This window comes from Lagenorhynchus albirostris, chromosome 1, assembly GCF_949774975.1.
Source record: "Lagenorhynchus albirostris chromosome 1, mLagAlb1.1, whole genome shotgun sequence".
NCBI lineage: Eukaryota > Metazoa > Chordata > Mammalia > Artiodactyla > Delphinidae > Lagenorhynchus > Lagenorhynchus albirostris.
This window is the reverse complement of record NC_083095.1, coordinates 121,344,339-121,415,105: the sequence shown is the minus strand read 5'-3', so window position 1 is coordinate 121,415,105 and position 70,767 is coordinate 121,344,339. Positions and strand designations below refer to the sequence as shown.

The following is a 70,767-nucleotide window of genomic DNA, read 5'->3' as shown; positions in this document are numbered from 1 at the left end:
ATACAGCCAAGCATTTCCTTAATAAAGCAAATGTGCTGAATTCATTTCTGGACCAAATTTCACTCTCTGGGGGAAATCAATTTCCTCAACTCTGAAACACTGTTTGATAAACTGTCTATGCTTTCAGGTTTTTTTTTTTTTTTTTAACATCTTTATTGGAGTATAATTGCTTTACAATGGTGTGTTAGTTTCTGCTTTATAACAAAGTGAATCAGTTACACATATACATATGTTCCCATATCTCTTGCATCTCCCTCCCTCCCACCCTCCCTATCCCACCCCTCTAGGTGGTCACAAACCACCTAGCTGATCTCCCTGTGCTACGCGGCTACTTCCCGCTAGCTATCTATTTTACGTTTGGTAGTGTATATATGTCCATACCACTCTCACACTTTGTCACAGCTTACCCTTCCCCCTCCCCATATCCTCAAGTCCATGCTCTAGTAGGTCTGTGTCTTTATTCCCATCTTACCCCTAGGTTCTTCATGACCTTTTATTTTTATTTTTTTCTTAAATTCCATATGTATGTGTTAGCATACGGTATTTGTCTTTCTCTTTCTGACTTACTTCACTCTGTATGACAGATTCTAGGTCCATCCACCTCACTACAAATAACTCAATTTCATTACTTTTTATGGCTGAGTAATATCCATTGTGTGTATGTGCCACATCTTCTTTATCCATTCATTTGTGGATGGACACTTAGGGTGCTTCCATGTCCTGGCTATTGTAAACAGAGCTGCAATGAACATTTTGGTACATGAGTCTTTTTGAATTATGGTTTTCTCAGGCTATATGCCCAGTAGTGGGATTGCTGGGTCGTATGGTAGTTCTAGTTGTAGTTTTTTAAGGAACCTCTATACTGTTCTCCATAGTAGCTGTATCAATTTACATACGGGCACCTCATCTTTGATAAAGGAGGCAAGAATATACAGTGGAGAAAAGACAGCCTTTTCCATAAGTGGTGCTGGGAAAACTGGACAGCTACATGTAAAAGTATGAAATTAGAACACTCCCTAACACCATACACAAAAATAAACTCAAAATGGATTAAAGACCTAAATGTTAGGCCAGAAACTATCAAACTCTTAGAGGAAAACATAGGCAGAACACTCTATGACATAAATCACAGCAAGATCCTTTTTGACCCACCTCCTAGAGAAATGGAAATAAAAACAAAAATAAACAAATGGGACCTAATGAAACTTCAAAGCTTTTGCACAGCAAAGGAAACCATAAACAAGACGAAAAGACAACCCTCAGAATAGGAGAAAATATTTGCAAATGAAGCAACTGACAAAGGATTAATCTCCAAAATTTATAAGCAGCTCATGCAGCTCAATAACAAAAAACCAAACAACCCAATCCAAAAATGGGCAGAAGACCTAAATAGACATTCCTCCAAAGAAGATGTACAGACTGTCAACAAACACATGAAAGACTGCTCAACATCATTAATCATTAGAGAAATGCAAATCAAAACTACAATGAGATATCATCTCACACCGGTCAGAATGGCCATCATCAAAAAATCTAGAAAACATTTTTTAAAAAGAAAAAAAAAAGAAGGTAGACTGGGGGACTTTCCTGGTGGTCCAGTGGTTAAGAATCCACCCCCGCAATGCAGGGACGTAGGTTCAATCACTTGTTAGGGAACTAAGATCCCATATGCCACGGGGCAACTAAGCCCACGTGCTCTAGATCCTGCGTGTCACAACTAGAGATCCCGTGTGCCGCAACTACTGAGCCCGTGTACCACAACTAGAGAGAAGCCTGTGGGCCGCAATGAAAGATCCCGCACGCTGCAATGAAGATCCCACATGCTGCAACTAAGACCCAATGCAGCCAAATAAATAAATATTAAAAAAAAGAAGGTAGATTGTAGAGAGAAAATATCTTATTTCATCTTAAAAGCAATTGTATGAAGCAGATATTATGATTGTCTTTGTTTTACAGATGAAGACAGATTCAAAGAAGCAAGGTCTTGCTTCTAGGTTGCATGGCTCAGAAGCATCTCTGCCCTCTGATTGGCGCCCTTCTACTTCTGCTAAGGGCTTATCCTTCCTGCATCTGAAATTGAAAGGTTGAAATTCTCTTACCCAGGCCACAGAAGGGGTCTGGGGAAGACAGTGGTGAAGATCTTGATGTTGGGGAGAAGCCTTGGCTGGAAAATGTGTGAACAGCAGGTGGCAGCAGTGTCCTTGGAGTTTGTGGTTGTCCCCTACAGTCCTTGGAAAGCAAGGTCAACAAGCAGCAATTAAGGTGCTGATCCTAATTCCTGACCTCTGATCTTTGACCTGCCTCCCACCCCTCACCTACCTCCTGCTGAGCCAGGTGGACTGTCTGACTTCTAGTAGGGTGTTTCCCTTTCTCTCCCTGAGGAACTCAAAGGGGAGATTGGGAAAGATGACCCAGAAGTCATTTACAATGGAAACGCTCCCACTGAGATCATTAATATCATGTACAATTGTGTGAACTTGGCATGTTACCCTCTCTGTTCCTTGATATGCTTTTCTGTAAAATGAGGATAATAATGGCCACCTGCCTTGAAGGCTCATTGAGCTGATTGAAGGAACATAATATATACAGAGCCTTAGAACAGCACAGTGAATATAACACATGCTCCTCATTCATATTATTCTTTATAGAGGGCTGTATCATTGCAGTGGGCTTTCATACATCAACATCTCACTCCATCCTTCCTCCACATTTTGAGACGCAGATATTACACATTTAACAGAGAAGGACTCTTAGTTTGAGCCAGAGGAAGTAATATTAGCATGAGATGAGGAAGCCAGATTCCTCGGGGGTGTGGCACCACATGCAAGTTACTTAATGCTTTGGAGCCTCAGTTTCTTTTTCTGTAAAATGGTGATAATATTACCTATCTTGGGTGTCGGTTGTGAGAACTAAATAAAACAACATATACGAAGCCCTCTGGTATAGTTCCTCTTATGTAGTTACACTTAAAATCATTAAAAGGATGTCTTAAAACATATAGAAAAGTGTTGAAATAAAATTCACGTTTTAAGGCAAGACGAGAAAAATTTAAACATAAAACTTTTTCTCTGCCCTTTGGCTTCCTCTCTCCCCTCTAGTGTGCACTGTGCACCTGCATTACGTGTTAACCAGACTTCCCCAACAGCAGAAGTACCTACTCAACCATAAAGATCAATGTTTCTCCTTCTGGTGCCAGCTATGTAACTCCTTAGAAGATAACATTCCTTTCTCAATCCTGTAAGGGGTCACAATGACCCACCACTCACCTTGTACATGCAGACATCTTTGGTGAACTTTATGCACCATGTCAATATATCATCACTTAATGCAGAACAGACTGGTTAGACTACCTGGGGAGATACTGGGCCACAGCTAATGGAAGTTCTCAGCTTAAATACTTACTTATGATCTTATTAATGTCACCAGCTATATTACTTGTATTTTGCCTATTTTACAAGATTATTTCTTGCATTATCAAATATGTGACTGAGCCTCGGATAAAATTAATGATGATTAGGTGACTTGAAATGATCCAGTAATAGCACATTGAGTGGCCTATCAGTGAAATCCTCACCTATCCTGGGAATGAGCACTTCTAGCACCGCTGGACAAACTGGTCACCAAATGCCTCCCAAACCTTGGTTGAAATTAAGACCAAAAGGGAAGTGATTGTAAAATAAAGAATGCTGCCCACCATCTAGTTCTACATGAATCAAGTCATTAGCCACTGCAGTTGCTGACGTACAGTACACCCGAGAAAGGAATTCAGAGTGAAGATCTGGAATGGGGCACTCTGTACTCTGGGAAATCTGGCAGAACGGGCCTTTAGATAGTTAGATATTTTAAGGAAAAATTTTTTATGACCTGGATTCTTGCATCTTCCCATACTTAGAAAAGTACTACAATCATCAATTAAGCTGTCTGTTTCTCATGACTAGCAGCAACCTTCTACTGAGACGTGTGCTTGACTGCACATACCCTCTTCCCCCAAATCACATTACTGACCTCTCCCCTTACCTCTTCAGAGCAGTTTCTCAGAGTAGCCAGCTGCCTCCTGGGCTATAGTCCTCAGCTTGGCTCGAATAAAATTTTCCCTTTCTTTCTTAGATTGACCATTGATTAATTCTTTCCATTGACAAAAGTTATAAGGAAGGCAAGTAAAGTTACTCACGATCCCACCACCCAGAAATAACCCCGTTATTATCATGATGTGTTTTTTCTTCCCCCAGTGTTTGTACATAACATGGCTGAGATCACATCACATATGTACAAGTAAGCTGTCCCTAAGAAAGTGGCAGAGCTGGGCTGACACCCCAGGCAGGCTGGGTCCAGGTCCAGGCCTTCCTACGTAGCCATTTCCCTGCACTGCCCCTATAAAGTTCAAGCTTATATCATTTCAAGAAACTGACAAAAAAATATTTAAATGTTTCGAGTTTGAAAATAAAGCACGTAAAGAGACCAGAGTTAGCCAAAATAATCCTATCGTATAGTTAAAGGCTGGAATTTTGCCTGGAAAAGTAGTATTTCATGTGGAAAAAATGTTAATTTCTACTATGTCTGTGTAGCCAATATTTTAATTGTTAAAACATTACTGTTCAAGCTCATAAAATGAGCAAACTTGGTAAAACTAGTAAACTAGTCAGTTAACAAAGTGATTAAATCGACAAATGGAGTGAGTTGATTATGTTGCAGGTGGGGTTTTAGGGGGGTGCTGAGTTTTGGCAAATTGGCTTGCGTTTATTGGAGATGGAGTATTGCTTAATATATATACTTGTTGAGTGAATGAATACATGAATAAATGAATGAATGAATTTTGCCATAAAAGAAATAATCTTCCCCTCTAAAATTCAACGGCTGTACATGACGCCTGCATTTTAGGAGCCTTGAGGGTTGCCTGAGACAGAAATTCTGGTTCTGGGATCGCATGTACTCACTGCGTGCATACTCCTACTCCAAATACTCACTCATGGCCTAACTGGAGGCTTAGTGGGAGCTGGCGCTTCCTGTGGGCTCGGAGCTCAAGCCCACACACCTTGAGCTTGGAGTCAGAAGAATGAGGTTCCAATCTCGATCAGCTCATCCGTTGCTAGCCCCAGAACACTGGCCAGTCAGTTCACTCCCAAACTGTTTCCTCACCTGTAAAATGGGCATAATTCTGACACCTGCCCCACCTTGTTCCCAGCATCACAGGGCGCAGGGAAGTACTAGATGAATGTTAGTTCACGTCTGTGAAAACGATTAGACTTCAGGGTCTGAAGGGACCCTGGTGTGACGGAGGTAGCCCTGGGAAGGGGCGGGGTCTCCTTGGGGAAGGAGGGCCACTGCTCCCCTTTGCTCTTTGGCTGCTCCTTTCTGATCACTGACACCCATGATAGAGAGACACACAGACCCATTAAGCTGCCTTCCCCGGATCACCTACTATGAGAAGCAAACACCAGGGGCCTTACAGCCAGCATCCCCTCACTGCTACTTCAGGGCTGAGATCCTCTGCCCAGAGCCACTGGTGGTGGGGTGATGGGGGGCCTGAGTCCTCCCATGGTTACCCCTGGGGCTCCTCAGGCTGGCCTCCCCCTTCTCCACCACTCACAGCTCTGCACCCAGCCTGCGAGGCTTCCAGTGGGGTATCTACTGGTCCCACCTTTGTGGCCTCACTGAAAGAAACATGCAGGCAAAGAAACCTGGCTGTGGAGGGCTGGGGCAGGGAGAGAACACAGCTGGGTGTGACGAGGAAGGGCATGGCACAACAGGAGCCCGGGAAAAGGACCAAGACAAAAAATGAGGGGGGGAGAGAGAAGTCTGGAGAGCACTTTTTATTTCTCCTCCCTTCTCTCAAGTGTAAGAGTGAAATCATTAAGGGGGAAAAAAGGAGAAGATGGCAATCAGTGTCGCCTTTTAGTGCTTGAGTGGGTGACAGTACATTCCAGCTGCCACCAGGACACCTACCACTGCTAAGCGATGCTACACGTCAGCCAGTCCAGGCCAGAGGCCCCCCACTGGCTCCTTGCCTCATACCCAGGTCTCCTGACATGTGTAGGCTCCCTGCCACCAGCCAAGTAGTAAGTTATCACCTGCTCATTTTGGGTCACTTTCTCCTCCATGAGTTACTTTAGCCCTAGTGGAGACTTAATATAACAGTTCACTACACTTGTAAGGTGCTTCTTCCTTCCAGAGAGTTTTATGCTCACCATATCTAAAAGCTCATCTATCTGGATAAAGAAGAGGTGATACACACACACACACACACACACACACACACACACACACACACACAGGAATACTACTCAGCCATAAAAAAGAATGAAATGTTGCCATGTGCAGCAACATAGATGGACTTGGAGGGCATTATGCTCAGTGTCAGACAAAGAAAGACAAATACTGTATGATATCACTTACATGTGGAATCTAAAAAATACAACAAACGAATGAATGTGACAGAAAAGAAGCAGATTCACAGATACAGATAACAAGCTACTGGTTACCAGTGTGGAGGAGGGGCATTAAAGGGATTGGCGAGTGAGAGGTACAAACTACTGGGTGTTAAGACAGGCTACAAGGATGTATTGTACAACATGGGGAATATGGCCAATATTTTGTAAATGGAGGGTAACCTTTCAAAATTGTATAAAAAATAAAAAATTTTAAAAATGATTTAAAAATGCCTAACACATTGTATATAAAAGATAAAAAATAAAAATACAAATGAAAGCTTATACATCTGACTAGCCCTTCAGGGTTGAAAGGACCTGTGTACAGATGGACTCTGAATTGGAAGGCTCTGAGTTCACCTAATGCAGTTATTATCTGACATCAGCTGAGGCCCCCATCTCACTCCTCATAGATCTGGTTCAACTTGGCCTACACCCCAATTCCAGGGCCTATGACCAGGGCTGGTTTCAGACCATAACAAGCCCCAGGGCCTTTTAATTATGGAGTCCACATTCCACATCATATCAAACACATTAGCATATACCCACATTTCACATGGAATATAACATTTTTTGCTGTGGAAAAAATCAAAAAGGTTTTCTTAATTTTGCTTTGGAAACTATTTAGCTACCAGTTATTCACTGACTATATGACTGACTATGATTTGTGGGCTGTCATCACACACACACAGGAAATTTTATAGGGTGAGAGAATCAAACCGTAGCTTTCTTTTCAAATGTAAATAATTTATAAACACTAAATTGAAAAATGAATGAAGTTGACACAATTTTATGTCTTACGGATGCTTCATTAAAATGTATTACTTTCAATTTTATACTTTCTGTGTTTTAGATCCATTAATTTTTTTCTCATCTCACATGTTTTCACAGGCTTTTGAAAAAGCTGGTCTGCAAGAGGCCCTGTACCAGCGGGGCCTACTGGCCAGACGGCCCTGACTGCTGTTGCTAAAAGCCCTTCCCAAGACTCTGACCCGTCCCTCACCTCACTTCTGGCATCTTCTGATTCTTTGCTCTTGCATATCTGCTCATGCTTCGGTTTCAGCTGGTATCGAAACTGGTCACAGAGCTCAGCTCCTTCGTTGTTTCCTACAAAATATCCAACCACACTGAACATTTCATGAAGTGGGAGATGTGATAAATTCTGAGGGCCGTGGAGAGAGGTCACTCAAGTCCCTCGCAGCTTCCTGCCATCTGGTCGGCACTACCCTTTCCACCCCGTGTCCACCCTCTCTCACCCCACATCCTCCAAGCTGCCTGTGCCAGCAGTGTGGCCACCCTGCCCAGGGCTGCTCTCCAGGGAGCCTAGGTCACACTGTCCCCTTCCCTTGTCTGGCTGCTTCTCTCTCAAACAGCAGATTGCCAGGAATGGCTGCACTCTCCAGGTCCCTTGAATTCATCTAGTATTTTCACAATACTTGTGAAAATCTCCTTCCACAAGTATTATCTGGTGCCTCCATCCCCTGAGAGCACCTGGGCAGGAGCCCCTGCTGGCCACTTCCGGGATGGGGACCTCCCATCTCTCAGGTCAAGGCTTTTGCTTGCCTTTTTCACCGTTAGAAAGTAATTAGATCAATCTGAGCTCTGGCTTCATTGAAACTTTACTCCCGCTCATGGTCCTGCCTCTGGGTCCTCTGACCTTCAACACACCCCTGAAACAACATACTCCTGTCTCCCCAGGACAACTGAGGAGTCAGGTGGCAAAGTCCCAACTGAGACACACGCCTCTCGACTCCCAGTCCTGGGCTTTCTCAGGGTCTCTTTCCCTTCGACTGCCTTTTATTACTCAGCTTTCTTCCGGGAAGAAATGCAGTGTACTGTGAATTTCCTTCAGCAAACACAGGCTCTTTGCTTGTTTGAGCAAACAGGGTCACAGAGGTGGGATGGAGCAGAGGGTGAAGGGGTGGGCAGCAGGGCCAACTTCTCTGTTAAATCATGGGAGGTGCAGTGCCCAGGGCACATGACACTTTAGGAGGCCCATGAATGTGTCTTAATTGCTTTTAAAATCAGAAGAAAAAAAAATTTTAGGTTGAAGAAAATGTTTTAATATATAATATTAATATATTTGTCTTCATACCAATGCAGACATCAAATAAAATTTAAACATTTTTTATGGAGGAAGGAGCCCCTAAAAGTCAGAATACCCAGGGTCCACAGCAGTTATAATGTGGTGCTGGTGGGCAGGGGTCTGTCTCCTCACTGAACTTGACAAGTGAAGTCCCTTTACAGGGATGGTTGTGCTACTCGGGGGATGGAAAATCGGCACCTCCTGAATTATGAGTGACTGTCACTTCCACCAGGTGAATCAGATGAAGTAATTAAAAAGGCTGATTCTGTCCTCTGGGTCAGCATGGATTGGGTCCAACTGCCCACTCGTCTTGTAAAGCCATGGCCCACACTGTGGGGGAAGCGGGCTCAGCTTTCTCTGCCTGGGGGACGTCTGTCTTCTCCCTTGGACTTTCACTCCAGTTACAGCTCATCCCAGGGTTCCCTGAAGGACAGACGGGCAGTCCATCAGAAGGCCTTGGAGCCTTGCCTGGCCCGTCCTCAAACCAGCCACTCCCACTGGGCCCCTCCTCTCCTCCCTGAAGCTCATTAGCATTCTCAGCAGAAAAGTAGCAGAAAATGGTAAAAAAAAGAACTTGAACTTTGCACACGCCAGTCCTGTGCTCCGATCCCAGCTCTACCACTTCCCAGCTGTGTGCCTTCTGAGCCTCAATTTTGTTTTCATTTAAAAAGGGGATAATATTACCTGTTCATATAGTTATTGCAAGTGTCGAATAAGAGAACCTGTGCAAAGTCCAAGGAACCAGCTGGAGCTTATGGTTGGCCGTCTGAGAGCAGAGTCTAGGGCATGTGTCTTGAAGCTGTATTTTTATACTTTCTGTAATATAAAGAAATACTGATAGCTGCATCAAAGATGGTGCTTCCTCTGTCTGGCATATAGTAGTTCCCCTCACTCCTTTTTAATGACTTAGTCCCATCCATTAATAATCCGCCTTCATGGTTGTACCTGCCACCCACCTCCAAGCTAGGATGGTGTGGTATGTCCCAACTCCACGGGCACAGAAGGTCCCGCACTCGGGACCCTACGGGACCTTGCCCTGTATCTCTTCATCTGGCTACTCATTCAAATCTTTTTTATTTTATTTTTTTGCTGTGCCACGCCATGCGGCTTGTGGGATCTTAGTTCCCCCACCAGGGATCGAACCCAGGCCCCCCGGCTGTGAAAGCTCTGAGTCCTAACCACTGGATCACCAGGGAATTCCCTCATATCTTTATTATATCCTTTATAGTAAACTGATAACCATGAGTAAATATTTTCCTGTGTTCTGTGAGCCATCCTAGCAAAATTTTTAACCCAAGGAGGGGGTCGAGGAACTTCGATTTATAGCCAGGGGATGGTCAGAAGTAGGGGTGACAGCCTGGGACTTGGGATTGGCAAGTGGGAATTGTCCCCCTGGAGTGGGAACAGTCTTGTGGGACGGAGCCCTTAACCTGTGGGATCTAATGCTAACTCTAAGTACATAGTGCAGAACTGAACTGAATGGTAGGACACCCAGCTGGTGTCAGAGCATAGCTTGATGTGTGGAAAACCCATACATCTGGTGTCAGAAGTGTTGTGTGGTACTACTGGGATTTTATGACTCTTGACAAAGGCAAAGTCTCTTCACCTCAGGAAGAGATTGGAGATTCTTGGTTTAAAGGTATTTCTTGATATATACCACATTACACTATGAAAACGGCAGATGGAAAAATTCACTGGGGGAGGCAGCGTGAAAGCCTGTAGCCTTCCATTAATTCTCCTCCATCCTGAAGGTGGACTTGACTTTCAAATTGCTCACCTGCAATCCGGAGGCTGGCTAGAAGGCTCCCATCCTGCCAGTGGCCTGTGAATTCTCATGCGGCAGTAAGGTGGGAAGGGAACACGGAGCTCCAAGACTAATACTGCTGAGAGCAACAGAATGCCTCCGGCAAATCCAGGAACCCTAGAATTCCAGAGAGCCAGGGGAAATCACAACTTTCAGGCTGGGATCAGACTTCATCAACTTTCCCGACTGGGAAGTGATGTCACACTTGAAAATCTCTGTGCTGCCAACTCAGCCTAAGTTCACATTACTTCAAGCCGACCAGCTGCAAAACCAAAAGTTTGTGGAGAGAGTCCATGTGGGGCTATGGGGGTCAGAAGGACAGCCTCACGCTTATTGCTAACCTTGAGGGTGGGGTGGGGGACAAGAGGAGAAATGCCAATTCTGGAATCCCTATCCTTGCCTGTTGCTGCCCACCCCTACTCCTTGCAGTATGGAAACCATTTAGCTGCAGACAGATGATTTCCCAGGCATATTGTTGGGAGTACCTGGAATAAATCACTTCTTCCTCCGGCCCTGAGATAACTGTCCCTCTCTTGTAGGGGCATAATTCAAGCAGTCTGCCTCCAGGCAGCCGAGACTGAGATTAAGCATGGAGTGCACCACCGCTGACGGCCTGAGCCCCAAGAATTATGAGCAGTGAAAAGACAAGATAAAGAGGAGGTGCCTCTGCCGTAACACAGTGCCTGCTTCAAACAAACCTGACTCCAAAACTCAGAGAGAGAACATTGTCATCTCTCCACACCTAAATAATTATTTAAGTAGAAATATAAAAAATCTTTAAACCATGATTTTATTCATAAGATTTCTACTTACACATAACTTTCTGGGAATCTATGTAGCTTCTAGAATGAGTGTCTCTTCCTCACTAAAATTAGGTTATATCTAGTGATTTTGTAAAAAAATACTGGAACAAGCCAATAGGATAAGTGCTGGAGTACAAACAGCCTCCTCTGAGAGTAGGGAGTCAAACTTTTTCTGTAAAGGAGCCAAATAGTAAATATTTTAGACTTTGTGGACACTAAGTTTCTGTCATAGCCACTCAGCTCCACTATTGTAGCACAAAACAGCCACAGACATCACAGAACTGAATGGATGTGACTGTGTCCCAGTAAAACTTTAAACACTGACATTTGAATTTTATATAATTTTCATATATCATAAACTATTATTTCTTCTTTTGAGCTTTTTTCAACCATTAAAAAATTTTAAAGCCATTCTTAGCTCCAGGTTGTACAAAAACAGGCAGTGGCTTGAATAGGGCCCACCAGAGATAGTCTGCCTGGTTTACAAAATCCCCAAGGAAAAAATGCAATGAAGGCAAAGTTTTGTTTTTGGTTAATGTAATCCTTTCCCTATGGGCCTGTTATTTTAAAGTAAGACAATGGGGGGGGGTGTAAATTAGGAGTTTGAGATTAGCAGATACAAACTACTATGTATAAAATAGGTAAACAACAAGGTCCTATTGTATAGCACAAGGAACAATATTCAATATCCTGTGATAAACCATAATGGAAAAGAATATGAAAAAAGAATATATATGTGTATAACTGAATTACTTTGCTGTACAGCAGACACTAACACAACCTTGTAAATCAACTATATCTCAATTAAAAAAAAATTCCACTCCGGGGGAAAAAAAGAACCACTCAGGGCTTCCTCTGGTGGTAAAGGTACCCCTGCAACCCCACCCTGAACAAAACCAAACCTTCCCGCCTCCTCCGTGAGAGCTGAAATCCCTTTAACTGGGGGCACGTTCTGGAAGACGGCATATCAAATTAAAAGCCACAAGAAGGCTAAAAAAAATAAAAATATAGTAAGATAAGTGGGTAAGGAAAAGGAAAGTCAAAGGAACAAATTATCAACACAGGAATTTCAAGAAGAACAAGGGAAGTAGTTTGAAGAAGGCCCCTCATTTGCCGCCTTGTAAACAACTACTGACTTTATTACCTTCAGGGAGAATAAGTTTCACTTCTAGTAAATTCAACAGACTTCTATTGGCCTCTATTATATTCCAGGAGCACACCAAGTACAGAGATGATGAAAAACAGCCCCTGCCCTCTGATAGGGGAGAACTGCAATTAGATAAGGAAAGGTCCTTTCCATTGAGTGATAAGATTCAACCATTCATTGAACAAAACATTTACTGAGCACCTGCTACTACATTCCAGGTCCTGGGTTAGGTGCTAGACATTCCAAGATAAATAGATTCTGGAGATGTTTATGGTAAGCACTATCTTCCTTGCTTTCACTTTGTTATCTTTATTTTCTTGAGGGACAAACAGGGGCACAGAGGGTCAAGCTGGCTGTCCCAGATGGAACATCAAAGAGGGAAACCAAAGAGTGACTGGTGTCTGCCTTAGCAGGGCTGGACTAGGCAGAGGTGAGTGAGGCCTCCAGGGTGCAAAAGCCAAGGAGGCCGGGCTTCCCTGGTGGCGCAGTGGTTAAGAATCCGCCTGCCAAGGCAGGGGACATGGGTTAGAGCCCTGGTCAGGGAAGATCCCACACGCCGCAGAGCAACTGAGTCCGTGTGCTACAACTACTGAGCCTGCGCTCTAGAGCCTGCAAGCCACAACTACTGAAGCCCGTGTGCCACAACTACAGAAGCCCGTGCGCCTAGAGCCCATGCTCCGCAACAAGAAAAGCCACCGCAATGAGAAGCCCGCTCGCCGCAACTAGAGAAAGCCCACTTGCAGCAACGAAGACCCAACACAAAAGAAAGGAAGGAAGGAAGAAAATAATAAATTTAGAAGGAAAGAAAAGAAAAGAAAAGAAAGCCAAGGAGGCCTTCATGTGCACGTACTTGCATGACCTCAAGAGTGGGCGCCTCCTTGAATTTTCCACCCTAGCACTTGCCTCCCTGTAGCCCTGACTGGCGCCTTAGCTCCCTCAGTGCCTGCTGTGAGCCTGGGAGGGCTGGAGTCAGCACTTGTGAGTTTAGGTTACCTAAGATGCCCCAATTCCCTGGTGAGGAATTACTTCTTTCTCACTGTATCCAGTCTTGTGGAACTTCCCCAGGGCCTCATCCCCCCAGAGTCCAGGCTGGTGTGGGCATCACATGCTCCCTTCTGGACTGCGCCTCCTGGGCTGAATGAGTTGGTTCCTGTTTCTTCCCACCACCTACAGTCTCTCTGAGTAATGCCAACATTCCAGTACAAGTGACACCTCAGAGCCCTGCTACTCCAAGTGTGGTCCACGGACCCGCAGTACTGGCATTGCCTGGTGCTGGTGAGAAATGTAGAACCTCAGGCCTGCCCCAGACCATAGTCAGAATCTGCATTCTGACAAGGTCCCCAGGTGATTCTCGTGTGCCTGAAAGTGTGGGGAGCATTAATCCACACTTTGCATCCCCCCGCCCCTCCCGCCACGTATGGCCCTTGCTGCTGGCCATGAGCTTCACAACACAGGGGCCTGGGAGAGGGAAATGCACCACTTGCTGAAACGCAAGGAGGCTCAGGGCTGGCCCTGCCCTTCCCAGATGGGCCTCCCTCCCTGAGGAGTCCTCAGACACACTCATCTGGTGTTTTGTTAATAGTTGACTCTAAAACAAAAGAAAAAAATTAGGCATTAATTTCAGAGAATGATGCCAGCACCACACTTTGAATCTGGTGTTTTGTTAATGGTTGACTCTAAAACAAAAGAAAAACATTAGGCATTAATTTCAGAGAATGATGCCAGCACCACCAAGCCTCTCCCCAGAGATGGCCCTTCCCTTTAAAGTCTGGGGCAGTGGAGGCGGGAGACTCAGGAGGCTACTTCAAAGGGTAAAAGTGCCCTACAAGACCCCTTAGTCTTGGGCTAGTATGGGATGGCGGTGGTTCTTTTTTAGAGACAGACAGCTGCTCTCTCCTCCTTTCAGAATGGGCCAGGAGTGGAGAAAGGGCATCAACAACTCTAATATTTACTGGTAGCCTGCCACGCACCAGACCTGGGACATATTTTCTGTTTTATTCTTTAATGCAACCATAAAGGACAGGCTTAGACAGAGGAGGAAACAAATTCAGAGAGGCCAAAACAACTTGCCTCAAATCATCCATCTGTTACCTGGGAAGAACCAGGGACTGAACCCAGGTTTTGTCCATGTTGCAGACTCACCAAAACACGTGAAATGTTAACACATAACCGTGGTCGGCCTTTGCCCCATATGAGAGAAGTGGTGGAGGTGATGATGGCTCTAGGTGTGCACGTGCGTGAACGTGTGTTGGGGGATGGTGGGCTGGGGTCCTCAGGAGAGTCAACGGCAAGTGTACAAGTGAGAAGCTTGCAGAGGGGCCTAGCTCTTTGTGGTGGTGGGCCATGGCATCAATGAGATATACAGTCAGCTTAAGACTTCACACATTTGTTATTTAAAATAAAATAAGTGGGGCTTCCCTGGTGGCGCAGTGGTTTAGAGTCCGCCTGCCAACGCAGGAGACACGGGTTCGATCCCTGGTCTGGGAAGATCCCACTTGCCGTGGAGCAACTAAGCCTGTGTGCCACAACTACTGAGCCTGTGCCCTAGAGCCTCCAAACCACAGCTACTGAAGCCTGCGCGCCTAGAGCCCGTGCTCCGCAACAACAGAAGCCACCGCAATGAGAACCCGCACACAGCAACGAAGACCCAACGCAGCCATAAATAAATAAATAAAATATTAAAAAAATAAAAATAAAAAAATAAAATAGGTGGAACAACAAGGACCTGCTGTATAGCATAGGAAACTATACTCAATAGTTTGTAATAACATATATGGGAAAAGAATCTGAAAAAAATATATATGTATGTGTAACTGAATCACTTTGCTGTACACTTGAAACACAAAATCAACTATACTTCAATAAAAAAAAGAATGAAAAAAATAAGTGGAAGTAAGGATATTCAGATTTTTCCAATGATGATTTCATCAGTGCTTTTTTGGGGGGAAATATAAAATACTAAATTCTTCTTTTTTTCTCATTCTTTTGGGCTCCCCTGCTTTTGCTGATGCGCTCAGTACACACCCTTGTAGGACCCAACTTAACACCAGTTCTGAGGCTAAGGAACCCTCGCCCAGCTGTGTGGAGGTGGTGGTGACACCCTCCATCTGCAAGACCAGTGGTGTGCAGAGTAGTTAGGGAGGTAGGGAGACTGCAAACTCCCTAGAGCGAGTCGCTGCTCTAAGAATTTCTGGAGTGCCTGCTATCCTCATTCCTGGGCTCTGAGTCAAGAATGTAATTGAAGCCACAGGACAATGGAGTGTGAAAGGAAAGATGTTCCCTGGTGTCAGATACCCTGGCTAACCAGACCCAGAAGCACAGAGCAGGTGCTTGGCTTTTGTTCCTGGGTCCCTGCACCCGGCCCCACAGTCCAAAGCCTCTCTAGACAAAAGCCACAGCTCCTGCCTCCTCTGCATATCCAGGATCTGCGCCGACTGAGAAAAGTCTGCTTCCTCCTCCCGACCCCCTTGTTCCAAGGCTAGAGATACAGAGACAGGAGCCACATCTCAACAGAGGAAACCAGGAAGCAGGACCTCCGATGCTAAGGATTTCACCAAAGGAGGATGAGGATTTTGTCCTTGTCTGAAGAAAACTTTCCAGTACCCTAAGTAACCTTCTGGTGTCTGGGAATAGGATCACCAACCAGGTGAACTGGGTTTTCATAGTGTCACTGAGAAATCCCCAGGAAACCAAACCTCAGAGGCAAGCCCCATCATGCCCCGGTGGAGACACAGGACGTGTGCGCTGTCTTCTGGATGGCATGGGGGAGGTGACTCCCAGAGAGCTGGTGATGGTTGGTCTTTCTGTCTTGCAGGGTTTCCTTAAGCCCACCCCTCCCCACTGGAGAGGGGCTGTTCTTACCGTTCATCAACATTGGATTTTAGTGGGTTTTTTTGGCTTGAGGGATCTTAGCTCCCTGACCAGGGATTGAACCCACCTCCTCGGCAGTGAAAGCGTGGAGCCCTAACCACTGGACCACCAGGGAATTCCCTGGATTTTGGTTCTGAAGGGCGATGAAGCCTTGTCTCCTTGTGATTTCAGGGGGAAGATCTAAATCGGCTATCTGGCTCTGAACCATCCTGATGAAGCAACCTGATGAAAATCAGAGGCAACCTTGAAGGAGCAAAGACAGCACCATATGGCAGCCACCCAGGTGAGTATGGAAGAGACAGGGGCAGCCTTTTCTTTGAAGCCAAGGAAGGGTGGCTATAATGGCTGATTGCAAAGACACAAGACTAAGGTGTGCTTAAATAACAACACAAAAAAGAAGCTATCCATCATTGAGAGTTTGCTGTGTCAGGCACTGTACTAAAAACTTTACAGGTAGCATCTTAATCGTGCCCTGGATGCTGGTACTATTATTATCCCCATTATGCAGACAGAGAAGTTTAAGAGCTTGCTCAAAGTCACACAACCAGTAAGTAGCAGTGACTTCCAAATTCTGGTCTTACTTCAAAGCTTTTTTTTTTTGGTAGTTGTATTTGTTTTTATATTTTGTAACACAAAGAGGGAGAGAGGAGGCAAAGGGGCAGGGCCCAGCAATGTGCCTGGAACAGCTTCTGAGGCATACGTTCTGAGGCATACATTCGTCCTGAGGCATATATTCCTCCAGATTTGTTTTGAAAAGGCAACTTCAGTCCATGTTTCTGGAAACTCTCCAGGCTGTCAACCTCAGTGCAAACAACTTAAAATAAAAACCTCCCATCTGTTCACCACACGGGGATCCAATGCAAAATGCAAAGCAAACCTGTTTGGAAAACGCCTGCTCTTAAAACAAGAGTGAGCAAAGCCTGGGATTTTGACCTCTATCCTAGACCACATCCTTCGCAGTGCAGTTTAAATTTCTTTTATCGCTGCTTCTTCTCTCTATCACCGTTCATTACCAGTAGTTAAGGGTCTTCCCCAAATGGAGGCAAGAGTGACCCTGGGCAGTGCTTCTGAGCCCTCACAGCCATTATTCACTTTTATCAGTTGGGTCTAGACACGAGGTACAAGAAAGAGTGGCTGCCGTGAAAGCATCTCTTAAAGTTCAAGATTGTGTGTTTCTGTTGGTAGGAGGAGGAGGGGGGAGAAATGTGTGGAGCTAGATTTCTTAAAGGCCTCTATTTCAACCAGTGCGGGGAGACTGTCTTGTTTTGTTTCTTTTTAAGAACCCAAAGACTGGGGCTTCCCTGGTGGCGCAGTGGTTGAGAGTCTGCCTGCCGATGCAGGGGACATGGGTTCGTGCCCCAGTCTGTGAGGATCCCACATGCCGTGGAGGGGTTGGGCCCGTGAGCCAAGGCCGCTGAGCCTGCGCGTCTGGAGCCTGTGCTCCGCAACGGGAGAGGCCACAATGGTGAGAGGCCCGTGTACCGCAAAAAAACAAAACAAAACAAACAAACAAAAAACCCAAAGACTGGAAATCAAATGGGCTATCCAGTCCAGGCTGGAGCAGGAATCACTGCATAGTTAAACAGTTTAACACTATATTTAGGGTATGCCTGCACTTAAAATAAATAGTTTTTTTTTTAAGTGTATGTTTTCATTCCCTATGAGTCAGAAAATATCCAAATTACAAAGAATCTCATATCAGTCCTACTTATGAGAGCAAGAAAATCTAGGAAGAATCCAAATTTTCAAAAATAGGAGAACAACAAATTACAGCACATTAACCAGTTGGAGTATCATACAATGATACTATGAAGACTAGGTTAGGAACATAGGAAGGTGCTTATGCAAATTTTTTGAATAAAAAATAAGGTTTTAAATACAAAGTCCTATATATACGCACAGGCAAAAGACATGGAAAATAATTTTTAAAGTGGTGGTGAGATTATAAGTGACCTTTTTCCTTATAGATTTTTTCTTATTTTTATAATCTTTTGTGACAAACTGGAAATGTTTACAATCATACGTTGCCTTGTACCTTATGTGTACATTTGGCTTATTTACCTTGCAGTCCTATATCCAAATATGGCAAATAGATTTTCATTTGAGCTTGCAAATTGCTGCATGAAATTTACATATTCCTTTAAATACATAAATATGTATCTATTGCTGTTACACAAGCTGGAATTAATTCTTCGGGTTAGAGTCTTTTTAATCCAAATTTCATTATGCTACGTTTATCAGTAATACTTTATCTATCTTGGGTAGGAATCCAAACTAGAAAAGTGAAAGGGAGCTGCCACCCCCCAGCAGTTCCTATCAATACAGCAGTGAAACTCCATTCTCTCAGCACACCACCTCGCTTTCCATCTTTCATGGAAGTCTGGAAGAAGGATTATCTGGAGACCCCCAGGGCTCCTAACCCATTAAGAAGGCTGAAGTCTGGCAACCCCAGAAGGTCAAATGACTCTTCTCTAAGGTCCACAGGAAAGAGCACTAGGGAGTCTTCCTATGGAAGAAATGAGTGTTTGTGGTGATTCTCATCCGTCTGCTTTCCTAGGAAGCAAAGACTCCCTGCAGACCTCCCTTGTGGAGTAGGAAGCTGATTTTGAGATCTCAAAGAGTCCGTGTAATTATTTATTTATACTCTACTCCTTGCTCTGAAGATTGGGAGATGCTCTAGGATAAAAGCAAAGGTATAGTAGGACCAAAACATTTTTTAAAAAGTTAAATGGCATAAAACAAGAAATGGGAGCTGGCTATTAGGGAAGAATTTGTAGATTAAGTTCAGCAAAAGAAACTTACAATAAAAAACCAAAAAACTTGGTGGCCAGAGTAAATAGTACAACCAATGCATTTATAAACTAACAGAGCTCTTGTTTCTAAGGTTTGAGAGATAAGGGTGAGTCATGCATGCCTATGGCTGGAGTTCTCAAGAAAATTGCACAGCATGCCTAAGACTTTCCCACTGGCTTTAGGTGGTTAAAAATCTTCCAGGAAGCAGGGCACAATGCCTGTTTTCAATGCACTCCTGTATCATTTACTCTCATTTTGCCAGGCAATCATACCCTATTATTATTTCTTAATGTGTGTGCGTTGCCTCCTCTAGATTATAGACTCCTTGAGGGCAAGAATTCTATTTTATACTTTTTCTATATTGTCCTCCAACCTCCAGTCCCTAAAATAATATAAATTCTTCTTAAATGGAAATGGAAATTCTTAGTCCTGTAGGCCAAATTACTTATAATCTTAATCTGCACATATTCTCTAGTTACTAGAAGACAACAGGGAAGCCCTTTCTATGTTTGAGTGAGCAGAATAAGAGATTAATGAAAAACTATAGCTGGAGGGGAAATAGAGAACATAAGCTGGAAACGAGAGACATTCCAGATAGGAGTTTTCAAGTAGAGGGTTAGGGATGGAAGAGATATGAACAGTTCTGCAAGGATTTGAGACCAGAGACACTTCGTGGAGTCACATTTTCTTTACACTGATTACATTCCTATTCCTAGGCAGATTATCTGCCTTGTTCCTTTTTAATTTCTTGGGAAGGTGCTAAGGCAGACAGGCCTGGAGTATCCTGGAAAAGGGTACTGTGTGAGAACAGAGCAGGAAGACACATCATGGGAATGGTGGCGACCAAGCTCAAGTAAGCCAGCAATGAATCACTTCCCTTCTGGGTCGTGAGATGCAGATATGCCAGCCACCTCTATGAAGCCATCACTCACCTTGAAATCAAAAATGAAAAACCCTACTGCCTGGGTGCTGGGTCACATTTCTAACAGGCTGATCACTGGGCTTTTAGCAACAATATTTAACCCTTTTGGGATACTGACAGGGCTCACTTTGGATAGCAGTGTCCTTGACCACAGCATGGCTCAAGGAGTTACTTGGCAAACTGTTCTATTGTGAAACAGGTTTTCACAGAGGAAGTGGGCTTGGGATGGGGTGGGGGGTTAGTTCTGATGCAGGATGTGGTCAGCACATCAAAACCTGGCTCATCGGAAGGCCACAGGACTACATTATTCCACGGCATGTACCCGGGAATTTAATTTTCGACTTACGAGTCTAAGCAACGAGAGTTCCACTGGAAAGGCAGCATTTCAAATTCCGAGTATCTCCTGAGTCGACAACAGATCAGGACTCACCATCATCAAGTGTACTCACCTCTCACCCCCATCCTCACGCAGCATCCACCCAGGGGAGCTGACTCCTTCATGCCTCCGGCCCAGCCATGTCCAGTCGGCCCCTCGGGAGACAGAACAGAGGTCTGTGTGTTCCTGGGCCACACACATGAAGGGCTTTGTACCTTTCCCGTCATTAGCTTTCCTCTGGAGACAGGGGATTCCGCGCGGCTCCTCAAGAATGAATGAATGAGGGCTGATCTGCCTTCACTTACATCTGCTGCAAGGGCTACCAGCAGGATCCCGTGTTCTGTTAGCTTCCACTCAGCAACGCATCCAAATGCAAGAAACGGAGCAACAGAAACTTATTTTCAAGGGCCAGTGTTTTGCTTAAATATGAAATGTGAATCTATTACTTTGAAACATTCTTCACCCCTGTGCACAGGTGATTAACCATGTGGCAACTGTTACTTGAGCATTTGTGTCTGGGCCAATCAACAAACGTACTGAGAATGCATTTCATGTGTGAGATACCACTGCAAAGCCATGAATGGTCTCTTTCATTTCAAAAGGAAAAAAGTTACCTTCAGTTTCCCTAAGGACCCAACGCAGGGAGAAAAAAAGGCTCAGGGCTAAGGAGCAGAAGAGGGGCTGGAGGCAGAGGCAGGGCGGAGGTGGGGAGACTACATACATCATCACCTCGTTTAGTTCTCTGCCTCAGAGGAAGTGCACAGGCAAACCATCTGCTTGAAGGATGGAGAAATTGCTGCACAAATGGTAAAATTAACCTGGGGTCACACAGTGAGTGGCGGAGGGCCTGAACCTGGCCCCTCTGGTTTCCAAGCCCCACACTGCGCTGCCTGCCCTGAAGGGGAACTGGGGTTGAACTCAAGCAGATGGTGACCTTGAGCAAGCCACCCAACTCTCCAGCCTTGACGACGATAAGCCTCCTTCCGGCTCTCCGAATCAGCACTTCAGTTAAGGCACCAGCCTTGGCAGGCCCTGATAAGGCCTTGACTCGCCCCTTTGTTCTCCACGGCCTTGGTAACAGACGGAAAGAAAGCTCACAGGCAGCAGCAACCAGTCTTATCCTCAGGTGGATGCCTATTTGTCAAGAATTTGGCAAAAGTTGCATTCACATTAGTGAGCCTTCAACATAGCTTCATTGTTTGACACACAAAATTTATGAATTCTGTTGGAGGAATGTAGCTCTGAAAACCTCAGTGTCAAAAAGTGTATAAAATGGAAGGAACGTCTCTTGTACTGCCTGCCATTTCTATCAATTTCTTTCCAAACCCGTCTCCAATTTTGGAAATGATGGCTCCCTGAGCACCCCAGGGTTTCGATTGGAGAATTCAGATCTCTTCTCTGTATGTACACGTGACAACAGATTTTTTTAAAAATCACATTTACAAATAGGGTTGACGAGGTGAAAACATGGTGAACACCGACTCAAATACTTGTTCAAGTGAAAAAGACCCTTTTTTCCTGAAGAAGAAAAATAAAAATCAGGCCGAAAGTATTAAAACTCTGGAGGATACACAGCAGCATACACAAAAATTAGATTTTGTTCTTGCCAGCGATAGCTCGAGGAGCAGTAAGAACTGTTCTCTTCAATGCCAGTGTCAGAAAGTTCAGAATGTATCCACAAAAGTGCTCTTCTTTTTTCCTTAATAAGAGATCATAGAACTCTCATCACAAAATTATTTTTGGAAGATGCTTATATCCTTAACCTGTACCCTTTCTCTGTGGAGTTCCACAATGTTTTACACTGAACAAGGCAACGTCTCCAGCTGTTCATTCTGAAATCTGGGCCTGCTAAGTTTTGGCAACGAATTTAGAGTATGAATCTTGCTTTGTCTGTACTACACGGTTTTCTAAATGGTGACTGTATCAGCGTCCAGCCTCGGTGTTTGCACACTGAAGAGCCTTTACCGCTCTCCCGTGTTCGGAGGTGATCACACTGGGTCGGACCCAAGCTGTGCGCCCCGTGGGGACAGGGCGTTCTCCCTTTTCTATGTATCAGAACGATCAGGTAGTAACAATTCTCCGAATTGGCATGATGCTATAGTAATCCATTGATTTCATCTGGTCCCTGGAACCCAGGGAGGAAGTGAGGCCTTAAACCACCCACTGGGGTCATGGCAGCTGCAAGCTGACTCAACCTCCAGCCTCCCAGCCTCCTCCTCTTCCAACTGTACCCATTGCCTCACCTGGTTCTACCCATGCCCAGGAGCTGCTTTGGAAGAAGAAACCAAACAGGGCTTTGGAGTCACACAGGTCTGACTTTGACGCCAGCCCACGCTACTCAGGAGCTCTGGACCCGTGAGCAAGTTTCCTCAGCCTCTCTGAGCCTGTTTCTGTGTAAGTGAAATGGGACTGAGGTGAAGCTAAAATAACACCAGTAAGGCGCTCATGACAGGTTCTGGCACAGGGTATCTGAGAACAGTCCTGATAACAATCAGTGCCACATGGGGCAGAGTTAGTGTTGTCCCAGCTTCCCCAAGTCTTCCGTGTTGGTCTCCATGGCACCTGCGGCACGTTGAGGGCAGCAGCAGGAAGGGCCATCGAGCGTGCCCGACGTGCTGTGCTGTGGATTCATCACCTGGGTCACACATTCCAGTTCCACGATGATAACCTGTGAGCTAAGGGCCCATTTCATAGAAGAACGATCTCAGATTTAAGGACTCGACAGGCTAGGCAGCTAGGAAAAGTGAAGCCAGATCTGGCTCCCAGAGTGAAAAGATGCTGGGTGTAGGAGAGCTTTTTTTTTTTTTTTTTTTTTGTAGGAGAGTTTTTGACTAGAGTGAGGCAGGGCGCATCTCTGTCTAGCTGAGGATGGGCAGGGAAGTGCCCAGGGCTGGTGAAGATGCAGGAAGGCTGAGACGTAGAGTTTATTTGCCTTGAGCAAAAGGACAGCTTTTTAGAGGTGGGAACTGTAACCTGGCCACCAAGCTTCTCTTTGGGTCTGTGGAGAGAAAATATTGGGTTGGCCAAAGGTTCATTTGTTTTTTTTCCCGTAAGATGGCTCTAGTAGCACTTAGTTGTCTTTAACTTCATTCAAAACAATTTTGTTAGATTGTATGTGACAGCTGTCATATCAGCGTGCATTTAAAATAACACTTATCACTTATCAAAATTGGTGACTTTTTGTGTAGCCATCTTAATATTGAAGATGGAAGAAAAAAAGCAACATTTTCAGCATATTATGCTTATTATTTCAAGAAAGGTAAAAACGCAACCGAAATGCAAAAAAAGATTTGTGCAGTGTATGGAAAAGGTGCTGTGGCTGATCGAACGTGTCAAAAGTGGTTTGCGAAGTTTCGTTCTGGAGATTTCTCGCTGGACCATGCTCCACAGTTGGGTAGACCAGTTGAAGTCGATAGCAATCAAATCGAGACATTAATTAAGAACAATGAACGTTATACCACGCAGGAGATAGCCGACATACTCAAAATATCCAAATCAAGCACTGAAAATCATTTGCACCAGCTTGGTTATGTTAATCGCTTTGATGTTTGGGTTCCACGTAAGTTAAGGACAAAATACCTCCTTGACCTTATTTCCACATGCGATTCTCTACTGAAACGTAATGAAAACGTCCCGTTTTTAAAACAAATTGTGATGGGCAATGAAAAGTGGATACTGTACAACAATGTGGAACGGAAGAGACCATGGGGCAAGCGAGATGAACCACCACCAACCACACCAAAGGCCGGTCTTCATCCAAAGAAGGTGATGTTGTGTAGATGGTGGGACTGGAAGGGAGTCCTTTATTACGACCTCCTTCCAGAAAACCAAATGATTAATTCCCACAAATACCGCTCCCAATTAGACCAACTGAAAGTGGCACTCAACGAAAAGTGTCCAGAATTAGTCAACAGAAAACGCATAATGTTCCATCAGGATAACGCAAGACTGCATGTTTCTTTGATGGCCAGGCAAAAACTGTAACAGCTTGGCTGGGAAGTTCTGATTCATCCGCCATGTTCACCAGACATTGAACCTTCGGATTTCCATTTATTTAGGTCTTTACAAAATTCTCTTAATGGAAAAAATTTCAATTCCCTGGAAGACTGTAAAAGGCATCTGGAACAGTTCTTTGCTCAAAAAGATACAAAGTTTTGGGAAGATGGAATTATGAAGTTGCCTGAAAAATGGTGGAAGGCAATGGAACAAAAGGGTGCATACACTGTTCAGTAAAGTTCTTGGTGAAAATGAAAAATGTCTTTTTTTTTAGTTAAAAAACCGAAGGCGGGCTTCCCTGGTGGCGCAGTGGTTGAGAATCTGCCTGCCTATGCAGGGGACACGAGTTTGAGCCCTGGTCTGGGAGGATCCCACATGCCGTGGAGCAACTAGGCCCGTGAGCCACAACTGCTGAGCCTGTGCTCTGCGATGAGAGGCCGCGATAATGAGAGGCCCACGCACTGCAATGAAGAGTGGCCCCCGCTTGCCACAACTAGAGAAAGCCCTTGCACAGAAACGAAGACCCAACACAGCAAAAATAAATAAATAAAAACTCTTACCCCCGACATCTTCTTTAAAAAAAAAAACAACAAAAAAAAACTGAAGGCATTTTCTGGCCAACCTAATACCTGATCAAAGGGTGTGGAAGAACAGCTACAGAGATACTGAATCCTTTTCAATGAAAATATCCATGCATCCAAATGAATTTATTTCCATTTTACTGTGTTCGCTTTTCATGGGAACGTCTTTTTTCCCTCTGTAGCACAAGTTTAGCCAACTAATACTGTAATCTGTTTTTGTAATGTTGTACAACTAATATTGTACAATATTGTACTAATATTGTAATGTTTTTGTTTGTCTAACGTCTTTAAGACTGACCTGTGATGTTTTCAGTTTCCAAGTCCAATAAAAAGAAGATGTATTGGAATTTAGAGCTCAACATGTGTTAGAAAGCAGAAAATCACCACGACCCTTTACTTCTACTCTGAAGTAGAATCACACTGCTAGGTGACAACACATTCGGTGCATTGACCCACAGTTTGCTGATGTGTATGACCGCCACTACTAGAGACTTAGCTAAGAACTGAGGAAACATCCCCAAACAAGTAGAGGCATGGCAAAAGGTCTACATGTATGTACATGCAGATATAACCCATAACCTGGAGAAAGGCTTGGACTTGCAAAGTGTCCTTTGCTGCTTGGCTGTAACTTTAACAGACAAAAGGGATGCTGGCTTGAGTGCTTCTGGGAGGATGACACGTGAAACCCAGTTTCCTCCTGGACATTGGGATATTGATTTGCTTTAAGAAACATGTGTGAGGGAAGGTAGGTCGATCACACGATCTAAAGTTCACAAAGTAAAAGCGTACAAATGACAGGACCACCCCATTTAGAAAATGTCCTACAATGTGCATTTATTCCATATCATTATACAAGGTTTCCATACAGTTATAACTCTTAAGACAATGTTTTTTCTTCACCATTGTACGTGGTGCCTAAATCTTTCACTTGAACATGGTGGAAATCCACATCGCGTGCTATCCCACGAGCTGTAACGAACTGCAAATGTGCCAATTAAAAGAAAACAGAAGCCTTAGAAGAGCACGTTGGCTTACAAACCCTTGGCTTTAGTGAATTCTGCCAGACAGGATCCGTAGTCTCACCTCATCATTAAACCCAAGACAAAATAAATTAGTGTTGGACAGAATTCTAAATCGTACAATATTGAATGAAAGACCACAGTGGGACCTTTTGTTTAAAGTAGCACCAATCCACACCTGATTGTGTTTCCAACATTAATCTTCCTGTTCATGTATCATTGGCACTTTGAGTGAAAATCTTTCTGCTTCAGCAAGGATTCCTGGACTAAGCATACTGTGTTGCTACTCTCTACGAAGTGTGGCAACGTCAATTTGGGAAATGGCACATTTAAATCATTGTCGCCTTGACACGGGCTTGCCTGTGTGTGTGTCTTTCCCACCCCTGATCTAGCTGGTACTTTGTGGATGTATCTGTGACAGTGGTAAAAGTAAATAAAAATGCATTTAAGGGGTTTCATGGTAAGCATGGTGTTTAAAAACAAAACAAAACAAAAAACAAAAACAACATGAAAGAATGTGGTCGCAGCTAAGGAGGTTTTCACATGTTGTTTAACTCCAGTAAAGTCTGATCCAGCATCTGGTGCATACTAAGGTTTTCTTCTTTGGCATGAGCCACTTTCTCTGTGGTGGGATTAGAAAATTAAGTCATGAATAGCTGCGCTTTGGACACAGTGGTGGTTTGTACATTTAGGCAGGCAAACATCAATCACAAACACAGGATGAGATGATTAGGGCCAGGCATGCTCGTAAGACATTACTCATTTCCAGACAAGGACCTACGAAGGGGAAGCTGTCTTGGACCCGAAGGAACTATAGGCACAGCAGGTTCTCACAGAGTGGCCAGGTGAACCTCCACCAACAATCCACTGAGGACAAAATGCAGGTGGGGTTGGTGAAGGTTCACTGGTCATGTGCCGTGGGAACAGGGAGAGGTGCTTGCAGCACTGAAGTTAACAGCAGACGTTTCTGAGTTACAGGCAGTTAAGGTCTGAGAGTTGTGTTGTAACACAGTCTCACAGAAAACAAAGATGACGTAAATAGGCTTTCTGACAACTTTTTCAATGATTTATTTCTGTTACTCATTAAAAAAAATTACCAACACGTTTCATGCACACTCCAGTAGGACATTCTCTTATTATTATTTTCACAGTGCTCTATTTATTATTAGCATGACATTCTCACCAGAATCCAACAACACTGTTAGACTGAATAAAAAGCATACCTTTCAGACAATCAGGGACTTCTGACATGAACTCCTGTTTTCAAAAGCTATTTTGCCCAAGCATAGGTAATCATATTTCAAACACTATACCAGATACTTAGAAGTTAGAAATATGAATATGTAATAGGAATATATATTATATATATCACATCCTATATATATATATATATATATATATATATATATATATACTTATACCCATACACACCCCTCTGCTTTGGCTTTCTAACTTAAAGCAAGACTCAGTTCTCTGTAGGAAATAGAAAACATTTTTTTGGTCCTCATTATGTATCAGCTCAAACAAGAGGACCTGCTCTTGCAAAGATGAGTGCTGAATTGATTATAAACATTGATCCATATACACAGATGTAATTTTACCATAAAAGTGGTTTGGGGATTAAAGAGAACTTAATTATTCCAGTTATGAGAGGAAAATGCAGGCAAGGCCAGCCTTTCAACTGATTCATGTTCAATTCTGCAGAAAGGAATCGTTTTCAACCCTATTAGGTGAAGGTATGACAGTCTTAGATTTCCTGCCCATGGGCTGCGTTCCTAGAATTCAGCCCAGGTTCTCTCCCACTTAAGTTTAATCCTCATTCAGGGCCAGCTTTAGTTGGTTAGTTAGGCGGCGGTTTTGCTCAAGTTGCTGGTAGAGTTCGTCTGTACAGGTCAGCAAGCAGGTTAGCAGAAGAGAAGAGGCAGAAGGAAGAGAGGTTAGCTGGAGTTGGTGAGAGGGAGCTCGCAGACAGAACACAGAGGTACCTCGGGCGCCAGTCACTTGCTGAACAGGTTACCCTTACCCTGTGGTCAGCTGTCCTGTGCCCAGGAAGGGCGGATGGAAAAGGCCTGGCAGACTTAGGGAGAGCCAGGACGCCTCTCTTGGCAGGACGGGAGGGAAAGAGAGCAGCAGGATTCGAGGAGGAGGACAGAGAGAGGGTATGTTCCTCATGCATCTCAGTAAAACCACTGTGTAAACCGGGCTGAATGCAGCTTCTGGAAACAGCCTCAGGAACAGGGGCAGGGCTGGAGGCGAGCCCACTCCTTGCTAGGGTTCGGCTGAGAGCTTCCTGCGAAACCTCAACCTGCCCATTTCTGCTCACCTCTCCCTGGAACCCCTTTCATCTTCACTCCCAGGGCTGGCTTTCCTTTCAGGTAGCACCAAGAGGGGCTACTGCCGCTGCGTTAACAGCAGAACTGAGCTCCCTGTCCCTCCCCTAGTTGCTGTGATACACGGTGCAAATTCTGAACTCTCGTCCAGCCTAGATACAGGGCGTGTTACCCTACTCAAACAGCAAAAGAACAAGCATTTATCTCCACTCAAAACTGACTTAAAATTTAACTGCTGACCTTCTGAAGAGGATGGCATTCTCTGGTGCTAGATGGACGTGTATAAAATGAATAAAATCTCAAACAGCCACATGGAGACCAGTGTGAAAAGCATTTTACACTCGGGCATGTAATCTGCTCACTTGGCAAGGAAGGCAGCCACTAGAGTCAGTCTGTATCTGGTGGTCCAGGGGATGCCCCAACAAGGACAAGAACCTGGCACTTACCATGAAAAGCTGGAGAATACATTATTGCTTCCAATGACGGTGACAACCTAGACCCACAAAACTCCAACTTAATGATCTTGAAAAGCGATAATCCTATGCCCCGGGGAAAAGAAAAAGGTTCCGTCTCTAGCCCCCAGGTCTGTGGGGAAATTGATCAATTCTTATTTTAATTTTCTCTCATGTATGGTAGGAGATGGGGAATACGTTATATTCGTCGTGCTTTCTAGCTTGGAATATCTGCTGCGTTGTCTTCTTTGTCCATCCAAATTTTCTGAATATTCGAAACCCCAGTCAAATGCCACCTCCTCCAGGGAGCGCCCAGTCAGAATTACTGTCTCTATTCCTTGCTGACTCTAAATGCACACCATCTGTTAGTTCAGACTTGCTTCCCTCATCTATCTTCCCACAAGATAGCCAGCTCATTGAGGGCAAAGAACATTTCTGGTTCATCTCTTTACCACATCCTTCCTACCTTTCATGGTATCCTGCATGTTTGGGGGGTGCAAAATCTATACCCCACTAGCACATTCACACTATCGCGTGGGAGATACCACCAAAGGCAGGTAGGATGTCTTAGTTTGCTGAGCCAATGTACAGCCAAACTGGGATGGAAGAACTCTGGAGAAATCCCAGAGAATCTAGAGGGTCAATGTGAATGCAGCTTAAATGACAGCTGTCCCTACCACATCCTCCTTTGGACCTGCTCCACTTCAGCTGCCATGGAACTGGTGTGCCTGGAACACTTACATGTTTGCAAGTATTCTTCCCTCCTGTCCTACCTCCCCAATGTCTGGGATGTCTAGTGCCAAGCAATGCTTTTGGGGTTTGGTCCAACCAAGGCTCTTGCAGCAGCTGCCTCTACATATGGCCTGACCCTGTGAGCTAGAAGCCTGGGCCCCAACAATTTCTTGATAAAATCAAAAAGCTATTTATCCTCCTGTGCACCCATACCTTCTTGGGCTATTCCAGATTTGCCTTCCAATCCATCAGTTTCCCATTTCCCCTTGTAGAATATACTTATAGGAAGTGTGAAAATCTCCAGAAGGGCTTTCAAAAAACAGATGTGCCTCCAAAATTAACTGAACATCTGCTCAGCAGAACTTTCAGACTTGTCATTTTATCTATGGCAGAAAGCAGGGTTACTCAGAGAAGGGCCCATTTCTATTACTCTGAATTTTAAAAGAACAAGGCAGGAATCATAGTCAAAAGCAGGCCCAAGAAGCCTCAGGAAAAGATAAACAAGAAATTACTGAAGATTTTACACTCTCAAGGGAGAGACACTGTCTAAATTATAAATTTTTAAAAGTCCACTATACCATTATTAAATACACTTACCTCTTAAAAAGAGTATTTTTACTCTCTTCTGAGGTTTTGTAGAGTGACTGACATTTTCAATTTGTCCAAATTTACTTGAATACAGGGGTATATAAACACTCTTAGGCTAAGAAAAACTATACACAAACAGATGAAGGTCACCCACATTTAAAACACAGGAGAAATATAGCCAGACTGTTGAGGATGGAGAAATATTGGGAATGAAGAAATAAAAGTCCACATCATTTTTAAGTTCTAATTTTGCGATGTGTTATAAAAAAAATCACTTAATTGCTGGTTTTGAATTTATAAATATAACTGATAAACTATAACTGAACAATTTCTACTTTTTTTTTTTTTTTTTTTGCGGTACGCGGGCTTCTCACTGTTGTGGCCTCTCCCGTTGTGGAGCACAGGCTCCGGACGCGCAGGCTCAGCGGCCATGGCTCACGGGCCTAGCCACTCCGCGGCATGTGGGATCTTCCCGGACTGGGGCACGAACCCGTGTCCCCTGCATCGGCAGGCAGACTCTCAACCACTGCGCCACCAGGGAAGCCCTCTACTAGTTTTAAGGGGTAAAAAAAAAAGAACCAACTTTAATGGCTATGCTTTAAAGATGTTCACAAAAAAAAGAAAAAAAAGTTAATTACTACAAAGATTTACTTAAGTACAACCCCTCCTAAAGAATACATGATGCGCTTAAGAGTACAAAAATAAATCTTGACTTGAACATAATCGTATGTTCCTTAAACCTAAGAATGTCATTTCATGATCAAAATGAAGGTGGCTGAGGAATGAATATACTTTTAAAAAGCTTTAACTGTTCTTTGTGCTGTAAAAGGATGATCAACGATAACCTCAACTTACACTGTTTGAATCCACATTCCTTTTCACCTTTTCTGATATGTAAGTTCCTAGCAATGTGGGGTGGCAGCCACACCCTCCCAAGCAGGACTATCTAAACACCAACACAGAGGGCTCACCACATCCCAACTAAACATCTGGCAGAGGAAGGTACTGCTCAAGGCAGATCTTCCGGCTCCAACAAGCAACATCCCCTGTGCAGAGGTTCTCAACCCGTACTACATACCAGAGCCATCTCAATCCCTAAAAAGACACACATGCCCAGGCCTCACTCTAACCCTTGCAAACCAAAACTCTGAGAGGGACCCAGGCATGGGTATTTTTTTAAAAGTTCCGCAAGGAACTACTGTTTTAGAGTCTTTTGGTATTAATGTATGATGTTCAGAATCGGGGGGGAGAAAAAAAAGAGCAAAGCAGCAGCCAAAAATTAACCCTCATATGTGTGATGAAGATTTGGAGTTTTATTCAGTGTTGAAACTAAAATGTCAATAAATAAGAAGTAAAAAGAATAGCAAACAGAAATAGCTTACACAGTGTTTATTTTACACTGCAATGAGGAGCTTCTGTACAATAGGAAGCACAGTGTGTGCCTGGCCCTAAGGCAGGATGTGGAAAGAAAGAACCAGGGTCAGCTGGAGAAGAGACAAACTGCAGAACTCAGAGAGGAGGGACATCCAGCTTGATGAAGGGGTCGTGCGAGAAGTGAAGCAAAGAGACTTATCTGCATGAAGAGAAAAGGTGGGAGAAAAAGGAAAAAAGTGGCACAATGGAAAACAGGGAAGCTAAACTAACAGATGAGAGCAGCATATGAAACACAGGTAAGAAGCAGACATGCAAAACCCGCTGCCAGCCGCACCTACAGGACAATGTCTATCCTTGCCCACCAGTGTCTGGACCCGAGGCCAGCACAAGCCCCTTCTGGGGGAGTTTCATTGCAAAAGACCCATGAACAGAACTTAAAAACAGATTTTAAGCTAAACCCACCTTTCAGAATATTTAACCATACTTAATGCTAAAAGCTTTTCTCATAGAATCACCACATTTTAGCACTGAGAGACAGATGATCTGATCCATCCCCTCATTTACAAATGAGGGAAGAGAGGATGGAATTCTCTCTAGTTTCCATGGTGACAGTCATGTCTCAAGGGGTAGTGTGGCGATTCTATAATCTATAAGGCAGCAGGCACTTGCCAACACTCTTCAAGCTACCATTTTTCTGCATGGGTAAAGGAATGACAGGTGGGCCAGGAAACTGAAATTTCCAGCTTACGTGGAATTCAATGCCATCTTATGAGATTAAAAGGAAGCCTCTGTGAAACATTCCAGGTTAGAATTTAGAGGGGCAGATCCAGCTTAACATTCAGGTTTGGTTAGTAATATGTAAGTTAGTCGTGTATGCTCCAGGTCCTCGTGAGATTAAGACTACCTACTCCACTCTTACTGCCCAGCAGTAGTAAAAGCTGGGCCATTAACTCCCAAACTCATATAACACAATCTGTGTTTTATGTTCTATTTCTTTGACACAGGTTGTGGTGTTTGTATGTTAATTCTTTTATATAAACAGAAAATTAAAGGCTTGGCTACCCGGCAGAGGGTTCATTTCTGTCTAGAATCCTTAAAAGGAAAATGTGACTTTGTACAGCAACATTCTTTATGCTGTTCTGGATCAATTTCCCTTCTCTGAGAGCCTCAGTTATCTGACAGTGTTGGGTTCCTTAAATTTATTATTTCTTTTACGAAAAATGTTCACATTGTATTTAACTGAATCTCAGGAAACCGCCTTTTGATATTTCTTGGGAAATTCCTGCACAATTGCGTGGCCTACCAATTCTACTTGAGCCTAGTTTAATTTCCTAAAAGGACAGTGCCCAAGTCACACATATTCCAGTTCACTGCTTCATGGGAACAATCTAGCTGAGACAATGTGAAATAAATGGATTCTGAAAGGAAAATGGTTTTGTATAGACAGACAATCTACTTGGCCTTTATGTTAGTAGAATGTGAAAAAACAATGACTATCCTAGATTATGCAAAGACAGTGAGCATAAAGGTGTGAAGATGGAGATTCTGGAGATACAGAAGGGAGTGGTGGCGAATTTATCATATTAGCATGAGGGCACGGGTGTGAGCAGGCAGGGTGGATGAACATTTACATGGAAGTCATATCGTTGAGAGCGTGGTCCAGCTCCTCGCTGATGGCTTTGTACTTCAGTTTCTGAGCGTACAGCTCGTCTATGATCAGGAAGTGGAAGGCAGAGGTGCAAGGACATGGAGAGTGATCAAGAGATGGAGGGTGAGTGAGGGTGGCATGGACACCATCCCGACACAGCAGCAAGAAAAGGGCAATGCATGAAGGAATTGGTGCCGCAGCAGGTGGCCAATGCAGGAGGCGTGCGTTTTGTTTTTAATAAAATTGAAACAAAAACAAAAACAAAAAGAACAAAACCCATTAGAAAATAAAACAAGAAACTCAATATGAAAATCATAACAAATACGGCAGGTATATCAGTAAACCATGTTAAACCCTGAACGAAACCACACAAGGCTGTCTCCTGGTTGGGAGAGGGGTAACAGAACATCTTTCTTTTATAGAGCTATAATTTCATTACACTGGAGTAGTCAGCCACCTGCCACTATAAACAGTGGAAAAAATATCCAAGGGCATTGTTTTGAAGAAACAATTTGTGACTACAGTCTGTAATCCTTATCTGGCTCCACCCTGAAACCACTGACTTCCGGACCAAACTAGACCACGGGGGTATGGATTTCTGGGCGTCGTCCAGACTACTCCTATGGTCTGCCCACTCAAGCTGCCCTGGCTGGTCCAGGAGGCTTGAAAAGCGAGGAGAGCCACGCTTTTTATGGTGTTGGTGTGCCAAGTCTGCAATTCAGTTCTTCTGATGATGAAGGTTTCATACTCTGCTGCAATTTGGCAGATTGTTCTGCAACCATTTGTCATTTGCTCTTTTCCACCAGCTTGGTTATCATCTGCACCAACCTCCAGTCCCTTCTCTAGCCACTTCTGCCTTTGATGTATATATTTTATGTATTTGTTTCTTTCTTTTTCACAGCCTCAGAGCTCAACATTTAGGATTTCTGAGAGACAGAGAGGGTGTCACTAAAATAAAACCGAAATATCTTAGTGGAGAAGTGCTGAAGTATAATGTCAAAGTGTAGTGCCCTATTACCCTCCATCCCCCTGTCAGGATACACAGCACATGCCAAGATGGTTAGTAACTTAAAAAAAAAAAAAATCCAAACCCTTACACTGAATTCGCACTTGGGGGAAGATAAGTTGTGCCTAAAAACAAATCCATACCATTCTGGCAATAATGAGATACCACTTAAAGACAAAAAAGACACCAGTCATTCTCACCTATGACCACCTCACTCAGAGTGAGAAATAAACCTGCCACACTTCTGAAGAGTGTGCAGTAGAGCCGCTTGGCATCTGCTGTTACAAAAAGAGACGGGCCCCGTCTGGTGGCTAATGGTCATCTGGTGAACAGAGAGTTTAAGAGCCACGGAATGAAAACCCCAAAGGGCAGACAGGAAGAATGTGCAAGAGCAAAGAAGTGTATCAAGGAGGACGCAATGATTGGAAAATGACTTTGCCGGGTCACTACTCAGCCATAAGGATTAAGTTAACAACAAAACTTAAGATCTTACCTTCTAAGTCATCAATGCTTTTCTCCAATTTAGTTACTGACCTCTCCGCAAACTCGGCCCGAGTCTCAGCCTGCAATAATTCAATTTATTTCAATCAGAATTGGGAAGTTTTAGGTTTCCAGTAGCTACAAATATAGAGAAACTAGAGAATGAAAATCAAGCCTGGTACCCAGGAATGGGGTCTGAGACCACCTGCCAGTCAGTCACCACAGTGAGAGGTGGCGAGCACAGCTCACTCTCCAAGACCACCCCTGAAAATCCCTGGATCATTCTAACTTGAAAATGAAAAAGCCCTGACAGTGCCGTAAAAACAAACTCAATCCAGCTGGCTTTGTCCACAACACCCTTAATATTACCTCCTTCAGCTTGTCAGAAAGGACCTTGATCTCTTCCTCATATTTGTCTTCCTTCTGCGAGTACTGTAATTATAAAGAATGTTCCAGATGTCAGGCCATAGTTCACCCTATACTGAGGTCTTCTAATACAACGAAAGTGTCAGCCCAGCCAACAGATGTTGAGGATCTCTTAGGAGGTAATGGAGCCTCTGATATCAAATGGCATACAACAATGCATTCTCTGTTTTCCTGCCTATTGTTTTACATGGGATAAGAACAAGATAACTTATCCATTTGGCACTTGGTTTAAATTAAATTGTTACAGATGACTCACATACTCAAAATAAAATAGATTCTCCATTAAAAAAAAAAAGAATCTGTTATTGATAATCATCAGGAAATTGCCTCAAAATGACGCCATTTGCTAAAGTGTCTAATGGATTACTCCTTTCCTTGGCAGGGCCCCAGAAGAGAAAAAGGGGGTGTCTCTAGAGCAGCTCTTAAAGATGCCTTTCCCCCACGCCATGCTCCTGGCCTACCTTCTCAGCCTGAGCCTCCAGTGACTTCAAGTTGTTCGTCACAGTTTTCAACTCTTCTTCAAGCTCGGCACATTTGCTAACGTTTTCGATCAGAGGTAGAAAGGGTGGGAGACAAGCCAAAGGAAGGAGGAGAGAAAAAGGAGAGGGATGGGAAAAAATGAAAACCGAGTCCTAGAGAACAAAGGGCTGCCTTAAAGTAGCCAAATCATCAAGGTACTAAAACGCTCAATTTTGCCATGGACACTGCTCCCGACACAGCAGAAAGGCAGGGTGACAAAATCCAACAACCCTGAAGGGTGATAATTTGGCTTCTTTTTTGGCTGCACCAAAGAGCATTTATGAAGGAAAAACAAAGGAGTATAAAGGACCCAAAGAAAGCACTTAAAGCAAGGTATAAGATAGCAGAGGGTGTAGTGAAGGTGCAGTCGTTATAAAAATGAACCAGTAGGCATTGGAAGCTGAAAGACGCCTGGGTTGCAGTTAAACCTAAAACCCATCCATGAGCCATCAGTACCTTATCCTCTGCAGCCATTAATGCTTTCAAGGTCTGATCCATTATTCTTAATTGTTCTTCCAGCTGTCGAACTTGGCTGTTAGTGGACACAGGAAATGCACAAGGCCATTCTCAAAATCAGTGTGCAGGTAAGGCATGCAGTGATACACGCATTCATACATAGACACCCCACGCAAGTCCTCCGTGTTCCATACTCGTGGCTCATCCACGTCAAATGAGCACTTAAGGAGCCCGGAGCTGAAACAGGTAAATGTGCAGCTGCCAGAAGGTCATGCTGTTTAGTCACTGCTCCGCAGCACCCCACACACAGCCTCCTGGCGCCGGGCCCGCTTACCCTTCTGAGAGCTCAGCCCGCTCCTCTGCACGCTCCAGGTCACTCTCAATGATGACCAGCTTACGGGCCACCTGCAGCAGAACAAACACAAAACACACACACCATGGGGCTTCCAAGCTCTGAGGAGGGGTGTGGGGTGAGGACTGGATCCGTCAGCCCCTAGGAGTCCTTGCCTCCAAACAAGATGATCCTCTTTCCCGTGCACTGGAGAGAAGCGACTCTCCACCAGGCGTGCCCATGGAGAGGAGGCCAGAGGCTTCTGCTCACCAAGACCCAGCGTGGTTAGTTATGGGTGGGCTGGCTCATCTTTAGTCCTACCTAGGTGAGGCCTGTATAGTTACATAGCATCCAGACCAAGTGTGGAAGGAGGGAGAGAGATGAAGTTCACAATCTCCAAACTAGCAGTGTGATGAGACATACGCCTTTTATGCTGAAAAGGCGGGACTGCAAGACAAGACTGAAAATAATCCTGAGAACTCCATCCATCTAGAGCTCTGTACCTCGACTTCCTCTGTGTGCAGCAGGCTACAAATGCCAACAGAAACAGCAAGAGAGGCTGACATGAGAAGCTGCTGAGGTGACTAATGAGGTCAGTGGAAGAAAGGACCAGAGAGAAGGGATCCTAGGAAGCATTTCAAAATTAGTGGGCATAGTGTAACCTGGAGATGGGAGATGATGATGACGAAGAGTCAGTGCTGTTTCAGGATAGCCATAGTACATTAAGGGAAAAACTAAAACCTTAACACAGTCATGTGGGCTCTGTTATCACACAGGAGGTTGCTTTCATGGGGCATGACCAGGAGGTGATTCACCTGTGAACCTTGAGGAGAGAGGAGGACAGACAGAAAGGCCTCCATGAATCTAGGGAGCAAGTGCATGGTCTGTGTCTCTACACTGAACTGGGCTGTGCCAGGTGAATCACACTAGGGAGAACTGCTTGTGTGGTGACAGCATGAGAGGTCCCTTCCACAAAACACAAGAGGCCCAACTCTCCCTTCTCCTGACCAGAGAACTTTTGTCCTGGTCTTTGTGTGTGTGTGTGTTTGGGGCGGGGGGTGGGGGGAGGCATGGGGGCACAAAAAAAGCCTTGGTCTTTCCCAGTGCAACTGATCCCCTAGCAGATCAAAATTGAGAACCGTTTTCTGGGGACAAAGGAACTCTGCTTCTCAAAACCACCCATTTCTGCTAAGGAAGCAGATGGTTTCACTGAAGAATGCAAGGCTGTACACTGCTCCCCCGCTCCTGGGCCCCCGCGGCTGGGAGTCCACAAGGCCTTGGGCCCCAGGATCTGACCTCTTCATACTTGCGGTCGGCATCCTCAGCGATGTGCTTGGCCTCTTTCAGCTGGATCTCCTGAATTTCCATTTTCTCCTCGTCCTTTTGAGCTCGGCTTTCAATGACTTTCATGCCTCTGAAAAGGATAACATGCAGGAAGGCCCAAGATTTAGAGGCGACCTCCACGAACTCACCCTGCACCACAGTGGTTTGTGAGGCTCCGTGTAACTGACAGACCGAAACAGAGCACAGAGCTACTTTTATCTTCCAAACCATGAAACAAGACTTTCTAGAGCTGAAGGCAGAAAAGACATACACTTCCCTCTCTGTTTATTGTGAATGAAAGGTTACACTTTTGGTACTGTTGACACTGTCCAGGCAGCTAATGTGAAATGAAAGGTACCATGTGAGGATCCTGTTTGAATGTGGGAGGCATGGGAAGGTCAACAAGCTTTACCTGCTATATAAATAATGGGACTTCTGCCCTTTTCTGGTGGGAAGCCTTCAGCTTAAAAATGGACCAAAGTTAGAACGAAAGCAAACTTATCTTCATGTACTTCCCTCCCACAAAGAAAGTAGCTGTTCTTACCCCTTTAGCCACAAATGTAAGTATTAGATTGAAGCAAATGAAATTGCTGGTATTTGACCACATCGGACCTGCAAAAATGGCAATTTCATGTGGGTTGACCTATATTTTAGAGAAGAAACTGAGTTTTGCCTATAATAAAACTCATAATAGAGGTGTTGAGAGGCAGGACCAACACCATCTTCTATGCTGATGTATACGTTTGGATCCTTCAGCATGGTGGTAAGTTTTAGAAAATGTTAATTGACCTATATTACAGATTTATGCAATAACAAATTATGTTAAAACGGGATTCGTTTACCAAAATCTAACTAGGCAGTAAGATAAATAAGTCACTTTTTTTTTTTTTTTAAATGAAGCACTACAGTGTATTTTAGGAGACCTGCATCTTGGCTCGGCCATAAATTCTCTTTGAGAGTTCGGGCAGGCCATACCAGTCTCTGAACCCTAGTCTTCTCATCTGTAAAACCAGGGGACTGGAGTAAATGATCTCTAAATACCTTTTTACTCCAATGTCTAACACTGCCAGACTGCCTTCCTTTCAGGTTCACTAACAAGTGTATTTCAGGAAGAAGCCAGCCACAAAACCGTTGGTTATATGTACACTGTAAGAGATGATGAGTCATCTTTAAGAATTCCAAAACTCTTGATTAGAAAAGAATCAATAATCAACAGTGAATAATGAGCTTAAAACTTCAGCTAAAGAGCTTCTTTAATCCTAAAGTCTGAAATCATTCTTTATCCATGGTGGCAGGGGGCAGAAATGCACCTCAAAGACGGAGAAATGGACAAAATGACTGACTGCATGCACCTGCCCAGGTCACAGCGCAGAAACACACTGCCAGTGTCTGAGACATCACAATACTTTGTCATCCCTCGAAGGGCAGAACTCTCTCTAGTCTTGTGGAGTCTTTCTTGGAGTGCTTCCAAGTAATATGAGTACAATAACTTGAACAGTTGAACATGAGAGAAAATGCCTGGTGGAATACACGATGGCTGATATGGCCCTGGTTTTCCTTTACTACCACAAGGCTGAATCTTGGGGTAATAAGTCAGGTAGAGCCAGGTCATAGTGGGAGCATGCTCAGCAGACATGCAGATCTCACTGTACTTACCTATGCACGTGTGTCTTATCGGCTTTACTAAGTCCAAAACAATTTACTTTTGTGGATCGTATTTCTGTTTTATCTGTGCTTTCTCTTCCTCTCATTTCTTGGGCTCTCTGACAACTGACAGCCCATACTGTATTTACCTCGGCCTAAGCCTCCTTGGTATATTTCATGTTTTTTAACATCTTTATTGGAGTATAATTGCTTTACAATGGTGTGTTACTTTCTGTTTTATAACAAAGTGAATCAGCTATACATATACATGTTCCCGTATCTCTTCCCTCTTGCGTCTCCCTCCCTCCCACCCTCCCTATCCCACCCCTCTAGGTGGTCACAAAGCACCGAGCTGATCTCCCTGTGCTATGCGGCTTCCTTGGTATATTTTTAAATAAAGTCATCTTTTTAAAAAAAATGCATAACTGCTCCATGGTCAGTAGGAATTAAAGAACCAAAACACATCCCTAAAACCTCCCGTTTACACGTCCATCTCCCTCGCTGGGTGGTGAGCTCTAAGAGAGCAGGAATGGCGTCTTTTTCTTATTTGTAACCTTGGGGTTTAAAACAGTGCTTTGCACAAAGGTGTCCCACTAATGTTAAATGAACAAAACCATTAGTTGCACCTGGATCAAGTCAGGAAATAGTGCCACCAAGGTACTGTAAAATTCTTAGAGGCCCAAGATCAGAGAAGCCCTCCCGTTCCACCAGGAGGAAAGGCTGTGCTAACAGGTGGGCTGGACGAGGGGTCCTCACCTCTCGCTCTCGTCTGCTGCCTTCTCGGCCTCCTCCAGCTTCTGCAGAGCTGTTGCCAGACGCTCCTGGGCACGATCCAACTCTTCCTCAACCAGCTGGATGCGTCTGTTCAGAGAAGCTACGTCGGCTTCAGCCTGGATAGAGAGAGTGAAAGGCGTTTCAGTGTCGGAGAGAAAGTGAGGGTAGTGCCTTCAGGAGGGGCTGAAACACTGGTTCCAGATGGGAAGCCTGGGCCCTGTGGTGAGCCACCCTAAAGTGCGTTACAAGCCCTGGTCAACTCTGGAGTTGTCGGATATGTTCATCCATTGACATACCCAGTGAATGTCCACCTTGGGGTATATGCAGATCCACACACATCATCCTCATCGGACAAAGCGACCATCAGCAACACTCTCTCCCTTGGTTCTCTTCCTCCACGGATTTCAACACGCTGGCTTTACCTGCCTGTTAAGGGGGAGCTTCATCACAGCCACCTCACTCGGTGGGGCCTGAGGTGTGGACAGAGGCGATGGGACTTACCCAGGCTCAGTCACACAAGACGAGAGCAGCACAGCGAGGACTCGGACTCGGGAGTCTCAATTCTCCTTTCTGCTGATTGTGTTCTCAAAGGGGCTTTATTAAATATTTTAGGAACTAAAATATTTTTAAATTCAGTGGTTCTAAAATATACACCATACAGAGACACAGCAAAACCTAGCAAGCCCCCTGCCCTTCAGCACCCCTTTAGAATAACTGGTCACACTGGAAGAGGGCCAAGACAAATTTCCCAAGCGTTTGTGACATACGCCTACAGGAATTTCTCACAAGTCAAGGTTGCTACAAAAAGAGCTTCAAACTCCTTAGAAGAAAAGCAGTACAGATACTGTTTTTACTTGGTATCTATCTCTGAAATAAGATGTTTCTTTTTGGGAGATACAATGGTTACCTACAGTTATGAGCATTTGTTACTATAAGCCTCAGCACATTGCAAGCCTGGACCGGTCCATTACATACACTTGCACTGATGGCTGTTTAAACATTATGCACGTAAGTGAAAGACAGAATTTGTTAATCTGGTACTGTTTCCTCATCCACTCTGAATGTGTGCTTTTCCTGGGGTGATGGGGTTTTTAGGACACTTGGAAGTTTTCTAAAAACTACAACATGCACTTTGGGACTATGCTAGCTCTCTACCTACAGTCCTGTCTTCCTTACTCAACTGTAAGCTTCTTATGTGCAAGGAATCACAATTCACTGCACAGAGTATGGGCTCAGTAAAGGTCTACTGAACAAAATGAGTAAAACCAACCTAATTTAAACAAAAGCAACTTTTTTAGTTTCTGGACCCATGATACACAGTTTGAAATGCACATGTAGTTAGAGTCTACGATTATGGCCTTGAAGTAAAGGAACACGAGAACATTCTGCTCTTTGCTCATCTAGATTTGTAAAATTTTAAAAGTCAAGTTCTCTCTGGGAAAGAGAGGTGATTAGGGCATCTACAATCATGGTGAAGGACTTTTTATAAAAACATGCAAATACACTTTTATCGCTTCAAAAATTAACTATGGGGCTTCCCTGGTGGCGCAGTGGTTGAGAGTCCACCTGCTGATGCAGGGGACACGGGTTCGTGTCCTGGACCGGGAAGATGCCACATGCCGCGGAGCGGCTGGGCCCGTGAGCCACGGCCACTAAGCCTGCGCGTCCGGAGCCTGTGCTCTGCAACAGGAGAGGCCACAACAGTGAGAGGTCCACGTACCACACACACACACACACACACACACACACACACACACACACACACACACACACACACACACACAAAATTAACTATGTAGTAATAATTGGCTGTTGGAGGCAGGGAGCAGGGGAAAATGTGAAATGAATCCGAGGTCAGTTAACAGTTGCACTGGCCCACAAAGTAGATCACTGCAGGTACACAGCTAGTAATGGGCTCCACCAGGTCTGGCAGGTGAATGTTGGGAGTTTTTTGGAGGAGGGATGAGGGTAATAGGGATAACACATTTCTTAAGTATGGAAACTTTAGAAAGTTTTTAGCCCCATGTAAAAAAACAAAACAAAACGAAACCGGAAGGAGGTATACATTAAGGGTATACTTTGGGATCAGGTCAGATTTCTTTTCTATATTTTCCATTTCTAGTAAAATTCTATTCATTTCATGAATGGGGGAAAACAAGCAAGCAACCCTGAAAGCTGAAAACTAAAATGAAAAGCAAAACAAAAACCACCCTCCAAAACACCACCAACAAAAAAACCTCAGCAGAGTGTCTAGGTCATGTACTCAGAAGTATTCTTCCCCCTTTTCTTAAATATCCTTGTTATAGGTGCTGCAGCCAGAGAAATGTCAACAAGATTTTCAAAACAATTTCTGTAGCCACCACACTCTAAGCTTCCTGTTCTGTTTTCGATCTGGGCCCCAACCTCAAGGACTTTGGACTCACAGAGAGGAGACTGTTTATACTCCGGGGAAGAACCCTCCAGGTGCCAGGCCAGTCCAGGTCCCTGGCCTCCCACACACCTGGGGCATCAGAGAGTAAGGAGACAGCACCCCATGTTCGTTCCTGCCTCTGCACGAAAGATCTCCCTACCTGAGAGGGACGCCCATCAATCCAAATCTTCCCGCTTCCCTCTTCCCTCTTATTGCCTCCACTCTAACCGTTCTTTCCCTTAGCTCTGGATACTGTTTTATAAATGTCATTAACTCCTTTTCCCCAGGAGCATTTTGTAGAACCTACATTAGGGGTTGTGCCCTACGTAAATACCAGTCAATAGGCCTCGTATACGGCACCAGAACAACAAATGGTAATGGAGACCTGTTCTAGGAGCCAGGACAGGGGCAACACAGAGAACAGACCTGTGGGTGGTCCACAAAACGGGGTCTAAGATGTTTAGCTGGAGGGGTCCCTAGGCATTGTCCAGCAGTTCCCACAACTGGCTGGGTGTCCAAATTCACCAGGAGATGCATATTAAAAATACAAATTTCCGGGCTTTCCTGGTGGTTCAGTGGTTAAGAATCTACCTGCCAATGCAGGGGACATGGTTCGAGCCCTGGTCCGGGAAGATCCCACATGCCGCGGAGCAACTAAGCCCGTGCGCCACAACTACTGAGCCCGTGTGCCTAGAGCCCGTGCTCCGCAACAAGAGAAGCCACCACAATGAGAAGCCCATGCACAGCAACGAAGAGCAGTCCCCGCTGGCTGCACTAGAGAAAGCCTGCGCGGAGCAACAAAGACCCAATGCAGCCAAAAATTTTAAAAAAGAAACAAAAACAAAACAAATTTCTAGGCCCCATCCCTAGAGATTCTGATTCAAGAGGTCAGAAAGGAGGACAGGAATCTGCACTATAAAAAAGCAACCCCCCCCTCTACCCCACCCACCATCCAAAGAAGCTGGAAAATCCTGTGGGAACCACTCATCTAGCTCTTTGTAGAAGAGAAAATAGGAAGAGGGAGGGATCTTTGACATGTTCAGGTCACAGCCATCAGCGGCAGGTAAGACTAGCACCAAAGTCCCCTGGTCCTCAACGTGCTGGCATGCCTGCCTCCCTTCTCAAGGCCTCCTGGAGCCTCATGGAAGCCCTGGAACTGGTGGTTCTCACCTATGGAGTCTTTCTGCTTTCTGACGTCAGAGCAGCAGGTTCTCTACAGCCACCCTGACTCCAACTCCCTACCTGAAAAAAGGCCTTCAGCGAAAGAACCTAACCAGGACTAGAAAAACGGTTACTGTACTGAATATCATCCGCTAAACAAGTCCTCTCAATCCATTTGGAAAAAAGGTGTCGTATAAAATTGAAAACATCATCAAGTAACACCAGGGCGGTACCAGCTCACACAAGGACACAGAGCATTTGTTCTCAACCCCAGAAACCAACGCCTGCTGCCCCAGAAGTTTCAGAGCAGGATGGGCAAAGGTGCTTGTAGGTAACAGCCCAGATCTGAAAGCAGTGTCTGGGGTGTATCGATCTCTATATAAGCTTCCCCCGGGAAAAACCTGGGCTCTCACTGGCTTCTCAGGCCTCACCATACTGGTCTGATCACAACTTAGTTTGGTTCTCTAGAATTCAAGATATACTCAATTCCATAAATTAATTAAGGACACCCTTATTTTCACTTTTTTTTGGTGGGGGCGGGGAGTGGATTATGCTCTATGTTCAAAAGGCCCACATCTCTCACCTGCACTAGCTTTTATCCCCGGTATGTATTCTCTGAGTTCTGAGGCTTATTTAGATATTTTCTAAGGTTCTTTCCATCACAGCACCTGGGCAGTTTACTTAAGACTTAACTGGCTGTTGCCTGTCAGTACAAACCCTACAGACACATGACCATCTGTTATTTAAAAAGCAAATATAAATAACAAGGCATTTGGGAAGGGTCAAGACCCCAGACGCAAATTATTTCCAGGCATGGAAGTCACCCACGTGTACTGGGTTAGCTTCTAACGACAGCTCATGTGTTGACACTGCTGGTGAAGTCTTTGGGATGCTAGTTTCTTTCATTTCAAAAGTGCTATTGGGTCCCAAGATGTAATGAACTACTCAGAAAAGAGACTGCTATATTAGTAAAGGTTACCAACTGTCTTCCTGCAGATCTGTTGTTAAACAACCACCAGGCGCTCTACACGTGTGTCTTAGAGCTGCATGTGTCCCCCAATCCCTTCCACAAGGTACCAGCTACCTAAGAAACTACAATAGATATCAAGGGCACGCCCACACAATATAGCAAAATGTTACTCCAAGTCTGACTTGAAAGAGAACTTTTACAGGGCCTAGATTTTCATGAAATCCAGGTGTTCTAGCCAATATAACTAAAGGCAATTTAAAAATAGCAATGATTTTTACTTTAAAAACAAGTATTTCTGTGAGGACAATTAAGAAGAAATAATTGTAGGAGAATAATATTATATCCTAAAAATAAATCCTCTGGAATGTATGTTCAAAGTCCTACCTGAACTGGAGTACTGCATGGGATGATCAAAGGTCAGGCCTTTTTATTTCATGCGAACTGTAGATGTAGAGAAAGTTTCACCCAGTTTACTGTGTAAGACCCAAGTCCCTATAGCCAAGTTAAGCTTCTGCCCTTATATGGTAAGGAAAGGGGAAAAAAACACGGATGACATTAAGGGGCACTCCCATGGATAAGAGTTAAAAACAATCTCTCTATTGCACCAAAGCCTGTAACTCACGAGGCAGTTTTGTGTAATGAGTGAGAAGGGACGTGAACAGGGTATTGTAGTGCCTTCGCCTTGCCTATACATGAAAGCAGAAAGCCAGAGTATATGTACACTCCAGCTACTGCCACCCTGGCGGGGGGGGGGGGGCGATGGGGACACAAAATGCACTTTTAGATTCCTGTTTTCAGAAATATTTACCAACTCTAAGGAGGGGAGGGGCTGGGAATTTTTGTAAATTGGTTTTTCCTGTGATTTAATGAAGTTACCAATTAAGAACCTACAGGCTGCAACTGTTAAGTGCCCTTGTTTGCTGAGTACCATCCAGAAAGAAGGAAGGCAGACTGCCTTCTTCCTGCTCCCTCTTTGATAAGGACAAAAGACAAACAAAACCCTAGTGGGTCACAAGACCTGGAGTCAACCATTACACCAAGCAAAGTAGCCTCATTCCAAAATTTTGAAGGGCCCACACACCTTGGAAAAACAAACCAGTATAAAAAAAAGGGATGGTTGCTTTTTCCAAAGTTAAGTGCTGGTTGTAATAGGGCCAATTAACTACAGCCTGTCTGAATCTTTGAGAATGTGAATTAGGGCCAACTCTCCAAATATTTTTTGCAGTGGCTCATGACTTTGTCACTAAATTTTTATCCCTGCTGCCAAGAGAAACTGTGACTGCTAGCTTAACTCACAGCTATGCCTGACAACTACCAAGAAACCACCTTCAATTAGCTACCTTTAAGTTCCAGTTTCATAAGTTAGGAACACCTCTCAATCTGAAATTCTTTCTTCAGTGGTCTGACCCAGTCCTCAAGTTGCCGTCATAAAAAGTTCTGTGCCCATCCAATCATCCGGATGGACTATTTTCAAAAATCACTTAAAAATTTTTGAAGCTAAACCACTTTTAATATAAAGCTTTGAAAAGAATGAAAGCATTATCTTTACCCAACTGGCCCAGGAAGAGTACTGTCATAAAAACTAAGCCCAAAAGAGAAGGTGAGTAAAATAGTAACAATGTGCCCTTCATAAAATTTATCTTCTGTGTCTAATATCGATCACCAGGCCAACAGTCCATAAGAGGCTTTCCTGTACAGGACCACATATTCCCTTTCTTAGCAGGGGGAGGGGAGTTCTACTGACTTCCACCACTAATACCACTTCGACCCACCAAACATTCCTTTCAGCCTGCCTGTGTCCTCTCTCCGTTCAAGTTGAAAAAAGAAAAAAAAAATTGATTAGAAGCATTGAAGTGGAGTGTTTTAAGATGTAGTGAAATGAGCAGCCCATCTTTAAGACCCTTTGATAGCTGGTGAACTGAAAGCAAAGGAGCAATGAGCGATGCCGAGTGTGGAGCAGTTCTAATACCAGCTGATGCAAGGCACTTACTCTAATGTGCTAAGCACCATTGCAACTTCTTTACACACACTTTTCATCCTCACAACAGGCAGGTACTACCATTACCCACATTTTACGGTCGAGGGACTGAGAAGTTAAATGATTCAAAACCTAGCGGCCTGGGCCCAGAGTTCTTGTTCTTATCCATCATGTTCTATTGGTTCTAATGGTTCAAGGACAACTGCGAGCCAGAGAGGGAGTCGGAATTCATTCATTGCCTGGCCAAATTGAGAGACATCCATGGGACCGCTGCTGTCTTGTCCTCTACAGAAAATGATGTTTTGCCTATTGATTTCCTGGTTCCTGCCTATTTTATCTGAAACTTCATCTAGTTAGGCCTTCCTTTCAAGAGGACCCATTTGCTTCTAAGTATTTTATGCAAAACAGGTCTCATAGCTTCTGCAGCCAGCCATAATGCCATTACATACACCTCTCAACTCAGAATACGCCTCTATTAAGCACAGAAGGACCCCACATGAGCGCTTGTCATAAAATTCCCAAGGTGTTTGAGTATCCTGATTTAACACACACACACACACACACACACTCAAAAATCAACAAACAGCAAATGCCTTAACTACCTCTGAAATCCTGTTCCGGTGTGCTGGATGCATTTGCCTTAGTGGAAAGGAAGGAAGCCAGGTATTACACTCAACGTGGGGGAGGGGAAGCCGGCGGGAGAAAACACCCAATAATCGTAGCTATTTGGCCAACTTTTTCGAGACTCGGTAACAAAGGAACATCTACCTGTACAGGAGAACTTGGGAGGAGGGATGGTTAAGAAAGGGAAGGACAAAGGGCCGCATACTAAGTCAGAACACGCGCTGTCAGTGTCTCAACCACCCCCAGAGAAACAGGCTTTCAAGAAACCAACGCTAAACAGGGATGGGGGAGTTTAGCATCCCCGGGCCCCAAAGCCAGACAATGCCTCAGACGTGACCTGTTAGCGCCCTTCCCAAAATAACGGATTTCCAAAAGAAGGGACTTCTTCCGTCCCCACTCTCCGAGTAAATAATACCAGCAGCGCAAAGGGCACATGCCGGGGGACCCGAGACGCCGGGCCGAACGCGAACACCCCAGACATAGAGTTCCTTCTGGGAAAGAGCTGCTTCCAGAACCTTCTCAACACCACTAACTCTCCCTCGGTTCTTTAGACCAGCGAGATGAAAAGGGCTGAAGTGAACGGGCAGCGCCCCTCCCCAGAGCCCGACACCTGCGGACCCAGGTGCGCCCCGAGGCGGGGGGAGGGGTGGCGGGGGAAGGTGGGCTCCGGGGGGCCCTGCAGGGCTAGGTGGGGCCGACTGGGGAGAAGGCGCCTCCGGGGATGGGTGATGGGTGGGTCCCTTACGGTCTCCCTCAGCTTCCTCTCGTAGTCCAGCTCGCGCTGCAGGCTGCCCGCGCGCTCCTCCGCGGCGTCCGCCTGCTCCTGCAGGCTCCGAATCTTCCTCCGCACCGCCTCCAGCGAACTGCTCCCCGCCATTGCGCCGGGCGGCGGCGGGCCGGTAGGCTGGCGGACTGCCCCGGGAGAGGCCGGCTGCTGCGCTCCTGCCGCCGCTGCTGCTGCCGCACTCCGACAGCCCGGCCACCCCGCCCAGGCCGCGGCGCGCCACAGCAGCGCCCCCTGCGGCCCAGGCACAGCCCGGAAGTCGCGACCTCCTAGGCTGCGCAGGCGAACCGCAGGCGGGTGAGCGAGAGCCGGGGGCGGGCCCAGCGGGCGGGGCGGGGCGGGGCGCGCGCCGCGGACCCCGGGAATTCTCCAACCGAGGGAGGCACCGCGCATGCTCGCGGCCGCGGGGCTGACAGGCGCTGCGCGCAGGCTGCCGGGGCACCTGGTGAGCGGGAGGGTGGCCAACGCGCCGAGGGTGTTAGTTCGACTCCCAGCGCCCCTCCCCTGCGCCGTGGGGAACCCGAGTAACGGATTTGGCTGCAAAGGGCGACGGTGCCGCCTGTTGGCGGCGGGAGCGCTCCGCTCGGGACTGCCAGTTTCCCATGCCCAGGAAGGAGAGAAGCCGAGCGAGGGGTTTGGGGCTTGAATGTACCCCCAAAGGGATTGTTCCTCGATGTAAAGAACCCCAGAACACAAGATCCTAACCACAACAACTCTCCTTCCCTCCAAACTCATGAAGGGAAAACCACTAACGTATTGCATAGAGGTTAAACCTCCTAAATGCTGTCTCCCTAGGTTAGAATCTGGCTTTTGGTTCTCTCCTGGTTGTGTGACGGAAAACAACTTGACTTTATCTGTAAAAGCACGGTTAATAGTAGTACGTTTCTCATAGGATTGCTGTGAGGATTATGAAATGACAGAAAGCACTAAGCACAATACCTTGTACGTAGTTAAAATGATAGCTTTAGTTAATAAATACACAGGCACTGTCTGAAGAGTCAGGCTACGGCCTATAACCAGCTGTGGGACCTCAAGCCCGCCAGCCTATCTGGGACTTACTTTCCTTTCCACAAAAACAATCATCTCAAGGGTCCCTTCTAGTTACAACCTTCTCTGGTTTTAGATCAGCCTCTGAGATCTTCTGGAATCTGACCAATTCTGGGCCGGACTGAGATGTCTTAAAAGGCACACCAAGGAAGGCTACAGAACCCTATGAGAGGGTCTGGCTACAGCTGGATGAAAACCAAAGCGGACACAATCTTTGGGAACCACCCCCTGCCAATTCTCCCCTTCGGCTACGTTTTTAAATGTCTTCTAAGTCTCACAGCTTTCTTTCCTCACCTTTCCCACAGAAGGCCCTTCAAGTCAGTTCCTATGTGTTTAAGTGTGGGAATAATGAAGAAAAAGAAAACACACTTGACAACCCCCTCCTACGCCAAAGCCCTAATGAGGAAGCGCCTTGCTTTTCTGACTCATTTGCTATGGACTTTCTCACAGCCTCCCTCTGCTGAGACTCTCACAAAGCCCAGCATGGGCCCTCACATCCTGTAGGTGGAGCCTCTAGCTTTGTTTCCACACAGTTCATCTAGTCAGGAGGGAGGTCACAACTGCTTCCCTAAGAGTACAGACTGGGGGCCTCCAACTTTGAGGGTGGGAGAAGGGGGCATCTGGGAGCCTCCAGGAGAAGCAGAAACTGCTGGACAGGTGCAAATGCTCTAGGCAGCCAACTAGTGACTTAATGTCCTGCTTTTCAAACATCTGGGAAAGTCAGTTTCAGGTGAGTTCATTTTCACACTGATGTCATTATACAAGAGTTTCGGACAGTTGTTTTCAGCCTTGGCTGCACATTGGAATCACCTGGGTATTTAACAAATACTAATGCCTGCATTCCACTCCCAGAGATTCTAATTGGCCTGGGGTACAGCCTGGATTTTAAGTTTTAAAACCATCCTAGGTGATTGTTTAGGTAAGGTTGAGAATCACTGATTTAGAAAGCAAAGACCTACAGGGAATAAAGACTTACATACTGCAGATGTCAGAGACATCACAGTTATTGGGGAAGGGGTTGGGCCAGAGAGAAAATGGAGCGCTTGATCCCCTTCAGCCTCACTTATGTGGAGGGAAGACAAAAAATTCAAAACAAAACCATCAGAGATCCGACCTTGCAAGTTACAACCTTTCAAGCTAGGAAGAGCCCATTTCTGGAATAGGATCTGTAAAGTGTGTTGGTAAATTAATAGAAAAATGTTTTTAGTAGTAGAAAAATGTGAAAATGTTTTACATTGGTGAGTAATAGTGCAATGTCCTAATACAATTCTACCTCAGGAAGTTGACCTCTCTCCTACCTTTCTCTAGTGACATCTGTCTCTTCCTCCTCAAGTCTTCACTATTTTTACTAGCTAGGAATCACTCTAAATATAGCATTTCTTCACAAACGTCTTGCACATCCCTACAGATTCCAAACAACCTAAAATGTCTTAAAGGGGAAGATGATCAATATACTACCAAAAAAAAAAAGTGTACCATATTAGGGATAATTTTCCAGTGGAAAGAAAAGAACACAGCTTCAAAAACCTCCCTCTCCTCCTGGCTCCGCCCTCCCCCACCGAGCTGGCTTTAAATATCCTCTTTGCCACTTCTGCCTCACCTCATTCCAATGCACCATTAAACAAGACTTTTCAATAAAGACATGATAGAACCACATAGTTACAATAATTATGATTTTTTTCCCCTTAAGATCGTAGTAGATTTTTCTCCTTCTCTTGCTTTCAGTCTTACTGGGCTATTTTCAAATTCTCTGCATTCTTTTCCTTATAAGGAATATCTCTCCTTGATCTATCAGCGGCTCTTTTGAAAAAGCTAAATAAACGTCCTGCTGGAGAATTTCGGGGAGACAGACATCCTCCATTTAACCATATACGGAGCAGACATCTGATCTACATTACACAAAACTGGCGCAGAGTTATATGCGTTTTTTTGGCTCTTTTTCTAAAGCCAGGTAGTTTGTAACTTAAATATTTTACCTAAATCAGTGTTTCCCTGAACCCCCTTTCCAGGGACCTTGCTTTTCACTGAAACTTTCTTTTTGTCAGATTCTAAATGTCCTGTGTCTGGATCCCTCATTTACAAAGCACACTCAGAGATTACATTTCGTGCCTTTCATGTCACAGAAAGCCTTACTGATTTCAAGACCCAGATCCTCCAGCAATTTACACTTTACTCTCATACAAAAAATTCTGCTGCTGCACTTGGTAGTTCAACTTTCTGGGCATAGGTTTCCCTGGTGCTCATACATTCTTGAAATAGTTACCAACTTCCCAACGAATTCTTTCCTAATTGGGCCTCTAGGCTTAATTAGCTTCTAGAATGGTGTGAAAAGAAGTCGGTCCTCTGGAAATCTAATGCTTGTCTTGACTCATGCAGCAGAAGAGGCAAGCTCTTCGGCTAAAAGGATTCCAGAGGGCAGTGGACAAAATGCTGGCAGAGCTTTTGTGGTGCGTGCATCATCCTTGAAACTATGTGGTGGTTGTCAGCGGCTGACAGGTTGGGGTGGGGTGAGCAGGAGAGTGGGGGGCAGCTAGCTCACTATACCATATAAAGCACTGAGCTATATATAACTCCCAGCTTACTTTCTGGATCTGGTGCCCTCAGACTGCAGACCCAAGCAAATATCGTCTTCCCAGGCAGATCTTAAGGGCTGGATTAAGCTTCCCTAGTGAGTAAGGAGGCCTCAAGTGTTTCTGTGGCCCACCATCAAGCTTAGCCTTCTAAGTAGCACCATGCCATTTTTTCAGTGCCATCTCTAGTCTGTGTCCTGACTAGACCCACCACCGAAAACCAGGCCTTGCCACCCACCAGAGATGGCAAAAGGAAAGAAAGTGGAGAAAACTAGGCATTCTGTTTGCACAAACCTCGGTGATGACACCTCGGAGGTTTTCTGCCACCATGGAGCAGGGTTCACCTCCAGAGTCCAATTTCAGTTACTGTATTCTTCCAGCTTCTCACCCACCCCCCTCCACCCCCAGGGGTGGGGGAAAGAAGGAGAAAAAGAAAGAGGAATGGATGAAATAAAAATGAATGTGTGCAGTAGCAGTCGGAGGCAGCATCCAGTGCTCTGGGCCACGGCAGGCTGTGTGCGGGTTTCCAGCAAGAGGAGGTGACCCTCCTCCATTGCTCTCTGGCCCCTGTGGTGACCCCAGAGCGGCCACCAGGGCAGGAGGTGAGGGAGGCAGTGTGTGCGTGCACTTACGTCGGTGGCCTTTTTCTCCGCCAGCTCCAGCTTCTCCTGGGCATCTTTGAGAGCCTCGGAGTATTTGTCCAGTTCATCTTCGGTGCCCTTGAGTTTCTTTTGCAGCGACACCAGCTCATCTTCCAGCTGGGAGTTGGCCGTGGGGGACGGGGACGGGAGGGGGGGTGCAGCAGGCAGCGTGATCCCGCAGGGGAGGGGTGTGGGTGCACAGAGCCAGAAGGACAGGGACAGCGGGAGAGAGAAAGGGAAAGACAGGGAGGGAGAGAGAGAGAGACAGAGTTAGCCATTCGTGCGCCGCGCCGCGCGCCCAGGGTACCTTGGCGGCGGCCTCATCGGCAGCCAGGAGGCTGTCCTCTGCCTTGTGCAGCTCCTCCAGCACCCGGTCCCGCTCGTCCTCCGACGCCCGCAGCAGCTTCTCCTTGGCCGCTATGTCCTCCTCGAGCTGGGGGGCGGCGGCGGGCGGGCGCGGCCGGCCGGCACGGACCGGGTGTTAGACACACACACACACACACACACACAAACACACACACACACACACACACACACAACACGGGCACCGAGTTGGCTGGGGCCCTTCGGGTGTGAGGCGCCGCCGAGTTGGGGTTCAAGGGTCCCTAGGTAACCCTCCTCTCGCGCGGAGCCCACTCCGCACCCCACCCCAGCCCCCGGGGCGAGACTCCTGCGGAGGTCTCAGCGGGCTCAAGCCCACAACTTGGGGGTGCAGAAAAACGCTCCCGTCTCCCCGGCCCGCCGTACTCTCTAGTCTGTCCATCTTTGTTTTTAGGAATAAACTGTGTGACTGTCCCTCCCCCCTCCCTCGCGTCCCCCCTTCCCAGTTGAATGTTTTATACTCCCCAGTCAAAAAGTCCAGAAGAACTTCTAACACTTTCTGGACTTGATTCCCTTCAACTCTCCTCCTCTCCCCTGCCCCCGAATCCAAAATTGATTTCTCATCCTGAGAATCAAGTGCCTCTAGGACTTGAAGGGACTTCGCGGGCTCTGGGAACCAGAAAAGGGAAATAAGCGTCCCCAGACGAGAGAAAAAGTTAGAATAAGCCAGAGTCTCGTTCTTCCCTTCCCCCTTCTCAGACGCCCTGGAGTGGGGTGGCTCCCCGAGTCCTCGGAGTGAGGGGCCGGGAAGGGGTGCGAGGCCCGGGTCCCGGGGCTCGGGGGCCCCCGGCGGGCAGAGCGCGGGCGACCGGCCGGCGCAGGGCCGGAAAGGCGCAGGCAGACCTGCTTGCTCCTGTCCTCCGCCGCCTTCTTATCGGCCTCCGCCTGCTCCGCTCGATCCAAGGCGTTCTCCTTGTCGAGCTTGAGCATCTGCATCTTCTTCTTGATGGCGTCCATGGTGGCGGCGGCGAGCGGCCCTGGGGCTGCGGCGGCGGGAGCGGGGAGGCAAGAGCGCGGTGGGGAGGCCGATCCGGAGTGCGAGCGCACAGCCGCCTGCTGATCCCAGATATGTACTTTCCCAAGGGGGCGACCGCATTCCTCAAGACAGCCAATACTTTTTTGGAAAAGCTTTTTTCTCCTGCCCCCTTTCCCCCTCTCCTCCCTCCGCCCCCTGCGCCCTCCCCGCTGCTCCCGCGGGGGCCGCTCGCCCATTTGCTGCTGCCTGCCGGCCTCCCAGTTGACGGTGGATATGACTATATATGGGGACCCGAGCAGCCGAGGCGGCGGCCGGGCGAGGCCTCCCGCCTTCCAAACCTGCACTCCGGGGAGAGGGCACCGGGGCCTCGCGGGGTCCGAGCCGGGGCCGAGGCGCTAAGCTCTGCCCTCCGCCCTCCGCAACTCCTCCTCCCAGGGTCCATGCCCCGCCTTTAGGGTCCCCAGTCGAGCCGTCCTGAGTCACAGGAGGCCGGAGGAGAGGGGCAGGTAGTGGATGCTCGTCGCCCCCTTGAGCCGTCAGACCCGGGCGCGCTAAGCATCAGGCCCCGTACCCGGCGCCCGGGCCCGTGCGCTCCGGACACCCGCCCCGCGCTTCTCCCAGCAGCTCCCAGACTGCAGGGTATCGGCCTGGGCTCTCACGTTCTGGAAACTCAATTGGAGCAGAGAAAGGAAGAGTTGGGAGGAAGGCCTGGGGTGCTGCTCTTGAGAATTTCTCTGCTGGTACCGGTCAGAATGTCTGAGAATCTGTCTTATGCGGTGCCCTGTCCCCCAGAGGAGGGACAGTCGTATACTTTAGGGACACAGGACCCAGCTGACTCAGTTCTGAGTGTGCCTGTGTGCCATACTTCCGCAAAGGGTGGGGTGAGTTTGTTGGTGTGTAGGTGGGTGCATGTGAGTTTAAGGGGAAAGACCCTTGAGTTTAGACTCAGGCAACCTGGTCTTTGGTCTCTATCACCAGCAGCTCTGTGACCTTGACAAGTGACTTAGCCTCGGCACTGCAGTTCCCTCATCTTTAAATCCAGGCGTGTAGATGATCCCTGAGGTACTTCCATATCTAACTTTTAATAATTTTTCTTACACTGATTTTAGGGAGTTGGTCTCTTTCCATGTTAGGCATTCAGGTACTAGGTTGCCAAAACATGGGATAAATGTGACCCCTGCCAAGTCATTGCATCCACAGCTATAGCTCTGAGGAGGGGACAGACCCAGTTCTGTAGAGTAAGCTCTGCTTAGAGGCAGGAGGATTTCCCTATACCTCTTGCTCTTCCCAGCCCCCATTGGGGAAAAGCCTGCTCTTTTCAGAGCTTTGGTGGGAGGAGAAGAAAAGGGGCTGCCCCAAAGCCCTGCTTGAGACTGGCTGAGGCAGAGCTGGTGAGGGTCTTGTTAACAGTCCCCGCAGAATAATTCACAACCTGTACTACATGGATACCGAATATTCCCCGGACGGTATCTGAGCAGTTTAGGCAGGCCAAACAACTTGTAACTCCTTCAGAGAACGATCAAGTTCCTCTCCAGGATTTTATCAGGTTTCTTTCACTAACCCAACTGCCCAGGAGGGGAAAAAAAATACCCTGACCTGATGGTCAGAACATTAGATTTGTGTGCATAGGCACTGCATGGCACAGAAATTCACCAGGACCCTTTAATCACCAGATGTGAACCCAGCCACTGGGGCACTGACAAAGTTCAAGGCCTATGGGTGATATACAGATGCGTTGACCACAGGGGGCTGACTCCCCAGCTTGGGGCTCAGCATAGGGGGCATGAATAGAGACCCCAGAGTTAGACCCTGGGATCAAAACCTGGCCTGGCCACCTCCTTGCAGGGTGGCCTTAACCATGTTATAACCTCTTTAAGCCTCAGTTTTCTCTTCTGTAAAATAGGTGTACAAAGTCTTCCCTCGTAGGATTGTTACAAGGATGAAAATGAGATAAAGAATGAAAAGCGTTTTGTCTAGCACATAGGAAATTGCTCAGTAAATTGTGGCTGCTTGGGTGGCAGAGGGCAAGTCATTTCTCCTCTCTGGGCCTTAGTTTTCTCATCTATAAAATGACACAACTGAACTAGAGAAACTCCTAGAGGGACCATATATTACCGACTTTTCTCCATTGTGCCAAACGTAGCAGAGGAACGTGCTAAAGTTTCCTTAAGTGAACTGGTGTTAAAGACAATCCATTCAAACATACCACTGGTATGTATGCCAGGCAGGCACTAGGCTCCAGGATCCCCCAAATAAGACAGACACATCCATGCCATCCAGGTGTTCCAGCATAAGCAAGGTTATAAAAATCCAGAGGAAGAAATAGAAATGACTAGGTCAGAGTAGACAGATAAAAAATTCTCTGAAACGTGGTGGTTTTTAAACTGATTTTAGCAGAAGGATAGCAGTTAGATAGAGTGGAGGGTATTGTATGAGCCAAGGGAAGAAAAGAGAACGTTTGATGGTGGTCCAACAGTAGGTTCACTTGGGGGTGAACTGGGACGCGAGACTGGAAAGATAGATGGGGGGGTATATGGTGAAGGGGCTTGAATTCCAGGTTCAGACATTCAGGTCTTATTATGTAAACTGAAGCCATCCATTTCTCTTCCCCTCACTGCCCCTCTCACCTAGGGCTATGTTCAGAGGTCAAAGACTGTGGTGTCCAGTGTGGTAATGGAGCTGCACAAAGCTAATTTTTAAAATCCCTTGGTACCACATCCCTAGACTGGTGGGTTAACATAGCAGGTTAACTGGACTCAGTTATTTCCATTTCACTACTGTTGAGATTATGCCCCATGACTCTCAACCAGCCAGACTCACCCCAGCTTCATGGACTGCACCATCCATGACCTTTCTATTATCAAGGGCTAGGACCAGCAAAATATTGTGACTTAAACAACAATTTCTTCTGTACTGGGCAGATCTCCTGGTCCCTGGATAGCATCAAGAGGGGTGGGCTAGACAGCCATGGGATACAGTGTATATCCCTTTCCCCACCTGATTGGCTGTGACTTAAGGACAGATCCATAGGCTAACCAGGGACCTAGTGTTGTGGCCTGTCAGGCAGAGATGGACTGCGTCCCTCAGCTTCTCTTTCACTGTAGTTTGAACTAAGGAGCATGAAAAATATGAATCAATATCTGAGGCTGCTGAAAAAAAGAGGGTTGCAATCTTGGGCCAGAGATGCCTTGTATGAGGGTGATTAAGGCTATTCACAGATATTTGGGCTTTCTTCCCAGTCAGGTCTTGGTAGGATTGCACATCCCCACCCAGTTAAGTTAGGTGTGGTCATTTGACTTTTTGTTTTTTCATTTGACTTGCTTTGGCCAAAGAAATGTGAAGCAAAGTGACTTATCGTGGCCACCATAATAATATATGCCTTACCATGTTCTTTTTCAAGGCTGTTGCTGTTCTGTCAGTCTGGGTTCCCAAGTGGCTGTGATAAGTAGACAACTCCCTCTCTCCCCAACTAACCCTTGGTGGACAGGTAGTATGAGTGAGATAAAAACTTTGCTATTTTAGGCCACTGAGATCTGGGGGCTATTTGTTACTGAAGCATTTCTAGCTTCTCCTGACTAATGTACCACAATAGGCCATGTATCGTTTAAGTTATGAGGAAGCAGAGAAGTCTGGTTGTAGAGAAAGAGAATGGAGTAGACATATCAAGATAAACAGAAGCACCACTGAAAGAAATAGACTGGGAGATGATGACCAAATCTCAGTTCCAGGGGTCCTTATAATCACCCCCTTTCTTTCCTGAGGTTACATGAGAGAGTCTGTGTTCCTTGAAAGTTAAAAAACTGACCAAATCGTGGTGGTGTGGGAGCCTGCACGGGATCCTTGGTCCAGAGGTTCTGGGTGAACACCAAGAAAGTCCTTGGTATTTCCAGGAGATTTCTCCTGTGCTTGGTATTCAGTCATCTCCCCATAAATGTTTGTTGAATGACTGTTTCTTTGCTATTAACCATACAAGTAAGCAGGAGAAACAGTTTCTGGTAAGGAACCGTAACAAAACTAGGCTCAAAAGACTTATTTCCACTCAAAATAGGGACTCTATGTTTTACTTTCTGAAGAATGAATGTAAGTATTGTGACAGGATAGGACAAAGGTTCCACAGATATTTATTGAACACCTTTTGTGTGCAAAGCATTTAACTAGAGTTTATGGGATCAGGAAAGGTGGGTAAGGACATGGATCTTTTCCTCCAGGGAAAGCATCTATGTATATTGCAGCGTAAAACCCTCTTTCTGGGGGTCATTTAATGTTTTTCCACCTATGTTACCATGGTCCCAAATGCTGCCTGGGCCCCCCTATAGCTGTGAGGAACATATTGCAGGTTTTCTAGGAGAGCTTTAATGTTAAGTACACTGTCCTTTTCCTCCCATTAGAGTACCCATACTTATCAGACTACACTTCCCAATATTTGGTTAGAAAAGAGTCAACATGAGCACAGCTTACTAATGCGGCACCTTTAACAGAAAGACTCACTTGAATATGTACATCAGGGTCTGTTTGTTTAAAACAACAAAACAAAAACCTAATTACCTGATAGTCCCACATTGCTTAGCAGCAATGCCTCTCTACCTGTGTACCGTGACTCCCCCAGAGTGCACAGTGCTGACTCAAGCAATTAAGGGAAAGTGAAGAATCTGTAATTAAGTTGACAGACAATTGCTTCTTGCACTGGGTTTTGGAATGCAGCGTGTCATGTCCCATGGAACAAGATACAGCATGTTCTTCTCATACACAAGAGTGTTTTCTTTCTTGAGGGTTTGTGGTACCACCATCAAGAACCCGAGGAGAATATGCCCTGTTTCCAGGGAGGGTTTGGAGCTCTGAGAAAGGTCTTTAGGCCATTGTGAATGTCTTCCTTCACTGTTTAGTGACACACAGCTGGTCCTGATTCTGCAGCGAGGCCCCTGAGTACTCTTGCTACCTGGAGGGTTTGCACAGGCAAAATGGTTCTCCCAGTACAACAAAAGGCCATAAGTTTTCCTGCCTTACATCTTATCTTCTTTAAACAGCAGCAACTATGTATAGGTTTAATCGAGCCGACATGTGAAATTTAGCTGTCTCAAGAATGGCACTATTCCCTATGGATGTAAAGTTTAGCAGGCACCTTCAAGTTCTTTCTCTCTTCCTCACAACCTCTTATGACAGCATCAGGTTGAGTGCTATTATCCTCACTCTACAGATGAGAAAACCAAAGGTGGTGATGACTCAAGATCATCCAGCTGGGAGGTGGCTGTGCAGGAAGAAGGACGTGGATGCCCCAGCTCCCAGCAATGGTGCTCTTTTCATTAACCATTCCCAACCTGGTTTTATATGAATATTTGATTCCACATTTAAAAGCAACACATTATAAGGTGAAGAGGAGAGGAGAGGGGACCACCAGAGGTCTTTTCTACATATGAACATGGTTAAAAGGTGATAGTAGTGAGACTGGGACTGAAGGAGTGTCTCACCCTTCGTGGGCCAGCTCAGGACTGCAGCCCAGGCTCCTAAAGGCACCCTCATTCTCGGCTGATGGGAGAACCTGGTGAAAGAGGATGGCTGGGCCAACGCAACCTTGCCTACTCTCCTGTTTATGGCCCAAGATTGGACAAGAAGGACATCTCCACAGAGATAGGCAAGTACATTGATTTTGTTCGAAGGGAGAGTTTGACGTAATTGTGAGAGATCTACATCTCCTTCTTTCAAAACTTTTGGGTCAGCAAAGGAATGAGTCACCAGTCAATCCAGGCCGTATGTTTGGGGGAAAATGAAGACAAAATATGTGGTCAGGACGGCATCTAGTGCTTCCTCAAGCCATAGCCTGGGCAGACATGAAAGCATCTACAGGCTTCCAGAGACTTGAGCCAGCCTCAGGAGCCATATCGAAGCGTTGGAATGGTTTTAATCATTGCTTCCTGGCAATGCCTACATTCTTTTGTATTGGATGCCACCTATTCATTTTTATATTTTTATACTTGGTTCTCAAGTTTCCACTGATGTCCTTAACAGGAACATATGTGAAAGTGATCTCTGCAGCCTCCCAAGTGGTGAGCAGAGCTCCACGCTTACTCTGCACACCGTGAAACCTGATGAAAAATACCGTGGATGTGGACAACCCCGGTGCCTCCTGCTGGAACTGAGGTCTGCCTCCCACCCATCCAGGCTCTAGGAGGGCTGCTGAATTAGGTCAAGTCGAAACCGGGATTTCTAAAATTTTGTTCCTGTGCCGATGTCCACCCACTGCCAACAACTTCGTTTTCAGTTGAGATGATTTGGTTTGGAGGCCTAGGGGTGGATCTAGGATACTGAAAGTAGGCAGTGAACTTGCTTGTTTTTGTAAAGACCCCTTCTTGCCTGACTAGCAAAATCCTCTCTCCAAGTGTTTTCTACTGGGACCCTGGCTTCTCCTTAAGAGAGCCTGTTCTCTTGATTTAGTAGAAATTGCTATTTCTCAGTAGAAATGCATCTTTGAGTATGTTTTCTCCAGAGGACTATTTCCACCTCAGTAACTTCAGTGGAGGAGGGAGCCAGACCTTTCTTGCTGCTTGAGGTGAAGGAAATTCTCTGTTCTTTTTCTAAGGTCCTGGCACTGGAGAAGGGAGCTCCGGCTGCCAGCCGAGTTCCAGAAGAGGCTGGGTATTTTTAGCATGGCCTTCTTTACTTCCCAGCACCTGCCATGATCTGTAACCCAAGGGGCTACTTAAATGCCAGTGAGATGACTGAGGACAAGGCAGCCTGAGCTAATGTCCTAAAATACCACTCAAGGGAGGCTTTTCTTGCGGGAGACATGGCATTACCTGCTCTGTTCCTTTTCTTGTTCCTCCCCAAGCTGTGGAGCTGCTACAGATCCTGACTGAGGTGTGTGTGACATCTGCCTTGGGAAGAGGTTGGAGAAAATCACGGGATCCGTGTACCTCCATGCCAGCCAGTTTAGTTCTGATGCTTTTACTCTTGGCTCCCAACTTTAATCCTTCCCTCTACTGTTCATGCCAAATGGAAGAAACAAGAGAATGTCTACACACATTTCCCTGTGTGTAGCAAAATCCTCTTTTGATATCTATGAAAATATGTGAAGATAAGAGACAAAACCTAGTTAATGTTCTAGATCAGATGGTGACAATGGGATGCAAACGTCTTTCTCACAGCAGATATAACTCATCGAATTCATTATCCCCTAAAGATGAAGCAAGTTGGAAATAGAAATAGGTTCTTAAGAAGCCTGATATGTTTGTGGAGGACAGTTGCAGCATGGGGCATGAAGAATAAAGGGAATGTTTTAGGATGTCTCTAATCCTGGAGTTTGATCTCAGCCCATACTACCCACCGCATTCCTTGGTGCCACTGTCAGACACACAATAATGAGCTGATAAATTCTAGGGCTAGCTCAGTGTGGAAGTTCTTATGTGCCTCTGCTGACTTGTCTGACTATTCTAAATTCTCTCAAAGCCTGTTCATAAAGTTAAGAGCTTATTTCAGAAGGAAGTGAAGCAGAACTTAAATATTTAAATGAGTTTTGTCCCCGTTAAAGTGGTCAGTTTTCATTTAGTTGAGTGAAAAATGCAAGCAGTGAATCACACATACCATGATACAATTTAGTAAAACATGATATGTTTGATATATATAGTACATATGTATAATGTATATGGATACGCACAAACATAAAAAATTTTGGAAATTTGCACCTCAATCTGATAATTGAATTCACTTCCTCTGGGGAGAGAGGAGGGGGTTTAGGATTGGATATGGTGGTCAAAAAGGTGTGTAGCCATATCTTTAAGGTTTAGTTTGTATAAGTAGAATATTTTTATGAATTATACAATTAAAGTGTTAACAATTTTTTATTTTTCTTACTGTTGTTTTAAAATATATTCCTGAGTGGATCACAGAAAATTCCAGAAGTCTTATCACTGCCCAAGTCTTTCAGAAGAAGGAAAATCCACTTTGGCACGTACACAAGCCAAAGCCACACAGAAATTAAAAATCAATTAAAAAATGGGGAATTCCCTGGTGCTCCAGGGGTTAGGACTTTGTGCTCCCACTACAGGGGGCGTGGGTTCCATCCTTGGTCAGGGAACTAAGCTCCCACATGCCATTCAGTGCGGCCAAAAAAAAAAAAAAAAAATCAATTAAAAAATAAAGTGGTCCAGCCCAGCATTCTGGCCTTCCATGAGATCCTTTATTTCTAAGCCACTGCTTGTGGCAAACTCAGTTTCAAGCTACCCCCTGGAACGGTTGTTAGTGCTATTTTACAAGCCACCTAATAAAATGAGTTTCATTTCTTTACCATTCTGTGTTTGGACCGAAAGCAACATGCCTTCAGCTCGATCACTAACCAAATTTGCCAAACCTGGTTCCTGGCAACTTAAGAATGTTCCAAAACACCAACCTACCTTCAAAGGATAAAGATTTGCCTCGTGAGGCAAAGTCAAAAGAATGTGCTACCAAGTCTAAGGGAATAGAGGCTCCAAATGTGGAGCTCAAAAATACTTTTGGAAAAAATGCAAATAAAAGGATATATAGCAAAATATTGACTATGGTTTCTTAGATGATGGAATTAGAAGAAAGTTCTGAAATGCTTTCTGTACTTTTCAAAGTTTCAAAAATGAACATGTTTTATTTTTATAATAATAATTAAAAAAAATCAATGAATGTTCAGAGACTCCTTTAATAAAGGACTCTGGCAACGATGTTTCATATGTAAATATGAGACCCTCCAAAGGAACAATATGAAAGGAACAGGGCTTATAACTCTGAATTACCTGTTAGGTTCCTTGCCATATTCTGCATGTGTCCTATTTCACAATCACAGGCTATTTGTGTGCTTGTCTTTTTTTTTTTTTTTAAACATCTTTATTGGAGTATAATTGCTTTACAATGGTATGTTAGTTTCAGCTTCACAACAAAATGAATCAGTTATATATATACATATATTCCCATATCTCTTCCCGCTTGCGTCTCCCTCCCTCCCACCCTGCCTATCCCACCCCTCCAGGCGGTCACAAAGCACCGAGCTGATCTCTCTGTGCTATGCGGCTGCTTCCCACTAGCTAACTACCTTACTTTTGGTAGTGTATATATGTCCATGCCTCTTTATCGCTTTGTCACCGTTTACCCTTCCCCCTCCCCATAGCCTCAAGTCCATTCTCTAGTAAGTCTGTGTCTTTATTCCTGTTTCACCCCTAGGTTTTTCATGACATTTTTTTTTTAATTCCATATATATGTGTTAGCATACGGTATTTGTCTCTCTCTTTCTGACTTACTTCACTCTGTATGACAGACTCTAGGTCTATCCACCTCATTACAAATAGCTCAATTTCGTCTCTTTTTATGGCTGAGTAATATTCCATTGTATATATGTGCCACATCTTCTTTATCCATTCATCCGATGATGGACACTTAGGTTGTTTCCATCTCTGGGCTATTGTAAATAGAGCTGCAATGAACATTTTGGTACATGACTCTTTTTGAATTATGGTTTTCTCAGGGTATATGCCCAGTAGTGGGATTGCTGGGTCATATGGTAGTTCTATTTGTAGCTTTTTAAGGAACCTCCATACTGTTCTCCACAGTGGCTGTATCAATTTACATTCCCACCAACAGTGTAAGAGGGTTCCCTTTTCTCCACACCCTCTCCAGCATTTATTGTTTCTAGATTTTTTGATGATGGCCATTCTGACTGGTGTGAGATGATATCCCATTGTCGTTTTGATTTGCATTTCTCTAATGATTAATGATGTTGAGCATTCTTTCATGTGTTTGTTGGCCGTCTGTATATCTTCTTTGCAGAAATGTCTATTTAGGTCTTCTGCCCATTTTTGGATTGGGTTGTTTGTTTTTTTGTTATTAAGCTGCATGAGCTGCTTGTAAATTTTGGAGATTAATCCTTTGTCAGTTGCTTCATTTGCAAATATTTTCTCCCATTCTGAGGGTTGTCTTTTGGTCTTGTTTATGGTTTCCTTTGCTGTGCAAAAGCTTTTAAGTTTCATTAGGTCCCATTTGTTTACTTTTGTTTTTATTTCCATTTCTCTAGGAGGTGGGTCAAAAAGGACCTTGCTGTGATTTATGTCATAGAGTGTTCTGCCTATGTTTTCCTCTAAGAGTTTGACAGTTTCTGGCCTTACATTTAGGTCTTTAATCCATTTTGAGCTTATTTTTGTGTATGGTGTTAGGGAGTGATCTAATCTCATACTTTTACATGTAGCTGTCCAGTTTTCCCAGCACCACTTATTGAATAGGCTGTCCTTTCTCCACTGTACATTTCTGCCTCCTTTGTCAAAGATAAGGTGACCATATGTGCGTGGGTTTATCTCTGGGCTTTCTATCCTGTTCCATTGATTTGTATTTCTGTTTTTGTGCCAGTACCATACTGTCTTGATTACTGTAGCTTTGTAGTATAGTCTGAAGTCAGGAAGCCTGATTCCTCCAGCTTCATTTTCGTTCTCAAGATTGCTTTGGCTATTCGGGGTCTTTTGTGTTTCCATACAAATTGTGAAATTTTTTGTTCTAGTCTGTGAAAAATGCCAGTGGTAGTTTCATAGGGATTGCATTGAATCTGTAGATTGCTTTGGGTAGTAGAGTCACTTTCACAATGTTGATTCTTCCAATCCAAGAACATGGTATATCTCTCCATCTATTTGTATCATCTTTAATTTCTTTCATCAGTGTCTTATAATTTTCTGCATACAGGTCTTTTGTCTCCTTAGGTAGGTTTATTCCTAGATATTTTATTCTTTTTGTTGCAATGGTAAATGGGAGTGTTTTCTTGATTTCACTTTCAGATTTTTCATCCTTAGTGTATAGGAATGCCAGAGATTTCTGTGCATTAATTTTGTATCCTGCTACTTTACCAAATTCATTGATTAGCTCTAGTAGTTTTCTGGTAGCATCTTTAGGATTCTCTATGTATAGGATCATGTCATCTGCAAACAGTGACAGCTTTACTTCTTCTTTTCCGATTTGGATTCCTTTTATTTCCTTTTCTTCTCTGATTGCTGTGGCTAAAACTTCCAAAACTATGTTGAATAAGAGTGGTGAGAGTGGGCAACCTTGTCTTGTTCCTGATCTTAGTGGAAATGCTTTCAGTTTTTCACCATTGAGGACGATGTTGGCTGTGGGTTTGTCATATATGGCCTTTATTATGTTGAGGAAAGTTCCCTCTATGCCTACTTTCTGCAGGGTTTTTATCATAAATGGGTGTTGAATTTTGTCAAAAGCTTTCTCTGCATCTATTGAGATGATCATATGGTTTTTCTCCTTCAATTTGTTAATATGGTGTATCACGTTGATTGATTTGCGTATATTGAAGAATCCTTGCATTCCTGGAATAAACCCCACTTGATCATGGTGTATGATCCGTTTAATGTGCTGTTGGATTCTGTTTGCTAGTATTTTGTTGAGGATCTTTGCATCTATGTTCATCAGTGATATTGGCCTGTAGTTTTCTTTCTTTGTGACATCCTTGTCTGGTTTTGGTATCAGGGTGATGGTGGCCTCATAGAATGAGTTGGGGAGTGTTCCTCCCTCTGCTATATTTTGGAAGAGTCTGAGAAGGATAGGTGATAGCTCTTCTCTAAATGTTTGATAGAATTCGCCTGTGAAGCCATCTGGTCCTGGGCTTTTGCTTGTTGGAAGATTTTTAATCACAGTTTCAATTTCAGTGCTTGTGATTGGTCTGTTCATATCTTCTATTTCTTCCTGATTCAGTCTTGGCAGGTTGTGCCTTTCTAAGAATTTGTCCATTTCTTCCAGGTTGTCCATTTTATTGGCGTAGAGTTGCTTGTAGTAATCTCTCATGATCTTTTGTATTTCTGCAGTGTCAGTTGTTACTTCTCCTTTTTCATTTCTAATTCTATTGATTTGAGTCTTCTCCCTTTTTTTCTTGATGAGTCTAGCTAATGGTTTATCAATTTTGTTTATCCTTTCAAAAAACCAGCTTTTAGTTTTATTGATCTTTGCTATCATTTCCTTCATTTCTTTTTCATTTATTTCTGATCTGATTTTTATGATTTCTTTCCTCCTGCTAACTTTGGGGTTTTTTTGTTCTTCTTTCTCTAATTGCTTGAGGTGCAAGGTTAGGTTGTTTATTCGAGATGTTTCCTGCTTCTTAAGGTGGGCTTGTATTGCTATAAACTTCCCCCTTAGAACTGCTTTTGCTGCATCCCACAGGTTTTGGGTCGTTGTGTCTCCATTGTCATTTGTTTCTAGGTATTTTTTGATTTCCTCTTTGATTTCTTCAGTGATCACTTCATTATTAAGTAGTGTATTGTTTAGCCTCCATGTGTTTGTATTTTTTACAGATCTTTTCCTGTAATTGATATCTAGTCTCATGGCGTTGTGGTCAGAAAAGATACTTGATACAATTTCAATTTTCTTAAATTTACCAAGGCTTGATTTGTGACCTAAGATATGATCTATCCTGGAGAATGTTCCATGGGCACTTGAGAAAAATGTGTATTCTGTTGTTTTTGGATGGAGTGTCCTATAAATATCAATTAAGTCCATCTTGTTTAATGTATCATTTAAAGCTTGTGTTTCCTTATTTATTTTCATTTTGGATGATCTGTCCATGGGTGAAAGTGGGGTGTTTAAGTCCCCTACTATGAATGTGTTACTGTCGATTTCCCCTTTTATGGCTGTTAGTATTTGCCTTATGTATTGAGGTGCTCCTATGTTGGGTGCATAAATATTTACAATTGTTATATCTTCTTCTTGGATCGATCCCTTGATCATTATGTAGTGTCCTTCTTTGTCTCTTTTAATAGTCCTTATTTTAAAGTCTATTTTGTCTGATATGAGAATTGCTACTCCAGCTTTCTTTTGGTTTCCATTTGCATGGAATATCTTTTTCCATCCCCTTACTTTCAGTCTGTATGTGTCTCTAGGTCTGAAGTGGGTCTCTTGTAGACAGTATATATAAGGGTCTTGTTTTTGTATCCATTCAGCTAATCTGTGTCTTTTGGTGGGAGCATTTAGTCCATTTACATTTAAGGTAATTATCGATATGTATGTTCCTATTCCCATTTTCTAAATTGTTTTGGGTTCGTTATTATAGGTCTTTTCCTTCTCTTGTGTTTCTTGCCTAGAGAAGATCCTTTAGCATTTGTTGTAAAGCTGGTTTGGTGGTGCTGAACTCTCTCAGCTTTTGCTTGTCTGTAAAGGTTTTAATTTCTCCATCAAATCTGAATGAGATCCTTGCTGGGTAGAGTAGTCTTGGCTGCAGGTTTTTCTCCTTCATCACTTTCAGTATGTCCTGCCACTCCCTTCTGGCTTGTAGGGTTTCTGCTGAGAGATCAGCTGTTAACCTTATGGGGATTCCCTTATGTGTTATTTGTTGTTTTTCCCTTGCTGCTTTTAATATGTTTTCTTTGTATTTAATTTTTGACAGTTTGATTAATATGTGTCTTGGCGTATTTCTCCTTGGATTTATCCTGTATGGGACTCTCTGTGCTTCCTGGACTTGATTAACTATTTCCTTTCCCATATTAGGGAAGTTTTCAACTATAATCTCTTCAAATATTTTCTCAGTCCCTTTCTTTTTCTCTTCTTCTTCTGGAACCCCTATAATTCGAATGTTGGTGCGTTTAATGTTGTCCCAGAGGTCTCTGAGACTGTCCTCAGTTCTTTTCATTCTTTTTTCTTTATTCTGCTCTGCAGTAGTTATTTCCACTATTTTATCTTCCAGGTCACTTATCCGTTCTTCTGCCTCAGTTATTCTGCTATTGATCCCATCTAGAGTACTTTTAATTTCATTTATTGTGTTGTTCATCATTGCTTGTTTCATCTTTAGTTCTTCTAGGTCCTTGTTAACTGATTCTTGTATTTTGTCCATTCTATTGTCCATTCTATCTCCAAGATTTCGGATCAACCTTACTATCATTATTCTGAATTCTTTTTCAGGTAGACTGCCTATTTCCTCTTCATTTGTTAGGTCTGGTGGGTTTTTATCTTGCTCCTTCATCTGCTGTGTGTTTTTCTGTCTTTTCATTTTGCTTATCTTACTGTGTTTGGGGTCTCCTTTTTTGCAGGCTGAAGGTTCGTAGTTCCCGTTGTTTTTTGTGTCTGTCCCCAGTGGCTAAGGTTGGTTCAGTGGGTTGTGTAGGCTTCCTGGTGTAGGGGACTAGGGCCTGTGTTCTGGTGGATGAGGCTGGATCTTGTCTTTCTGGTGGGCAGGTCCACCTCTGGTGATGTGTTTTGGGGTGTCTGTAGACTTATTATGATTTTGGGCAGCCTCTCTGCTAATGGGTGGGGTTGTGTTCCTGTCTTGCTAGTTGTTTGGCATAGGATGTCCAGCCCTGTAGCTTGCTGGTCCTTGAGAGAAGCTGGGTGCTGGCGTTGAGATGGAGATCTCTCGGAGACTTTTGCTGTTTGATATTATGTGCAGCTGGGAGGCCTCTTGTGGACCAGTGTCCTGAAGTTGGTTCTCCCACCTCAGAGGCACAGCACTGACTCCTGGCTGCAGCCCCAAGAGCCTTTCATCCACAGGGCTTCTTAATTTGGGATGATTCGTTGTCTATTCAGGTATTCCACAGATGCAGGGTATATCAAGTTGATTGTGGAGCTTTAATCCGCTGCTTCTGAGGCTGCTGGGAGAGATTTCCCTTTCTCTTCTTTGTTCTCACAGTTCCCAGGGGCTCAGCTTTGGATTTGGCCCCGCCTGTGCGTGTAGGTCGCCGGAGGGCGTCTGTTCTTTGCTCAGACAGGACGGGGTTAAAGGAGCCGCTGATTCGGAGGCTCTGGCTCACTCAGGCCGGGGGGTAGGGAGGGTCACGGAGTGTGGGGCGGGCCTGCGGCGGCAGAGGCCGGCGTGACGTTGCAGCCTGAGGCGCGCCGTGCGTTCTCCCGGGGGAGTTGTCCCTGGATCCCGGGACCCCGGCAGTGGCGGGCTGCACAGGCTCCCCGGAAGGGCGTGTGGCTAGTGACCTGTGTTCGCACACAGGCCTCCTGGTGGCGGCAGCAGCGGCCCTAGCGTCTCATGTCTGTCTCTGGGCTCCGCACTTCTAGCCCCGGCTAGCGCCCGTCCCTGGAGCTCTCTCAAGCAGCGTTCTTAATCCCCTCTCCTCGTGCACCAGGAAACAAAGAGGGACGTAAAAGTCTCTTGCCTCTTCGGCAGGTCCAGACTTTTCCCCGGACTCTCTCCCGGCTAGCCGCGGTGCACTAACGCCCTGCAGGCTGTGTTCACGCCGCCAACCTCAGTCCTCTCCCGGCGCTCCGACAAAAGCCGGAGCCTCAGCTCCCAGTCCCGCCCGCCCCGGCGGGCGAGGAGACAAGCCTCTCGGCTGGTGAGTGCTGGTCGGCCCGATCCTCTGCGCTGGAATCTGTCCGCTTTGCCCTCCGCACCCCTGCTGCTGTGCTCTCCTCCGCGGCTCCCAAGCTCCCCCACTCCGCCTCCCGAAGTCTCCACCCGCGAAGGGGCTTCCTAGTGTGTGGACACTTTTCCTCCTTCACAGCTCTCTCCCGCTGGTGCAGGACCCGTCCCTATCCTTTTGTCTCTGTTTAGTTTTTTCTTTTGCCCTAACCAGGTACGTGGGGGGTTCCTTGCCTTTTGGGAGGTCTGAGGTCTTCTGCCAGCGTTCAGTAGGTGCTCCGTAGGAGTTGTTCCACGCGTAGATGTATTTCTGGTGTATCTGTGGGGAGGAAGGTGATCTCCGCGTCTTACTCTTCCGCCATCTTCCCGGAAGTCGTTGTGTGTGCTTGTCTTAATGCCTCTTCTAGCAGGAACACTCCTTGAGTACTATCCCTCTTCCCCTAGCACCTGGCTTAGGACTTGCACTGAGTCCTAAGTAATAATGGCACAAGTAATAATAGCAGCAGACTCTTACTAGACTAGGTTGAACAGGACTTGAACTCAATTCAGACAGGCGCCAGAGTTTACCTTAACCACTAGACTATATCACCCCTGCAAATGCTTGATGACAGCAGACCCACAACACGTTTATCTTTTTAAATTTTTATTTTTTATACATCTTTATTGGAGTATAATTGCCTCACAACACTGTGTTAGTTTCTGTTGTACAACAAAGTGAATCAGCCATATGCATACATATATCCCCCAATCCCCTCCCTCTTGAGCCTCCCTCCCACCCCTCTAGGTTGTTGCAAAGCATCGAGCTGATCTCCCTGTGCTATGCTGCTGCTTCCCACTAGCTAACACATGTTTATTGAGTGAACAAATGTTGCACGGGCGCATTAAAAAAAGTGCAGTCGCAATAATTTGTACTTTCACATCATTAACAGCAATAGGAAAGCCGGCAGTCAGCATCTTCCCAGCTAAAAGGATAGAAGACAAAGATCACTCTAGCCTGTTTTCACCTCTGCTCACTCTCCATCAGCCTTGCCGTCTGCACAAGGATGGTGAACACATGGCTGCAAATGATGTGCTTCCCCCAGGTGTGTGGTCAGTGGGGGAGCCATTACTCATGTCCTTCTGTCCTCTGAGGAAGCTGGCATGGCTTGTGACTTCTCAGTCTTCAGCCATATTCCTCCAATGCACAAACGCTGACGCTTCTTGCTCTCTGGATTCTTGTGGACTCAATGTAATTGCTTCTTGGTACCTGCTGAGCTGCTGGGCCTGGGAGCCCCGGAATTGCCAGAGACAAACAGAAGCCGCAAGAAGTCACAACTCACTCAGTGAGCACACCTGATCCGGGGCAAGCCCAGGACACATACGAGTTCTCTTGTTCAACCCAACAGCCAAGTGGGTCACATTTCAGAACTCAACACTGGGAGACAGACTGCCTTGTTTGGGGGTAAACATGCTTTCTTGGGCTTTGGCATCACCTAGGCTAGAATCTGAATAGGGATGAAGGCCCTTTAATCTCTCCTAGCCTCAGTTTCTCCTTCTGCAAACTACAGACAAGAATACCCACCTCATAAAATTTTTTAGGAGGATGAAGTTTCATAAGAGAACCACTGTGTCGGTTGCTTCCCATTCAACGGTAATGTGTGGGAAAATGATCAGCAAGTCCTGTTTACTCCTCAAAACAAACAAGTTCACTTGTCTTTCTACCAGATATGTCATTAGTATAAACCACTGATGAAAGAGGACATTTCTTGTATTTCACACAGAGGAATCAAGGGTACACACTTCTATTTGTACATTTTTTACGGAGTTGGAAAGTATTATTTGAAAAACATAGGCTTTGGAATTAGCCCAACCTGATTTTGTCATTTATTAGCTGTGTGACATTAGCCAAGTCACTAAACCTCTCTGTGCATCAGTTTCTTCAACTGAAAAATGAGGATAATAGTTCCCACTTCATTAGGTTGTTGTGATAATTGAGCTGATTAATGAATGTAAATCACAGTGCCTGTCATGTAGAAAGTTTCA

At 45.1% G+C, this 70,767-nt stretch overlaps 2 protein-coding genes and 1 long non-coding RNA gene across 9 annotated transcripts; all 3 read right to left on the bottom strand.

Moving 5' to 3' along the window:
* Positions 1-2,104: 2,104 nt before the first annotated feature.
* Positions 2,105-9,259, bottom strand: LOC132521760 (uncharacterized). Its single transcript, XR_009540955.1, has 4 exons — positions 9,196-9,259; positions 7,429-7,532; positions 4,965-5,136; positions 2,105-2,229 (listed from the first exon to the last, which is right to left on the bottom strand). It is a non-coding gene; the product is annotated as an uncharacterized LOC132521760 (long non-coding RNA).
* Positions 9,260-25,611: 16,352 nt separating this feature from the next.
* On the bottom strand, positions 25,612-53,527 carry LOC132521635 (tropomyosin alpha-1 chain). 6 transcript variants are annotated; one of them, XM_060151308.1, is made up of 10 exons: positions 53,315-53,526; positions 52,398-52,523; positions 52,082-52,207; positions 39,888-40,021; positions 37,461-37,578; positions 36,168-36,238; positions 35,320-35,395; positions 34,802-34,864; positions 34,446-34,515; positions 25,612-26,444 (listed from the first exon to the last, which is right to left on the bottom strand). In XM_060151308.1, the coding sequence occupies exons 1-10, from the start codon at positions 53,426-53,428 to the stop codon at positions 26,362-26,364; spliced, it is 981 nt and encodes a 326-aa protein (XP_060007291.1). In that variant the 5' UTR covers positions 53,429-53,526; the 3' UTR covers positions 25,612-26,361. The 6 variants fall into 6 exon arrangements, with proteins under 6 accessions (XP_060007291.1, XP_060007285.1, XP_060007271.1 ...); XM_060151296.1 differs by lacking the exons at positions 25,612-26,444; positions 52,082-52,207 and adding exons at positions 31,299-31,497; positions 32,930-33,008 and having other exon boundaries at positions 53,315-53,525; XM_060151279.1 differs by lacking the exons at positions 25,612-26,444; positions 52,398-52,523 and adding exons at positions 31,299-31,497; positions 32,930-33,008 and having other exon boundaries at positions 53,315-53,524.
* On the bottom strand, positions 40,028-51,735 carry LOC132521668 (caskin-1-like). Of its 2 annotated transcripts, none has more exons than XM_060151334.1 (3): positions 47,794-51,735; positions 47,027-47,063; positions 40,028-40,331 (listed from the first exon to the last, which is right to left on the bottom strand). In XM_060151334.1, the coding sequence occupies exons 1-3, from the start codon at positions 48,592-48,594 to the stop codon at positions 40,324-40,326; spliced, it is 846 nt and encodes a 281-aa protein (XP_060007317.1). In that variant the 5' UTR covers positions 48,595-51,735; the 3' UTR covers positions 40,028-40,323. The 2 variants fall into 2 exon arrangements, with proteins under 2 accessions (XP_060007317.1, XP_060007314.1); XM_060151331.1 differs by lacking the exon at positions 40,028-40,331 and adding an exon at positions 41,658-44,887.
* Positions 53,528-70,767: the final 17,240 nt, after the last annotated feature.

Bases quoted from the DNA above. Each gene is read 5' to 3' on its own strand.
- LOC132521668 (XM_060151331.1), bottom strand. From the start codon at position 48,594: ATGCAATACGTTAGTGGTTTTCCCTTCATGAGTTTGGAGGGAAGGAGA. The intron at 47,064-47,793 runs GTAAGGGACCCA...CTTTCCACTAAG, and splicing joins AGAGGAAGCTGAGGGAGACC to GCAAATGCATCCAGCACACC.
- LOC132521635 (XM_060151308.1), bottom strand. From the start codon at position 53,428: ATGGACGCCATCAAGAAGAAGATGCAGATGCTCAAGCTCGACAAGGAG. The intron at 35,396-36,167 runs GTAAGCGGGCCC...CGAAAACGTTAG, and splicing joins CGGGCTGAGCTCTCAGAAGG to CAAATGTGCCGAGCTTGAAG. The intron at 26,445-34,445 runs GTAAGATCTTAA...ATCCCACCACAG, and splicing joins AAGCATTGATGACTTAGAAG to AGAAAGTGGCTCATGCCAAA.